This window comes from Rhinichthys klamathensis, unplaced genomic scaffold, assembly GCF_029890125.1.
Source record: "Rhinichthys klamathensis goyatoka isolate OS25496 unplaced genomic scaffold, OSU_Roscu_1.1 h1tg000329l_1, whole genome shotgun sequence".
Lineage (NCBI taxonomy): Eukaryota > Metazoa > Chordata > Actinopteri > Cypriniformes > Leuciscidae > Rhinichthys > Rhinichthys klamathensis.
Window position 1 is genome coordinate 2,699,105 of NW_026606844.1, and position 72,089 is coordinate 2,771,193.

At 39.2% G+C, this 72,089-nt stretch overlaps 1 protein-coding gene across 3 annotated transcripts; it reads left to right on the forward strand.

The window, feature by feature from the left end:
* The first annotated feature begins 361 nt into the window (after positions 1 to 361).
* LOC130105803 (RNA-binding protein Musashi homolog 2-like) lies at positions 362 to 33,796 on the forward strand. Of its 3 annotated transcripts, none has more exons than XM_056271994.1 (6): positions 362 to 553; positions 820 to 860; positions 1,089 to 1,170; positions 2,518 to 2,602; positions 7,633 to 7,674; positions 33,038 to 33,796. In XM_056271994.1, exons 1-6 carry the CDS (start codon positions 492 to 494, stop codon positions 33,158 to 33,160), a joined length of 435 nt encoding a protein of 144 aa, XP_056127969.1. In that variant the 5' UTR covers positions 362 to 491; the 3' UTR covers positions 33,161 to 33,796. The 3 variants fall into 3 exon arrangements, with proteins under 3 accessions (XP_056127969.1, XP_056127970.1, XP_056127971.1); XM_056271995.1 differs by lacking the exon at positions 33,038 to 33,796 and adding an exon at positions 16,951 to 17,528; XM_056271996.1 differs by lacking the exons at positions 7,633 to 7,674; positions 33,038 to 33,796 and adding an exon at positions 2,675 to 3,048.
* The last annotated feature ends 38,293 nt before the right edge of the window (positions 33,797 to 72,089 follow it).

Here is a 72,089-nt window from a genome sequence, read left to right on the forward strand (position 1 = left end):
TCTGACTTTTAAAAAAAAATCTGTTTATTGTTTGATGCATTATAATAATAATAAAAAAATAGGCCAACTAAAAGAAAAAGATCACTGAACTTTGCTAATCCTACTCTGGAACTGGAATATTATTTTATACACATATTCAGATGTGTATCACTCAGATAGACTGTCTTTAGCATTGTTTACATTCACTTCTCATTCGGTAGACTTTCAGCTGCCGCTACGCTTGTGTGTGTATACTGTGATGTGACAATAAAAGCGATGCGATTTGATCTGATCCCCATGCTCTGAGCCCGGGTGGGCGGGGCCATGCTAATGACGTCAATGGAATGGGTGAGGTGACGAGCCCCTTCTGCGCTCCGCCCCGTGTGGGTGACGGGAGGGGGAGGGAGCCAGGCAGAGCTGATCCCACGTGTGACGCTCACATTCCCGGCTCAGTAATATTCTCTTAGCTCTGACAGTGTGTGTGTTAGTTACTGGCCATAGTTGGGTTAGCCATGGAGGGAGACGGGAGCCAAGCCACATCTGGAAGCCCTAACGATTCGCAACACGACCCGGGGTAAGCCAGAACCAATGCTGACAGCACTTGACTTTTTTTCTTGTGTGTTTTTCTCCGGCGAGCATGTTTTAAAAAGGCTCTTCCGGGTGCACGCAACTACTACACCTTTGTTTGATGTATATTAGTGAGCACAGCCCGCCGGGGCTCAGTAAACACACACCGCTCTGCTTTGCCTTCGTTTAGCTCTGCTTTTTTTGTCGCTAGCTACACGTCAAAATGGCCGATCTGACATCTGGACTCACTTCTGCTGTGTTTTCCCCTTACAGTAAAATGTTTATCGGTGGCCTCAGCTGGCAAACTTCACCAGGTAAGAGACCGATGGTTCGCTGTCATTTGCGCGCGTTTGTCGGGCTGTGTGTTGTGTTTCTTTCATTGTATCCAGCGTGGCGCGCGCTGTGCGGGATATGTGCCGTCATTTGAAGTCCTCTATTCGACCCCTGTTAGACATCCAGGGGGGCGTTTAATTTACAAACTGGTGTGTTTTGCACGAATGCATTGCTTATATGTGCTCTTTTCTTTCTGTTTTGTTCCACAGACAGCCTTAGAGACTATTTTAGTAAATTTGGAGAAATCAGAGAATGTATGGTGATGAGAGATCCCACGACAAAACGCTCCAGGTAAAAAACAAACAAACAACAATGTTGTGTTTTTAAAATCCCTGTCACTTTGAGGTTTTTATTTTGAGAAATGAACTGTCGATTTTGCCCGTGCGCTGTTATTCGGCTGCTATGCGCTTTTGAAAAGACTGGATCGGTGTGTTTCTGGATAGGATACAGTTTGACATTGATTTGGAATTCTTCGTGTTAAAGCAGCAACCGGCTTTAATACACGAGCGGTTAATGCGGTCGCATGTGTTTTGATTTGACATTGGCACGTTATGGCTTTTCCCCACTTGTCGTTCTTAACCCCGGGTTATTTTGTTTCGTGTTTCACCCTGCTTATACTTTACCCTGGGTTAGTAATTAATCCTGCGCTGTGTCATATTGTGGGATTTGATACTATACGCTATAGCGTCACGTTTATTGGACACTTACAGCACGCAGGACCTGTTTTGATATCTGTGGAAATGTCGCCACATAGATTCCATCTAGTTGGAAACGTACTGAAAAAATCCTTTCTCTTCATCGCTACAGTTAAAAAAACAATTGCTTTCCTCAAACATCGGAATTAAACAGCGCGTGAAAGTTTCTGCGAATGTACAATGCGTATGATGAATATTCAATGATGTAAGCGCCAAAGTGGTTTATGATTGGTTGTCTATTGCTAAACAATTTGGATATATGTAGCAGATTTTCAAAACCGATGCTAATAACCACATTTAAAATGACAAGTTTGAAACGATTCTTAACCTCAGGTAAGGTTAAAATCGGCCTTTACCCGTGGTTTAAAAATGCATTAACCCAAGATTAACTGTGGTGTGAAAAGTCCTTAAGTGTCCTTGACTGACACGTTATGGAAACCGTTTATCTAAATTGTTTCGTCAACCAAGTTCTTGTTAAATAATACAATAGGATGAGCATATTAAACGGATATTTCACACGGAAATTCTGTCATTGTTTGTTCTGTGAGACAAAGGAATTGTTGGGGACTGACAGTTTCAGTCACCATTCACTTTCATTTGCATCTTTTTTTCATACATGGAATAGTGAATGGTGACTGAGGCTGTCATTCTACACATTCTTTTGTGTTCCTCAGACGAATGAAAGGGTTCCTCATACAGGTTAGGAATGACATGATGGTTAGAAAATGATGACCGTTTTTTTATGTGCACTGCTGTACTCTTGTCCTTGATTCATTGTATATTTCTAAGGTAACATGTTATTGTAAACGTTATAGATACAGAAGTTCTCGAAGCGTTCAATAATAGAACCAAATGGATGTGTTAACAAGCTTAGCAGTCAAACACGTGTAACCCATGTCAGCTCCTAATGTATGTCTGTGTTTTTGTTTGTTTTGTTTTCCAGGGGATTTGGCTTCGTTACGTTTGCTGATGCGGCCAGTGTAGATAAGGTCCTAGCTCAACCTCACCACGAATTAGACTCAAAGACGGTATGTTCTCTTCTATTTGCATTTATTTTTTGTGAAGTGCTGCTTAAACATGCTTGTGTCTGTGACATTCAGTGGTGAAAAGACACGCAGTCTCCTATCATATCTCTTCCCGGGTCGAGGTACTCCGCAGCATTTGTCATTGTACCACACACACAACAGCGGGGCACTTGACATAAATAAGTAGCCGGATAATTAGTCATGTCTTTCTCACATGCCTCAACGGGATTTAACTCCTTGCTTGCCAGACCAGGACTGGGGAACAAGGGGTTGAACCCCATTAAGGTTTGTGGGTATGAAGGGACTAATTACCTGCTGTGTAGTTCGATTGTGACACCAGCCGTGATCCATGTCTATTGTGACGTAAGACTTGTAGTGACGTAGTGTTTTGCACTCTTCTTCATGACGGAATTTTCCAGACAGATCTCCGGAAGTTGCTCAGGGGAAGGTTGCATGCATGAGTTCATTCTAAACCTTGCTGACTAGAAATGTTTATGTGCATGTGACAATATTTACATAGTAAAATAATTTAATTTCTTTGTTTTGTTTTTACTTTCAAAGTATTTCTAGAGTTATGTGGATATTTTGTCATTTGTGGTGCAGGTTAGTGTGTGCACTGGTGTACCCTTTCCATTATTATACATTTAATTATTCTAAATTCAACTTATTTCTTAATGTGTCGTTAATTATTGATTTGAAAAATTTGTATTTAAAAAAAAAAAAAAAATCTTATTTTTCTTTCAGTTGTTTTTTGACAGTTTTCTAATTTTTATGTCCACTGCTGTACTCTTGTCCTTGACGCACTGTATATTTCTAAGGTAACATGTTATTGTAAATGTTACAGATATAAAAGTTCTTGAAGCGTTCAATAATAGAACAGTTATTTATCTTTCAGTTGTTTTATTCATGCCCATTTTGGTGTTGTTTCGACATTAAAAGGTGCTTGAAACATGAAAACCTGAAATAAACCTACATTTTAGAATATGTAGTGTAATTTTTGTTGTAAATTTTTTTAAATAAAGATTCTAATTTTTAAAAAAGATTTTGAAGTGTCTTTTTATATTAGTATTTTATATTCATTATATAGCATTGGATTCTTATAAAACAGTATTTAGGAGTTGAAGTAATATATTTATTTATGTTATTTACATTATTTTACATTGCCCATGCAGACTGAGTCATATGTATATTTCTGTCAGCAAGAAATAGGTTTACCTTATTCAGCCTCACCTGTTTGATTACCTAAATCCAAGCAGAAATGCATTTAGTTTTGCATGTGACACCAAACCCCAGGATAAGCAGACGCTCTATCAGTAAAGTGATACTGATAGAGCGTCTGCTTAGACCGTCCCCCACCCCCCCCCCCCCCCCCCCTAATAAAGTCACCATCTTTCCTGGTTGTAGATGCAGCTGCTAGTTACCTGTAGGAGTCCAGAGTGAAAGAGCCTTTTATTTGGGATAGCTAGGGTGTGGACAAATACCGCCTTCACTGGCTTATTTTAATGGATGCCATGTTGCTGCAAGTTCATATCAAGAGACGGACTGTATTTAAAGGTGTTCACAGAGGTTCATAACTTCCCTCAGGAATTTTGTGGCTAATACTTTTCTCCCAGAACACTACATATTGGCATTCCCAGTGCCTTCCATTTAAAAAAATGTGTAATTCTGTGATAAGATGGGTATTAGAATTGTTTGTCTGTTCCTATAGTTGAGTAGGAAAACTTTGTTGTAAATGTTTTTTTTAAACATAGACCCTTTCAAATATAATGTAAAATTAAGAGAGGAAAAAAATCTTATTTTGACATTGAAAACTTTTGTATCATTGGTTTAAGAATAATAATGTGTATGCGTAAAGATGTAAAAACCAAACTGAGGTTATGAGTTTCAAGTTTTGCTGATTAGATCAGGTGGCTAATTTAGTCAATAGCAGATTAACCTGTTGAACTGTTTATTACCCACCTAAAGCCGCAGATATATTACTGTTGATGGTTTCCTTAAATCCAGCAATTGTGCAAATGTTAATTTTCAATCATAATTTAGCACAGCAGGTGAATATTCACCACCTCTCTTGGTTCCGTGCCCTAAATGTGTTTAGAAATACAGGTGTGCTATTCATTATCTCACTCTCTGCCAGTTTGGCCTTGACTGATGTAAGCTGAAATGCCTTTAGGAGGCAAAACATTTCTATCTTGTTAATAAAATAATAGTACATTTTATATGTTAGTGTTGCACCAGTCCAAAAACATGTAATTTGGACATGAAAAATGGGCCGTTTAGATTACATAATCACACACACATGGGTAACTCTAGTATTCTTTGTAAAAACTGGGTCAAGGTTTGACGTTTCAAATGCTCTTGAATGGCTGAGGGAAGAAAAAAAAGAAAGCTAGTGTTAGCAACGATTGAGATCATGTGGACACAGTAGCGGCTGGTGCTAAAGCAGGGATTACTGAGCTGTGGGTAGTGATGTCATCGTCAGGGTTGGGGCGGTCGTGTCATGACTCTGAGGCTTCAGCTCCAACTGGAGACCTGGAGCTGTGAGGAAGTTGCACTGGTGGAGGTTTAAGAACAAATTCAAATTGCCCTCGCAGTTGAAAGATCTTGCTTTTGATATCGACAATGGAAGAAATATTACTGTTACTAGTACTGATACTACTGAAGAAGTATCACTGCTTTATAAAATATCAAGGCATGACCTTTTAAGTCATCAACACCCGTTTTCCTCGGCCTTGTGTTTCCTAGGATTGTCCCCATGAATATTTTTGCATGTTTTTTTTTTTTGCATATGTTTTTAATAAATGAAAAAACAAACAAACACCCAAATGACAAATAAATACAACAAATAAATATATAATACCAAAATGGATATTCAGTTATTTTTAAAAAGTTTTTATTAATTTGCATTTCATATGGGTGTTATATTACAGATTGACAATGTTTGAGTACTTAAAGTGTGTATATATATATATATATATATATATATATATATATATATATATACATATACAGCTTTAACAGTGTGTGTGTGTATATATATATATATATAATGTGTGTGTGTATATAATATATATATGTATGTATATATGTGTATATATATATATATATATATATATATATATATATATATATATATATATATATATTTATTAAAATAATTTGCTCATTTAGAATTTTTTTTTTTTGATTTTTTTTTTTTTTTTAGAAAGTAACTGTAGTGTCATCCTTCAGGCCAGAAAAACATTTTTATTGCATTGTCTATTTTTATTTATTTATTTAGTTTTTACTTTTTTTTGCAGTTTCCTTTCCAATCTTTTTGTCACTTTTGAAGAGTGTAAATGGACCAAAGAAAACACGAACAGGGATATTCTTGACACACTTGTTTCACATTTGATTAAAAGCTGTGTAATCTGCAAATCTGAAGGCCTGGGGTGAGAATTGCATTGTGTATTGACAACTGAGAGACTGCTGTCGGTTTCTCTAAAAGCAATCTGTTTTAGATTAAACACTTTTCTGGATGAATTAAGTATAACACAACAGCATCATTTCCCACCAGAAAGGTTTTTTAATTTTTAATTTTTTTTTGCAGTACATATTGCAATTCTGTTCAGGTCAAATTCATTTACCAGGAGACCCTCTCCTTCATATTTCACCAAAACATGTTTATTACTTTTCTTTTTTCTTTTTGCATGCTGCCACATTTTCAACACAATTCAGCTTTTCTTTCTCTTATTATTATAAGAAGTGACAAAGCATTCAGACGTGCGGTATATTCAAGAGCAATATAGCACTAATGGATCTTTTTCCCTCGAGTTATTTTTCCATTTAATGAGAGTGCAGAAGCAAGTCTTTGAACTGTTTTTGTTCTCGCATGCATGATTATCTACCGTCCTATCCTTCTAGTGCTCTGGCTGCCCAAGCTTTCGGCCTATGTGCTAAAAAGAGGGACTGTTGTTGTAGTCTATGAATGTTTAAATGACCAAAGCCAACATCTTGCTCAACAGCAGGCCAGCCTGGATCTCACTTATTTTGCTATGAAAAATCTATATTTTTTTTATTTGTGAATATAGATTTATGTATATTTATTTGGAATGTGAATAAGTGATGTTCGCTAATATAAATGAAGTCTAACAAGTCAGCTAGTGGAAATAAATAATGCCAGTTTGTCATAATCTCTTAAAATGTCTTTTTAGCATTAGAATCATCCATATTTTGCAGTATGTAAAGTGTATAACGATTCAAAGATCGATAGGAGAAAAAATGTCTTGATTGCAATTGGCGTATTTATGTTGTTGATTTATCCTCCGGGGGAATCTGTTATTATTAATATCCAGGATGAATCGTTCCGCTGGTTCAGAACCCCTAGCGGTTTATGTAAATTACAAATGCTCTTGATCATGATGTGTGCAAAACTGCATTTCGCTTGTAATATAATAAAATCAAATAACATAGCTTATCTAACCAATAAACCTAATGATGTCCTATCACATGGCAAAATGCATTCTAGGCAGAGCTGTAACCCCTCGCGCAGTGCGGTACAGCGGCCGAGAGAGTCACCCATAATAATGATAATCCCTCAGGGGGGAAGGAGGTTGTGGACGTATTGATCTAATGCCCTGTCTTGATTCTCCGCAAATCTACAGCTCTCGCTAAAACAGCTCCCGTCATGTGGGCCTGACCTCCCCCGAGGCCAGCGCACTTCTTCAGCGAGTCTTTGAATTATCTCCGGTGTTATATAAAGCCACCTGTTTATTTATGTTGTAATCGAGTAATTATGCTCTAACCTCTGTAAGGTTTTTATTCGATTTTGTCATACACGGGCCTCATGCAACCAGCATGTAATAACTAGGCGAGATTACACACGAGACATGGAGCATTGCATCATGATTAATGCTATAATTTCCATGAAGGTTATCGAGTAGTCGTCGCAGCACATTGCTGGCTTTTTCTAATATTTTCAAATTTTCCTCTTCATGTATCAGCATCATCAGCTCAGTTTTCTCATATTTCCTTCTCTCCTTTTTTGTCTCATTTAGATTGATCCTAAAGTTGCCTTTCCAAGACGCGCTCAACCCAAGGTAAGAGCTGTTTGCTTTTGCTCTCTCATGCCGAGCCACTTTACATTTGCAAGTCTGCTGTGTATTTGTTAATAGTGTGAGAGGGCCAATGTTTTTTTCTGAATTTGGCCTTCGATAGAGCAAAGCTGAGTTAGAGTTGAAGCTGTGATGTTACGTTATGGACCGTTGCAGTCTGGCTGGTGTTATTTTCCAGGCTAACTATGACTTCTCTGTGTCATAGTACAAGGAGAGACTGTTTAATTGTTGTTTCAAATGTGAGGAATTCAGATTTTTTTTAATTAGCATGGCTGGGTACGACGAACCCGTAGAACTATCACGGAGAAAATATTGAATTATCGCTGCCTTGTCGAGCGTGAAGGTTGAGTTTTTTTGTTAAGGTGGGGTGGTGATTAACTTGCCTTTTTTAGCATCGCTGCTTGCATGTAAGATCATTAGAGAGGAATCTTTTATAAAAAAGGAAGAAAAAAAAAAAAACTAGAGGAGAATTTTGCCCTCAGCTGTGGAATTCGGAGCATTAAATCCCTCATTTGAATCTTGTCTCAACAAGAATTTTTTTCTTTGTACAGCTGAATATGTGTGTGTGTTTTTATGGTATCTAATGTCCTGCTTCTGGAAGCCATGTTGGCAACGAACTTCCGACAGCCTCTTCGCTTCAGACTGCACTGTCAGCCAGATGGTCTGTGCCCCAGATTTTGTGTCTGCCGTGCAGCCGTTGCTTGGCCTCTCAGGCAGAGCTGGGACGGCCCCCCTGGCTCCGCTATGGGCCACCAGCATTTTTTACCCAAGAGGAAAGGTGTACCGATCTGAGATCAGCTTAGGTGTATTATTTTCGAACGAATGCAGAGCAGGATGGCAGACGGTCCTTGATCAGAGCAGGCCCGGTTGGAGGGCTCGTGGGGTGACAGGTGTCCATTGCACACTTGTCTGGCTAATTGATATAAAGAACTTTTTCGCTTCATCCAGGGCTCATTGGAGGAGAAAAGGTGCACTCTTTTTCTCGCTCTTGCGCACATACGCATGCCAGCGAGGCCGGTCCAAATGCAGGCCGCAGGGCCCCGGGCCTAATGCTGTTTCTTGGCTCGGGTTAGTCACGGGATGAATAGGAGTATTAATACGGCCAGGCTCCAGTAGCAGTTAGACTGCAGCCCTGTGGATGATTGCTCAGAGCCAGGCACATTGGCAAATAATACCTTTAATGCAAATACATTATTATTTCCAACCATGTCCTGTCAATGGGATAGGCATTATTGCGCCATTGGAAGTTGCCAGTAGTTACTGCGATTCAGATTCAGATTCCGACTCTACCCTTAGATTTAAGCACAAACCAGCAGTATAAAGATGAAGATACAAATAGAAAACTAAGGAAACAAAAGCTCAGACCTCCTTTTTTTTAATCTCCCGACAAAAGCACTAAAAGTGGGGATTTGTTTTTGCACTGATTGTGTTAAACAGCGCAGAAGTTTACCACAGGCGGAGGGCGAGATTGCTTTTTCGCCCTATTTTTGATTGGGCTTGTTGCTTCACACTACTTTTCCCCAACATGGCTCTGCATGTCCTGACAAGATTTTAATTGATATTGGGATTGAGGCCACTTTTGGAAGCGAATGGATTTTCGCAGGTCTGATATCGCCCTCCGAGAAAACTGTTATTTTCATCAACCCTAAGTCTGCATAAGCCTTCCAATCAAGTTACTGATGCTTCACCAGCTGTAGTGCGGTTTTAACAAGCCTCTAGGTGCATTAATGCGATGGACAATCATCTGTATGTGATGGGCCATTTGTTTGCTGCTGATTCTTGTCCTTTCTCATTGATCATGTTTGGAGGCCGCTCCATCTCCAGTTGCTAATTTAGTGGACTCGTATTTATCTTCAAGACACTTGTGAATGAAGAATTGCCTTTCCGAATAATTGATTTCAAAGCTGTTTATGTCCTTCAATAGGTTCACAGTTTAGAGGAAAATTCAGTCACATTGGGTGAATATAACTAGGTGACAGTGTTGGGGATACTATAGCTTGTCAAATTACTTTATTTAAAAAACTTAAATTATACAGTCAAGTTTTTTTTTTTTTTTTTTTTTAAATCTATAGAGGTCGACTGATAGTGGATTTTACCAATAACGATAACTAGGTGGTTGGACCACGCTGGCCAATAACCGATTAATCAACTGTAACATTTTTCTTCATCACCGACTCCATCTCTGCTCGCAAAATGATAGAAAAAAGATTCTCATTTCCCGTGATAATAAAACAAAGTAATTAAATAAATTAGTAAATAAGTAGCTAAATAAATATGTAAATCAATGATTAAATAAGCAAACTATTCCTATAAAAGTCACAGAATAATTTTACCTTTCAGACGAATCTCTTTACTGGGATTCTGCTTTTTCTATTATCAGTTATTCAATTATTCAACTAAATTGTAAAAAAATAACATTTTATATTGATTTTATGAATATTGATTTAGTATTTTACATATATATATATATATATATACAGTAATTAATACATTCTGTAAAAGTTTAGCCAGGGGTGCTTCTTACTCCAGCGGGCCCAGTAGTGGGGTAAGATGGCCTCTTTGAATAATTTTACATTTTGTTCTATAACAACTAAATTAGCAAATGTTTCTACTAATTCCTGTAAAAACATATTGGCTGATGCGTCATCATCTTGCACATGCTAAACTTATATCTTACAGATTAAAAGTAAATGCACATTGTTCTTAAGGGGGGCATCTTCACCCGTGTTACCCTACTACTTCATTTCTATTTTGTCAAAAGTATTGTCTGACTAGACTTAAGTCTTTTGGGACAGCTAGGAGGTTAGGAGAACTAGTTGGAACGTCTGTGTGTATGCAGGTCCAAATCTTGAGTGTGGACGTTACCACCCATTTCTGCCCCCTGGGCTTTCGTTCCCTGCCTCTGGCTGCCAGCCTCTGGTTTTTCTGCCATTAAAAAAAAGAATGTGTAATTTTTGCTGACACTAGTTCAAAACACTGTTAGACACTGCTAAATGAGTTTGCATTCAAAGATCAGAGCAGCCACCTTTGGGTCCTTAAATTTGATTTCTCATGAGTCTCACCAATCTTTGCCAAGCCAGAGGCTATAATCAGACACATTATCTACCAAAATGGGAGCTATGCTTGAAGTACAGCCATGTTAAAAGGCCCAGCACACAACATAATGCAATCCTTCAGCTCTAGCAACACAACTCACAACCAGGCTGAGTGGAAATGTCCTGGCATTTACCGCCCATAAGTGCTGTCAAAACAATGGCTGAGCAGAAGCTACATCCCCAGTTCTCTCGTTTCTCGCAAACTGCCTAGCACGGGACTGACAGAAGAGCGAGAGAGCGCGTTTGGAGCTGAAATTGAGTTTACCCGTGTATTATTTTAATTTCCTTTCTATCCTACATTGCATGGTGCTGTTTTTCCTCTCACTCTCCTTCCCTCCCTCTCGCTCTCTTTGTCAGTTTTTGAGTGTGTAAAAATATTTGCACCTAGTGTACTGCGAAACAGCAAAGCTGTCGTGTCCTGTGGTGTGGGCTCTCGGGGAGAGGCACACGACTAAGTGTGAAAACTCCAGGCCAAGTTTTTAATGAAGTCCAATAGGTGGTGCCATGTGAAGTGGCGAAACCACATCTCAGCAAACGTTTTCTCACTCTTGGGGAGAGAAGAGTGGCACCGATAGGCCACTGACTCCAAACAACCCTGCCGCCAATTAAAAAGGCAGACTAACGCACGGCTCAATCAGTCTTCGCGGGTTCCGTTCATCGTCCTTTAATTTCCGCAGCCATAGTTCTATGCTGACAGCTTGGCAAAGCAGCCCTCTTTCTCTTTTGAATATTCTGCAGGTGCTTTTTTCCCCCCACGTGGGCTGAGAAAAGAGATTTGATAAAAGGGCCTTGGTTACCTCTGTTGTAGGTATATTTCAGTGTAGCTTGATGTAAACATTGCATAGAAGTTCCATGATGAAATGTTTTAAAGCAAGGAACAACAGAGGAAAAAGGTTGTGGATTGAGAGAAAGGATATCCACCTTATTGTTCACCTTGCACTAGAGCTGCTGATTTGGACTAGAATTCTAATTGTCATTAATTTCTTGAAGTTTTAAATACGGTTAATTTGCATTGCATACTTTCTGTTTTGAACACTCCATTATAATAAACCAAGTTTTTTATGCTGCAGAATATATATTTATTTTACAGTGTCTACATTGTTGATTGCACTGAGAGCGTATTGTTGTTGCACCGATGGTGATACACTATCTACATTGCAAAGGAGTGACATTTATAGTAAATCCAAAAATGTTTTCAAGGCATTTTTAAGAGCGCATATCAGACATACTAGCCGCGTTTATATTGACAATTGAGCGACTTGAGAAAGCATTTATGCATGAGTTAATTTTGAATTGGTATGCAATGAATTTAAAAATAATCATTGTATGTGCACTGCCATATAAAAGTTTTTATTTTTATTTTTGAAAAGTCTCTTATTTTCAACATGCGTTTATTTAAAAAAATACACTAAACACACAGTAATATTGTTAAATATTATTACAATTTAAAATAACTGCTTATAGGGGTGTGCGATGTGTCACCATGATCTGCCTTTGAAGAGATATTTTTAGTATCATGCTACAACGCACATTCTATCAGTTGCAGTTCTGGCACCCCCGTCCCATCCAACTGCCTCAAGTGCAATGTAAATGTTTGTATAACTCAGTTTTAGCTATTTGAGTGTAAACTATTACATACGTTTGATTAATTAATTATTTATTTTTCAAGAGAAAATTCAGAATTTTTGGTTTTGGCCCAGAATTTTCATTTCGGTGCATCCCTGGTATCAGTATATTGGGTCCGTGCATAGGTCTTAAAGTGACAGCAGCCTAACACTGCTGCCTGTGTCATCATTAAGGTTAATCAAACAACAGAAGAATACAGAGAACATTACTCACTCTTGACCGAATAATTCAGTAGCTTTAAGAATCAATGTATATTTAATTAATACAGTGAAGCCTATTTAGTGTTTTATTTTATAGCGTTTTTTTTATTTTATTTTTTCGCAAAGTTTTAGAACATTTGTGTGTCTACTCGTGGTTTATGAAGACATGATTTGGTTTTACAATAAACAAACAGACACCTACAGTAGCCACCTAAGCAAATGTATTTAAACAAACACACAACATACATCGCATGCTCCATAGATACATTAACTATTCGTTATCATGTTGTTTAGCCTACTTGCTGTGCTTAAGTTACACGCCGATAGACACACAGATATTTGAAGCAGTTCTACTCACCGCCTGCGGTTCCAATGGAAGAGCGTTAACCTTTAGTGTTGGGACTGCTCCATCCTTGAGAACTAAACGATTAGCAAATCCGGCTTCGAACTGGGCCTTGTTTATAAAAAAATCATCCTCGAAATGCATGGAACAAACAAGAACACTTGCACAACTGTGTTGATGTTCTGGAAAAACAAGCTCCATCCACTGGTCCCTTAACGCTTGATTCTTTGGGAATCTGTGCAGTGTTGTCTTGCCTTGGCAACCGAAAACACACTTCTTTGGTGACATATTCGAGCGCAGCCGATGCACAGCGCTTTGATGGGCAATGGGCATAGATTACGGCTATCGCTCTACAGCTGCGCGCGCGCCCTTCCGAGAGAAGTGCCCTAGGACTGTATAAGGAAATTCCGGCGCATCTGACGTCATACGCGCCCATACTCGAAAAAAAACGTTCCGAAACTTGTGACAACCAGGAAGGAGTATTTTGAGAACAGAAATACTCAATCAAACGTTCAACTTTAATTTTTGAAACTTTGTCCATGTTTAGCATGGGAATCCAACTCTTGAACAGTGTAAAAAACTCACTATGCATGAAATAGCATTTCACCCCCCCTTTAATGGTACTGTTACAGTTAATGCACCTGTTGTTGTTTAAAATATTGATGCAGTTTATTAGGTGTTCAAGCACGAAGTGCTGAAAACCTATTGTATTTGTACTGATTTTTATTATTATTATTCTCCGCTAAAACGCATCGTACAGCCCAAACCGTAAGTGCTAGAGACTTGATATTTGGGATTAAGGTAGCACAGAAATCGAGGAGAGGTTGAGAGAGTATGAGCCCGATTGGCCCATAGGTGGCGCTATAGCAACAAAAGCGCGAAAGTGATCATAACTCCTAGACCGTATGTCGTAGACTCAAGTGTCTTATATCATTGGAAAGCTGGACTTCTGACTTAAAAAACGTATATCTCCGATTTCATTTGCGGTATGCAAATTTTTCCGCCATTTTGAATTTTGTCAAAAAACTACTTTTGCGAACTAGTCCCTGGTTTTTCGCCCGATCGGAACCAAACCAGTGCATACATGTTCTTTGGAGTCTGATTATCAATAATTATCGAAAAAAAGTCGAAATTTCGATTTCTGGTCGCTAGGGGGCGCAAAATAAACGTTGTGGGAGGAGCCTATTTTACTAAAATGGCTATAACTCCAGAAGTAAATGAGATATCTTCACCAAACTTGACACACATGTGTATGAGGACAGTTTGGGGTCACAGTAAAAAAACCGCGTCGATCTACCGCTAGGTGGCGCTATAACATTAAAAAAACATAAATAGGGCTATGACCACGTGACCGTTAGTCCGATTGACTTGAAAATTGGTATGCAGTGTCTTGGTCCAAGGCCCCATGTATGTGTATGAGGACATTGGCGTATCTCAAAAAACATGGCCGCCATCGGCCAATGAAGTTTGAGCACCTATGAGACGAGGTTAACGAAGGCTGATCGGAACGAAACTCAATGGGCATGTTCGACTCATGGCCCAAGAGGTCTGTAAGAGTTTTGAAAGAAATCGGCCACTAGTTGGCGCTAACGAGTTTTATGGCTCTGTAATCACGTGGTGTTGCACACATCACGTGGTGTTTCCCATAATATGCATATCATTTGATAGATCTCCTCATGTTGAACAACTTTGCCTCTAAATCCATTGCTGTCAATCAAATCATTCATTAAATATTCACAAATATGTTAAAAACCTACTTTCGCAAACTAGTCCCTGGTTTTTCGCCCGATCGGAACCAGACCAGTCTAGGACAATTCTCTGGACTCTCTAGATCAATAATTATCGAAAAAATGTTGAACTTTGCCCTTTGGTTCACTGTAACAGGGTCATTAAGAAAAGGGGGCGTGTCAAAATACACTTAAAAGCCTATAAATCATAAATAAAAACTCAGAACTTCACAAAAATTGATGAGCACATGTGTCATAACATGGTGAAGAAGCATGCAAAGTTTCATGGAGATCGGACCATAGGTGGCGCTATAACTGTCAAAAAGGTCGCCTGTTATTAGGTGTTCAAGCTCGAAGTGCTGAAAACCTATTGTAATTGCTATTTGAAAAAAAACAACAACCCTAAAACGCATCGTGCAGCCCAAACCGTAAGGCCTAGAGACTTAAAACCAGGCCAGGTGGTAGGGCCTCAGTTTGGGGAGAACCTATCAGAGTATGACCCCGATTGGCCCATAGGTGGCGTTACAGTACCCAAAAGTACTAAATTGCTCATAACTCCTATACCGTTTGACTTAGAATCAAGCTTTTTACACCACTGTGATCCTTGGGTCAAGGCGGTCAAAATGTATATCTCCAAAATCAATTTAGGCCAGAAAAATTTCTGCTATGTCCAATTTTGTCCAAAACCTACTTTCGCAAACTAGTCCCTGGTTTTTTGCCCGATCGGAACCAAACCAATCTAGGACAATTCTCTGGACTCTCTAGATCAATAATTATCAAAAAAATGTTGAACTTTGCCCTTTGGTTCACTGTAACAGGGTCATTAAGAAAAGGGTGCGTGTCAAAATACACTCAAACGCCTATAAATCATAAATAAAAACTCAGAACTTCACAAACATTGGTGAGCATATGTGTAATAACTTGGTGAAGAAGCATGCAAAGTTTCATGGAGATCGGACCATAGTTGGTGCTATAACTGTCAAAAAGCTTTAAAACCATATATTTCCTATGTTAAATTGCCTGTATTGACTGTAAATGCTGATCTCTTAAATGAATGCTCAGATCTTCTTTAAAAAAGGTCAAGAACATGTCTAATATCACTCTGAACAGCATTGAAAAATTTCAGACAAATCGGACAAAATTTGCCTCTATTATTAATTGTAACAATTGCAGTAAACATTTCTTTTTTCCATCACATAGTTCAAATAACTGTATCTACAACAGAATGTGTGTGTGTAGTCCTAGGTTTCTGAATAAATGCAAAATAATCTGATTAATAGTTTACAAACACATTATGTGAAATGCTTATAGACCATTAAAGTATATTTTCATAATGACACATCCCAATAGCATTGAAAACCACAACAACAACATTTGTCTTTATTTGTGTGTGTGTGTATGTGTGCTAGCATGCTAGAATCATATTACATCATAGGCTACTAGAATGTGTTCAATTGTGGTAAATCATGCAAGAACAGGGTAAACCATGGTGAATCATACTAGAACTCGGTATATCATAGTAAACTATGGTAAATCACACTGTAACATAGTAAATCATTAACAATCACACTGAAATGTGGTATATCATGGTAAATCATGCTAAAACATGGTCTATTCCATCTATGATGTCAATGGTTAAATGCTTGCTACATAAAACTTATTGTCTTTTGATGCTTTTGTGCTTAACGGCCTTAAAGGCCTTAACTGCTTGAACACCGCTAAATGCTGCTAGCAGCTTTAATTTATATTTGTATCTTCTATTGCATTTGTCCTATTATTTATAATTTGCATCTTTGTTCTTATTTTTTAATAACAAAGAAAAAATAATACGTTTTTTTTTCTCCATTTGGCCCACCCCTACTTTGGGCCTAAATGGTCTGTCATTAGGGCCCGAGCACCGATGGTCAGAGGACCCTTTTGTTTTTCTTTTAACTTTTTAAAATCAGTTTGGCTTTAATGTTCAGTGACTTGCAAAATAGTCTTAAAAACCAACATGAAAGAAAATCTGGATATGATATTTTTTGCCATATTGCCAAACCCTAACTGCTTTATATTTTAATATAATTAGCAATTTATGATGGCAAAGCTGATTTTTAAGCAGGCATTACTCCAGTGTCACATGATCCTTACTTGTTTGAATTTTTTATTATTTCTGAATTAAGTTTGGATTTGGGCAAGGGGAATTGACTCTAGACCAGCCTTACATACTTGGTCACATGATAATACCGAATAGGCTAGTTTCGCCTGCACTTTTTTTTTCTCTCTCGGAGGAATATTAGGGCCTCATCTTTGCCCCTTCTAGCCTGGTGACTGAGAGCAAGGCTGGTGCGTTCACATGTTTATAGAGGAGAGCTCAGTACCACTGTGGCCGGCCCAGCACTAACTGCTGTTGAGTGACACTAATGAGGAGAACAGGCATGCAGGAAAGGGAAGGAAACAAGCTCTTCTGGACATGGCCATTGACAAAACCCCTTTAAGATCTCACCACTCACTGAAATCTTTCCCAAGACCCCCCCACCCCCCCAGACTTCCCTTCTCAAAAAGACACATCTCTCCATTAGCATGGCTCGGAGAACATGGCGCTTTGGTGCTCTTCCTTTGATTTGTTTTGATTAGCAGGATGTGAGGGATCTAATTGAATCCTGTTCTAGACGGTATGGCAACACGCCTCTTGTCGAGCCAAAACAACAGAGAATAGACTGAGACAGGGGTCAAGACGCATTCAGCACTTGCAAATTTGAATCGAAAGGTGTCTGTGGTTGAACTTTTTACGTCAGGCATGACTGACGAAGGTGAATTTACGTGCCAAATTCCACAGCAACATTCCATGAATAAGGTACGCATTGTTGTCCCATTGTTTTTGTTTTTTTTTTCAGGCAAAAATAAAATGTTTTTTATTAGATGCACGTCAGATAAATTTCATTTTAAAACCCAAAAATGTGAATAATATATGTCCCTGTTTTTGCGATTCACATTCTGAAGTGCAAGGACCTTTTACTGGCCATTTGTAAAAAAAAAAAAAAAAACATTCTTCAGTTCACATCATTCATCAGTCATACTTTAGTTTTAAGAGTTTAAGGCCCTATTTTGTATCCTATTCATGGAAAATGGCAGCAAATATTTGTGCTGGCTGTTGTGTTCTTCTTTCCTCATTAGTTCAGGCTCACTGCCTATTCAGAAGTAAACTGATACACACAGGCCTTTCACACATGGCCCTAATCAATAGCAAATCACTTTGTCTTTCTTCTATGAAAGTTAACTAAAAAGTTAATTTTCTGTGTATGCTGTTGTAGACTGTGGCTTAATGCCAGTTCTGAAAACACAAGATTTAGGTGATATTTCTCTCCCATTTACTATGTGACATTAACAGAGTAGAAAGAGTAGCAATGACACAAAGGGTGTCGTGCTCTGCCTCCCAGCTAAATGCACCATGTGAGCTGAACCAAATGTATTGTTTACCCTTTTTTAACGCCAGTGCTTAACTTGGTCTTGCAGATATTTTAAACTGTTTACAATAACACTTGATTTCTGATTGGTTGGTCATGTCTCAAGCCCTTTTTTATGTCTGCTTTTAATACGAGTCTTCTGTGACCACTTGTGTTTAGATTTTGTGTCAGTGTACAGTATGTCAAACATACAGAAGATGTTCTATGCACAATGAATGAATGAATGAGGCATTTATATAGTGCTTTACTTTGTACTACTGTACACCCAAAGGACTTTACAATCATGTCAGGGGATCTCTCCTCGACCATTACCAGTGTGCAGCAGATGAAGCGACGGCAGCCACAGAACAACAGTGCCAGTGCGCTCCGCTCACCACACACCAGCTATAGGTGGAGAGGAAAGAAAGTGATAGAGCCAATTTAAAGGATGACATTAATGGTTGATCCATAATTCTGCTGATATTTGGCATTTAATAATGCGAATTTGCCAATAAGCTTTTCTGTTTGGCCTGTTATGGGTTGGAAGTGAGACTTTTATTTTGCCCTGCAGAGTTGTGGTATAGTAATGGTATAGTAATGGTATCAAAGAACAGAATATAAAATAAATGGATTTAATTTATTAATGAAATTATTCATTATGTAATAATTAATTTATTAGAAGTTAAAAAAAATTATATTAGTAAATAAAACGATATTTTTTTGCACCAATCTTCTCTTTCAGACGATTATATATATATATATATGTATGTGTTTTGCACCTCATTTACATATGTATTTAGTTCTGACTACTCATGATCAGTCAACCAAAATGATATTAATATCATGTGTAAAGAGGGTGTTCTGATTTGTTTTGTCATTCCTCGCCTGTTCTTGTGTATAAAAATCATTAGATTTTGAAGCACAGATAGCTCACTTTGCGGTCTTCATTACATTTGCTATCTCATCCCTTGGTTTAATTCAAGTTTAATAGAAGTCATAAAAAATAAGACAATACAGTAATACTTCAGGCCATCTTTGACTTTGCCTTGGCCTGTCAGACCTGGAAGCATGTCAACAGCGCAGACAGGTTATTACACAGTGACAAACTCAGTACGGAGCATCCCAGAGCTTTCATTTAGGGTTTCTCCCAGAGTGGAAGGCTGCCAAGTCTGCCAGAGCCCTTGTAGGAGCAGACAAGCTTCCAAATCCGCCCAGTCGACGCTGCAGCGTGCTTCTCTTTGATGCTGCGGTTACCTGCCGTGTCCTATGCACAGTACTGATGTAGCGCTGAGGCTATCGGCCCACACACTCCACCCTCTGACAGCCGGCTCTCGCTGTCCTTCCCTGTCTGAGACCTCATACCAACCTGCCTGCTGCATGGAGGGTAGGAGATTTGCAGCATTGCAACTGGCATGTAATCGCTATCAGTTTTAACAGCCTGTTTTTGTTTTCTGTAGGGATGCACTGAATCTGATATGCCAATTTTGACCAATAGAGACAAGCCCGTATTAGAAGTATTATCTAAAAAAAAACTTAATCAATAGTTTTTGTTAATGTCAAATCAATGTTGCAATGTTCCAATCAATGGAATAGGGATAACCCTTTATTTTGAGATGAACACTTGAGAAATTTGAGTTAAGGTAAAAAAGTCCACCATTTACTTTTACTTTTGTTGAAATCTAAAGCTAACTTTAATAATAACTCTAAAACTAGCATCCACAGTTCAATTTTTATTATCGTCCACATAGGGCTGGATATCAGTACATCAGTGCTTGAAATTCTCTCTTAGCTAAAGCTACAACAATATTAAAAGTTACATTATTTTCTATTTATTCTATCAGTTTACATTTATATATTTTGTTTATTTTATTTTAATTCTGTATCAAAATTTATAGGCAAGAAAAGTAGTTTGTTTAGGCTGGGTTGTATGAATTACAAACCTGCGCACATATTTTAAAAAGCACATAACTGTAGAATTCTGAATGAGCATGTGAACGCCGTCAGCGTTAATCACAGGTTCGCGTTTAAAGTCTGATCATTTCGACGGAGGTGAATCAATCAAAGTTAACTTTAGCTAGAAGTAACATTATTCAAGAACCGCTATAACGCCAAAACAATCTGTTACCTTAAATTATATGTTTATCTCTGTAAAGCTGCTTTGAAACAATTCATTGTTAAAAGCGCTATATAAATGAAGATGACTTGACTTGACTTTATTTATTCAATCACTAAAAGTTGACACCACTCTATACATTTATAAAATCAACATTTTACCTAGACCTAATTGTTTGATACTGATTACGTGTGGTCCTGTCTGTAGTGTATATTTATTTATAGAAAGCATGACATGTACATATAGCTTTTGACCTTGATGCACAGACTGCAGCCAGACACATTTATTTCTCTGCATTGTTACTGCTTTGACTTGTCGGATATCGACATTTCTGACTCTGTGGAAGCTGTGCTCGCCTCTTTCACTGTCCGCTACTCTCTGGGTGTTTGTGAAATGAGCGGTCTGTGCAATCAGCGCAGTGCTTTTGGACTCGTTGAAGCTCCTCTGACCCGCCGTGTGTATGTCCTTGTTCAATGATTGTCCTTCAGTTCACTGCAGTGCTCAGCTCCTCTTCTCCACACAGCTCGGCCACTTATCTGACCAGGTGGCTGATATGTTTTCTTTTCTCTTCGCTTCATTTCTCCCTCTTTTTTCACTCATTGTTTTTAGTATCCCACTGCAAGGGCACCTTTTTTTACCTTCAACTCAAGAACGCTAGGTTTGCTTTCTCTTTCGATGTCTTTTCGTCTCTCTCCATCCCTTTTTTGTCCCGCACAGATACAGTGCACAAACCACTGTAATTTACAGGAATGTTGACCAAATTCGAACCATTGCACAGTGGTTCTCAACGGGTTGTGTTTCAGGACATCAGATTCTGACCCAACAACAGTGAACCAAATTTGTTTACACAAAAGTAATGTCTTTGAAATAATTGAAAAGTATTGATGTTATCACAAACTGCATAGGCCCTACAAATCGCAAAATTATTAACATTACATTGGCTGAATGTAATGAAAAATTGACTATTTTGGTTTCCAAATGTCTGTTGATTTTCAGTGGTTTCATGCACAAGTGAACCATGTTTGATTTTTGGGTAATTATAAATATACTGGATACGTTCAAAATGCTTTTTGCGTAGTTAGTTCAGTACACTTATTTTATGGCATGAAGTTTATTTTTTGTGGCTTAAATTATTAAATAGACTGACATGTTTGGGTTGTCAAAAATGTTACATTCGGCTGTATTTGTCAAATTTGTTTAATATTGAAAATCAAGTAAATTTATTACCAAGAAAGTAGTGGTTTTGATGTTTTTAATTAGCTTTTATAACAAAAATCTTTTATTTAAACCCATGAAAATACAGATCCTGTTAATTAATAGTGAAAACTCACTTTTTTTTTTAAAAAACTGTTGTTCCATTATTACCCCTTAACAGATTTTGACTCGTATATATAGAATGCACACCTATCCGTTTCCTCCGTCCTTTTAAAACTTGATTTATTTTCTATTTATGTTACCATCATGGGTTACCATCTGAACTATGGATAAATATATGGTTAGTTGAGTTGTATTATTTTCATTTAGAAATTGTTGGCTACCCATTTTTGTATTGCACCCCACTAGTTGAGAACCACTGCCATACAGGACCTTACTGAGATCCTTCAGTTTTGTCCTCTAAAGGTACATAAAGATATAAATATGCTCATCCGGATGTCTGTGGTTTGTCCCGTGTGGCAGGTCGGCTAGTGTCTATTAGCTGCAGTGTGTGCATGGCTGTCAGTTTCAGGCATTTTTCATTGGCTCTGAATGTGACGAGTGATGGACACCCCCCTTCAGAGGCGACGCCTCCTTCAGTTGCATTCTCCCCGCCCTCTCTGGTTAGCTGGAGCCTTTGCTACCGCATGATAAATCTGATGCTAAATTTAGAGGCTGTTTTTCTCGCACAGAGAGAGAGATTACTGGCAGAGAGAGAGAGAGAGTGAGAGAGTGAAAGACAGAAAGTAAGAGAGTGTGTGTTATGTGTGTCGCAAGCTTGCTATCCACAACAAATCCATTTGCAAAAAGACAACATCCCCCCTCACAAGGCTTATTGTTGTGATGTTGTCACTGATTTTCCATTGTGTGATTTATTTATTTGCGGTTATTTTAACTCTGTATTGTTGCTTTATTTAGTTCACGTCTGTTTAGGAACACAGACTGTTGGCCAGGCCTTTATGCATTTTTCCTTTTGCAAATCTCATCAGTGAGTCCAATTACATCAGGTCTTTAAAAATAAATAAAAAAAAAGACAAAGTCAAAGAGACTTTTTGTAACCAATTGGATTCCAATTTGTCTCATTTGTCCTTTTAGTCAACATTCGCTGTATATACAGTTGAACTAACCTTTAATCTTGCATGCCCAGGTTTAACATTTTTCCTTGTTTATTTGGCTGTAGTTACGGTGCAGTTATGTAACAGTGAACTTGCAAAAGGCTGGGCTGCATATGCAGACGCTATCCCCGACTTCAGGATTTAGCTTATCCCGTGTACGCAAGTCCCTGAGAAACCACTTACCTTGATTTTCCACGCTACTGCTGTGGGATTTCATTTGATCTTTAAAAGCAGATGGCACACCAGATACATCTAAGAACAAAACAAGTGCCATCTTCTATTCATATTGACCAAAGACACAAATACACTTAGCGTTGCACGTAAGGCACTGCACGAATCGAAGCATCAAACGAAATTAGCCTTGAGCGCGACTGGTTAGCAACAGCTGTTAGCTTCGGCTAGGCTTTTGATGTAGGCCGAGAGAGGGTAAAGGGCGATGCTGGGTCTCTCTGAAGTACGCAGGGAGATGGGAACTTGCTTGGGGGACGTCTTTCCAATGCTGATACAGCTGAAACAACAGGAGGGACAGTGCGGTTGAGACGACTGACCTGCTTTACTCCCCTGTCGCTACATCTACGCCAAAACAAACTCCTTCATTTTCAAGACTCAGTCAGTGTGCTGTGCTCTAATTCACAGGTGTCTCAGCTGACCTATTTTATATCACACTTGGCTGCAGTTGTTTCAAGGGATTGTTCATCCAAAAATGAAAATCTGTCATAATTTGCTCACCATCATGTTTTTTCTAAACCTGTATTACTTCCTGAAAAAGGAATCATCTAGCAGAATGTCAAAGCTGCCTACCGTATATATAGTGAAATATTATTACAGTTAAAAATGACAGTTTTCTATTTAAATAGATATTTTAATTTAAAACTTTATTTATTCCTGTGATGGCAAAGTTGAATAAATTTTCAGCAGTTATTATTGCAGTCTTCAGTGTCACACAATCCTCCAGAAATCATTCTAATATGCTGATTTGGTGCTCAAGAACGATTTCTTCTTATTATCCATGTTTAAAAAAAACATTTTTATCCTGCTTATTGTTTGTGGAAACTGATACATTTTTTCATGATGATTTGAATAGAAAGCTAAAAAACAGCATTTAATTAAAAACGAAATGATTTGTAACATTATAAATGTCTTTACTGTCACCTTTGGCAAAGTTAATGTGTCCTGGCGGAACAAAAGTGTAAGAAAATCGTACTTCCGCAAACTTTTGAATGGTAGTGTATTATAAATTACATTTATAATTTACAATTAATACCAGGCTGTCCCTCGCCCCCATATAATTATTTATTTTAAATATTAGGCCCTATTAATATATAAAATGTTTTATAATCAATAGAGTTAAGGGTGTGTAAATGATGACAGAATTTCATTTTTGAATGAAAGAACGAAGCACCTGATTACGACAATAATCTTGTTGAACACTAAGGTTTTTTTGCCCCACATGGTTTCGAATATGACGAGCTATTTTATTTGAAACTAGCGGAGCTGAAACAATCCCTTATTCAGCAGCAGATTTTTTTATTTGGAATTCTCAGCCCAACTGTCATCACATTTTCCTCTCGGTTTTTAAAATAAATCTCCTGTAGGCCCTCTCCTCTGGTGAACTTACGAAGGCCCATTAGGAGTGTTGGAGTTGCAAATGGTGCAGGCTTTTATTTTTGGCCCTGTCCTGACTGATGTGTTCTGTTCTGAGACTGCTAGCTCTAAGATATTGATAGGTCTCTCTTTCTCACTCACGGCCCCAAACACAACACATACAAATTGTGTATTTTTCTTCACTGATTTTGTATGTAATGGATTAAACATGATAAACTTTGTAATAAAAGAGCATATTGGTGTCTAACCATTTTTTTTTTATCAGATGTTCTGAATGAACACTTGTGAAGGGCATATTTGTTTTTAATGGTATGGACATCATAGCTAAAATTTAGCGCTGCAGCGCACAGGGCCAAGTGTTGTGCTTTCCAGCAGCACTAATTACTCAAAGACCCTGATGCATTGATACAATAAATCACAATCATTTATCTGTGGCTAGTGTCTGTGATGAATAATTAAGCTAGTTATTAGTAAAATGAACAGCACATTAATTACCCATAGGCCTCCGTCGTTAAAGGTTGCGTCTCGCTGAATATGAAGGCTGCTCTTGGGTGGCTGTTCCTCTGGTATTGACGTATTATGTCTGGAGCTCGTGTTCTAGGCTTCGGGTCTTTAACCTCCTCGGTTAGAGGAGTTCAGAGCGAAACTTGCGGCCTGTTGGTAATCGACGGAATAATTGGCAATCAATTATGAATGAAACGGAGCCTCTGCACATACATCGCAACATAAAATTTTAATTATCAATCACAGGCAGGCGTGAGAGTCCAATGGGAGTGTCTGTTTTGCGGGGTGTTACAGTACCTATACAGCACTCCTTGGGTCTCAGAGATCCTAGACCCTGTTTTATCTTGTGATGACCTGCTGTCAGATGATCTCAACAATAAATGGTTGGTTTCTGGTTTCATGCTGGTTTCTGACAGCTCTGTACCTCTATCTATCTATCTATCTATCTATCTATCTATCTATCTATCTATCTATCTATCTATCTATCTATCTATCTATCTATCTATCTATCTATCTATCTATCTATCTATCTATCTATCTATCTAATTACGATACGATATCGATTCTCTCAGCGATACGATATTTGCCGATACCTCAAAAAAATCTGCAATTCGATTCAGGGCTATATCAATCGATTTATCGATATTTAGAAATTATGTGTCAAGTGTACACAACCAGTTACGTTTATTAACTCACAACTGCATCCAAAAATATATAACATGAAAGTTTAATTAAACTCTTTGAAAATTGCACACCCTCTCCCAATTGGGACATTTACAAGTTGTTTGTTACAAACATGATATATGAAAATGAACAAGAACGGAGTTATCTGTTTTTGCAGATCATTTTTTTTTACTTGTAACAAACAACTTGTAAATGTCCCAATTGGGAGAGGGTGTGCAATTTTCAAAGAAAAGCAGATAACTTCACATTTCATAGTTAAACAAAGCCAAGTAATTGCTATGATACATAATAAAACACTTGGTTAATCTTTGTAACGTTATCAGCTGACATAGACGCCTGTCCAACTTTGTTGTTGTGATTAACAACGTACACGCAATACAGAGAGCGTTTCCCTCAACATTAACAAGTGGTTTAGCAAGATTTCGTGAAAAAGTTTCAGCTTTTATTTTACTTTTACGCCCCGAAGAAGATATCACGGGTTCATCAAGTTCGTTAAAATCCATCCTCGAGTCGATCACTTTTAATCAGCTTTGACGAAACTCCTCTCAGCTAGTGCGTCTTTTCCTATGGTCTTTTCAAAGTGACTATCAGCCTTTTCACCTGACCTGAATACTGCGCACTGATTCGGTAAAACAGACTTTTCGGGTTGTGTTCACGCAAACAACAAGGGTGTTTGTCGTTTCTGCTGTAAAACATGAACTCGCGATGCCTTGACAGTGGAAAATACCGGCTTTTGTTACAGGTTTCAGTCAATCTTGCCAGGCGTCTATTTCAGCTGAGAAAAGTTACGTGAGGATGTGGAGAGTGTCAAAATAAAGGTACCGTATATCGATATTTTATGTGTGGCATCGTATCGTTAAGCCTGGCTGGAACACACCAAGCCGACGGTCGGCCGTTGGGCAGTTTTTGTGCGTCGGCTGACTAAAGCTTCGCTCACACTACAGGAGTTTTAAAATCCTAACCGATTTTGAAATCTGGTTGCAGCTAACACTTAAGGAGAATCTTTGCAGATTTTCTTACCTCAAATCTTAAACATGCTCACACTACAAGATTTGAAAATCGTGGCGCATCACACACTACACAATGTTAATAAGATTCGTGCCAGAGAAAGCGCCTCACGTGATCTCACGCAACAGATCGGAAGCGGAAAGGTGAATGTAAACAAAATATCTGTTCTTCATATCAAGTCATATTCGTGAAAAGGTTGCCGTGTGACCAAGGAAAGCGAAATCTTTAAAAAAAAAAAAAAAAAATCATCCTTTTAATAAGGATATTTCTATGAATGGCGTCAGCTCTGTTCAATGCAATGAATCAATATGCCATAGATCTCTATAAGGTAAAGCATCAGCAGCGTTGCTCAATGCCCATTGCTGCTCAGCTGAGCATTGTAAAGTGGAGCTCAAAGTTAAAATTAAATATTAAAATAATTAACAGCTTGTTTAATTTAACCTATCTTTATAATGAATATTAATATTTTATAATGAAAATATTTTTGTGTAGGCCTAGGCCTAATTCTGTGAATTACACTGTGCAAACCAAAGTAATAGCCTACAGTAGCTACTACCCACCGGATGAAGAAAGGGCTCTCAGTCTCCACAGAACATAAAATATTCATATTATTTTATTTTTCGTGTTCGCATTTGAGGAAAAAACAATGTTACGGACATAACCGCTCTGAAAGCGACTTTAAAATATGCTTTAAAACTTTCACAAAGACATCAAACAGAAAGCACAAAACCTTTCTTTAAATCGAATTTCGTTTTGTATTAATTGTATCTTAATTTTAAACAATGTTTCATCAACCGATTGCCTGGATTTAATAAATAAGAAGTAAATATAGCAGACGATAGATAATCACGAAACGGAGGCGTCGGCGATACTTCATAAATGAACCGAAACTCAGCGTATAAGATAGCCTACTTGCCTCACAGACATGTCTACTTTTAAACAGAACAATTCAAAACGAAAGAAAACAGACTACAGACTGCTCTCTGCTTATGTAATCCGTATGAAATGTGCATTTCTCTCTGGCGCGTTGACTACTGAAGATCGCGTGCATCCTGCGGAAGACGGAAGAGTTGCAGATGGTTCAGGATCGATATCGAAAAATCTATATTTTTGACAACACTAGATTGTAGGCTACTTAGTTTTATTATTTCAGATGCCTTTATTATGCATTTAGTATTTTATTATTATTTATTATACTGTATTATGCTTATTTATTTAGCAATAAATGGATAAATGGAGATAATGCGCGCATCGCGCTGATGAGTCACTCAAAATTACCTCAATGGAAATTCCTTCACCATGACAGCCCTACTGTTTCTTATTGACTATTGTGACAGTACTGACGTAATCACAATCTTGCTCATCCCGATAAATATCAAACATGTTTGATATGATCGGGGCGAGCCCGATTTGTGTAAGAGCAGATCGGGAGGTGCAAGATTCGATCTGTGAATGCCTCACATTACCAGATAATCTGTGCCGAACATCGGAACCGATCGAGGTCCTCGACAAGATTTTTTCCTCCGATTCTCGGGAGGGGGAGATCGGGCATAAATCGGCCTAAAACTCCTGTAGTGTGAGCCAGGCTTTAGTTTCCTCAAGCCTAGTTCACACTACATGATTTTAAAACGTCGGGCTGAACTGTGCGGTTCACACTACATGACTTGCTCTCTGTGAAATCAGGAGTGTTCAAGTTGTTGAGCTAGTTCACACCACACGACACAACGTGATTGATCCGCAACAGGGGGTAACGCACTACACGAGTTGACAACAACTGTCACCCAACGATTCTATCTTGTCTACAAACCACGCTTTGTCACGAAAAATCACGCGATAAAACGAACCGAAAATGACGCGAAACAGCACGCGCGCCAAATCCCAGCGAAGAAGACGACGAAGAACACAACACGCGAACATGCCTTGCTCTGATTGGCTGTAGCTCATGACATCACGTGAGCTTGAGTCGTGCGACAGCTCTGGATATCTAGCATGCTAGATATTTTTCTGGGCTCGGCGACGCGTCTGCGAGCGTCTTTGATGCGTTGTTGGCTCTTTCATACTAACAGATTGGCGAGCGTTCATCGCCCGCTAATCTCCCGCGATTTGCACGCGATAACACCCTGACCTGTCGGCGAGCTCAACGATTTGCAAATCGGGCTTAAATCGGGCTTAAATCGGGCTTAAAATCATGTAGTGTGAACTAGGCTTCAGTGTGTTCCACACCGTCGGCTGAAATTGGTCCTCGTCGGCTTTGTTTCGGCCGATACAACATGTTGAAACGGTGTCGGGCCGTCTGTGAAAGAGGGAACTCTGATTGGCTGTTCAGCTTAGTGAAAGAGTCAGTGCACGAGAATAATATCAAAACAGCGAGCAAAGAAGTCGAAACGGTAACTTAAAGTGTAAATTGCAGGTAAAATTTTTCACGAAGATAATGCAATGTGCTTACTAAACATAAAGATAAGAACCGCCCACCATTGTTTTTTTTTATGTTTTTTATACCAAAATGCTGAATATAATATGTAAAGTTGGTGCGTTTTACAGTGGTTTTAAGCACGCCCCCTCCCTTCCACTAGGCTGGGCGTGAAGTCATGAAAGGTACTCCAAGCTTTTACTGTCTATGCCTGGTCTATGCTCCAGGCCTGGAGTTACGTTATATTGGAGACCTAGCTAGCAAAAATGGTTAACTATTGTGTTTTTGCGGGATGTACGAATACATCAAAAACGGGGGAGAGGCTCCACAAGTTCCCCAAGGACAAACGACTGATTCGTGCCTGTAAGTGTTAGCATACCCGAGGTAGAGCTTAGATCGGGCCCAAAAAAATCAAGCAAGCCCCTACCCGAGCCCGCTGTGTCCGAGCCCTAAAGATGGCCATTTTCATATCTCTACACAAAGGCCATAGCATTGAAATTAGACTCGATGCCGTCTAAACATCGTTATGTCTGTCAGCCATCACGATGGACGATGATATCGTCCATCGGCCCAACCCTAGTATTGATATTTTCGTCCAATAAATATAGCAAGTATCAATTAATGGTTTTGTCAGGCTGCATTTTAAACTGAAGGACTATTCCTTTGATATGTCCCATCTTAGTTTTTTGTTTCAATAGGAACTAGGAAGTATGTCAACACAGAAATTGTATTGTTCTTTAAATATCTTCCTAAACATCTGTGTTTGACAGTTAGTAATTATTTGGACAGAATGATGTCTAGTTTTAGTTTTAACTTTTTAAAACCAATGGTTGCTTAGATGTCTGTTTTAGCCTGAGTTCACAAATGCCAGAACAATCTGTTTTTTTGCCCTTAGGTAAAAACACATCTCCATCCATAAGCCTGAAATGCTGAAATGAAAAAGCAGTTAATAATGTAATATAGGAGGAGGACTGGAAGTGATAGAGGGTCCTGCTCACTTCTTTGCCAGTTCTCTGAGCCTGGAGGTGTACAATATCAACTCCCTGCAGTGCACATGGGTCATGTGACCCTGGTTGCTATGTTACTGCATTCGACTGCAGGTGTACTCCCCTAATGGGAAGACCCTTGGAGCAGAAAAGTGCCACATCAAGTCAGTTAACAATCAGAGCTGGATCTAGAGAATATCAGCCAAGATCTGAAATCACAAAGTCTGAATGCGCAGGATTCGTGTAATAGTGTTAAATGTGTGAAGGAACGGCGATTGTACGCTTGGCCCAAGTCAGAGTGGTTTCTTAAATAATAACATCATTAAAGGAATCACATCATCATTCTAAAGCGATGGTAAGAGCCGTTTTAGCTCCTAGTAATGCTGAGATATGACACCCATACCGGGAAGTCCTCGGTGGATGGTCAATGCATTGTGTGTAATGGGAAAGTTATGAGGATAAATGTCTGTTGAAGAGTGGGCTAGTGCAAGAGAATATAGATATAATGTTCCCACTGACCATACAGCTCGGATGTAAATGTCAGCTTGAGAGCAGTTATTCATCCATCCATTCTTCTTGCACACGCTTAACTGCGGCTTCGCTGTTGAGTCGAGGGCAGCTGATACCTGAATAGTCTGGGGCAATCTGATCAGGGCCATAGGTGAATAATTATTACTAATGGGCGGTTACCTTCAGGGTTTGACATGTTTGGTAACAGTAGATGGAGATTAGATGGTTATATGGAAGCGAGGAGTTGGGATTTTGCTTCCTTAAATGGTCAGTGTTTGACAGTTCCTTGTGTTAGATGCAGCAAAAGCCGAGTTTTGCAAAATGCTTTGCATGCAATAGAAATTGAGTGCATACTGCCAAGTGCCAAATAAACACGCTTTTTTGGCTGGGACCTTAAATCTGCTGGTCGCAAATCAGGAACCACTAACGTCAGGTAATAGCAGAAGCATAATGATACAATTTATGCCTTGGTATAATAGCTGTCTGCACAGTACACATGCAATGTTATGTGCGTTCAGTTGATTTAATAGATTTTTTTCTTGCTGATCTACTCCAGCAACTTTTTCCAGATTGTATAAATTATTGTATTTAAAAAAAGATTTTCATACTTTAAATCAAAGCAAATGTGTAATGATCTAAAAATGCTGAATTAAATTAATTTTATTTTTTTGCAGCAAATCTGCTCTAGCAACTTTCCCCGCAAATTTTCTGTATTGTTTTTTTATTTAGAAAAATAATTCTATTATTTTGTATGAATGTTATTGGCTTTATTTAACTTTACATCAAAGCCACATTGTGATTGTCTGAAAATGAAGAATTAAATTCATTTTGTATATTAAAATGTTTAATCAAATAGAGTATTTAGTACCAGACCATGATGCAGCATGTTTATATTTAGGGCAGATAATGTAGTAGTCAAATACGTCATCATTTTTCATAGACACTTTCTGACTGAGCACCAGCACCATTTTGGTAGAACAGGAGTCAGGACATAAGACTAACCATCTAGGACTTCAATATTCATGGTCATACTTTTATTTTGTTCAGTATTATCATCCCAGTGCATCGATTTGTGTCTTCATCCGTGTTTCTCTCTCCGTTCTTCGAGTGCCCTGCTGTGCTGATGCTCCCCACAGCTGTGGCCCCTCTGCCCCGCAGTAGATTTGGGCTTGCTGGCCCTCTCTTAATGGCTGTGAGCAGTGGGGGAGATGGGCCGCTCGGGGAGCACTTGTTTGTTGATTGGCGATAGCAGCACAGTCATTGTTTCCACAGCTGCCTCGGTCGAGGTTTCGATGTTCTTGATTCGACCTTGGGGAGTCAGGGCTGTTTGATGCGTCCTCCAAACGTGGACATGGCCAGGCCAAATTCGGCCTGCTGTTTTTATTACTCGCTTAGGGGTGGACTGCGTGACCAAAATCTTATATTTTTGGTAGAAATATCATTCTTAAAAAACACAAGGAAATCCCGCACACTATAATACTTGGAAAAACGTTTCAGTCTCATGACCTTCATCAGCCATATACGTATCATTAAAGGGTTATTTCTCCCAAAAATGAAAATTATGTCATTAATGACTCACCCTCATGTCGTTCCAAGCCCGTAAGACGTCCGTTCATCTTCGGAACACAGTTTAAGATATTTTAGATTTAGTCCGAGAGTTTTCTGTCCCCTCCATTGAAAATGTATGTACGGTATCCTGTCCTTGTCCAGAAAGGAAATAAAGACATCATCAAAGTAGTCCATGTGACATCAGTGGGTTAGTTAGAATGTTGTGAAGCATCGAAAATACATTTTGGTCCAAAAATAACAAAAACTACTACGACTTTATTCAGCATTGTATTGTCTTCAGGTTCTGTTTTCAAGTCTGTTTTTGGGTAAACAAACCCTTTAAAGATATCATTCTTAACAAATAAATATGTCTGGTATCAGTGCAAAAACAGCTTCACATTATGTAAGAATTGAGTTGAAAACATTCACACAGCAGTAATGCATTAGACATGACTCAATGCCACGTTTGAAGCCATAGTGCTGCAAATTAAGATGAACTGAAAGTAACTGTTTGTGTGTTTCTTAACGTAGAGCGTCAAAATTAAATTGCTCCCATTATAATCAATGAATCTATCATTTCTTGGTGTCAGATTAAGCTGCATCACAGATATACCGCAGTTAAAAATGGTGCAGCAGAATCTCTACCTTTTCACATTATATTCAGTACTATACTACCCAGCGCTATCGCTTTTTATTCCTGAAATTTGAAAATATTAGCTACTCTTGTACATTTTTTTTTTTCAGAGATGCATGTAATCCAGTGGTGGAGTTTGAGCAGAAATGTGGTCGTTTTGTACGTGCTTTTTTGTTGGATGTAGTTTGAAATCTCTTTACAGCCCAAATTCCAGACTCTTCCGTTGTGAACCGAGCAAACAAACAACAGCTCGCTATCCTGATTCAGGCCTAAATTGGAAAACAACCAAGTACAGTTGTGCTTGTTCTATTGACGTAGACGCCCTACTGAGAACTCCTGACTGAACCTGAAAGTTTAGGAACTCTCATCTCCTCCAGCAACCATTGCTTTGTGTTTGATCAAATCTTGAAAAGCCACAATGAATGTAGAGTTTCAGAGTAAATTCATATTCTGCAATTTGGCCTGAAAGCATTTGAGAGTTTAGATTTTTTTTTCAACAATAAAGCTACCTCGAAGCCTCGTCTTTAAACGAATGCTTGTGCATTTTTTTTTAACAATTTTATCAAACAGGAAATTCCCATCTCACCCCTGCGTCTGTCTTTTTTTTGTGTGTTTTTACAGCTCCAGTTCTCATGCTGTTCCGCAGCACATGCCGCACGTCTTCCCAAATCCCAGCTCTTAGCTGCCTGCCGTGAAAACCACTCTCAAAGTCCCGTCCCTTCCCTCAGACAAGCTTTTATTTGAACATGCTTTTACCATTCATCATAGTGCGAAACCAGAGATCACAGCCTCTCTCTGAGGACAGCACATAAAGGGGAAGTTTACTTGGGGAACATCAGCAGATAAAAAAAAAGAAAGGGAAAAGTAGACGCGACACTTGAACTTATGATTGGCACCTTTGACAAGGTTTGAGCGAGTTGACGGTGTGCATCCATAACCATAAAAGATATTGAACGGTTGATGTTGTGTTTATGAGCGCATAGCTCAGAGAGGCAGCTGTCCTCAGAGTTGCACCGCTGAGTAACACAGCAAAGATTAATAGCCCACGATAGACAGTAAATGATACTTGATTTATGGCTCATTATATACGCTGCTGTGTGGCTCATAGTCTTACACACTGGGCTTTTAATACTGCCGTGTCTATCAAAAGAGCCAGGCTTATGAATATGGGAGCTGAGAAATTATAATAAAGTAATTAACATGGAAAGACCACTGCTTTATAAGCGATCTCAACGTTAATTTGGCCCACTTGCGGTTCTGTCGCAGCCAGGGTTACTGGCATTTGAGGGACGGTTGCAAGAGATTATAGGAGTGTGATAAACGAAATAAATGTGGTGTATTTTCCTGTTGTGTTTATAAATGGAGGCTGATTGGGACTTAGTCATTCTGCTGTTTATATGGCACCAAAAAAGGGCAAACTACTTTTATTAGGACACATTTTAGGATATCAATGAAAAATGTTTTTATTTTTATTTTTTGTAGGGACGCGGTTTATTTCGCATGGGTGAATCTATTTGTTTGACTGTGTTTATGTGTGCAATAAATGTGTCTTCACAATTAATTGATGCATGAATTGCAACGTAACTGATGTAAACGCTTGAAAAGGGGTGAAAATGATTGTCCGATGTAAAATGAACAAGTTTGGCATTAATCTCCCACTCGCATTATAAAATTTGTGGCTGACATTGAATCCCCAGCCCTCGAAGAGCCCAAACTGTCCTTCTTGGCTCAGCAATCTATTTTAAGAAGGCCCTTGTTGTGAAGCAACACTCTCCCTGATGTATTCTTTTGTCCACAACCAGTCATTACTGCCACTGTCACCCTCTGAGAGCTGTTCCCTCCCTCTACGCCAGGGTTAAGGGCTGGCCTACTTTTGACCCAGAGAGCGTGTGCTCGCAACTGGTGATGGGGGTGATCTTAAAATGTTGGCAGACCATTTTCACTGGTGGATACTGGTTGCTATCTCACCCTTGAAATGTGGAATCTTTCATCTCACTCCCTTTTTTTTTAAGGCGCTCTTTGCCCAAGCTCCAGTGATTCCTGAAATCCATGTCCAGGGGCTTCAGGTACGGCTGTAAATCCCACATTCTTAGTGTGGTCCTACTCCTATTTCTTATCCCAGAGGCTGAGGGGATGTGTGAGGGTTTAGCGGAGATGATTGCTAAACGTTGTGCGGTGCACGGAGACCCATGAACTCGGCTGTTTCTTATTTCTTTTTCGTTTTTGTTTCACCCCTATTTATTAATTTCTCCATCAACCATTTTTAGCTGCAACAGCTAAAGCTTGTACACAGAATTAATATAATATAATACAGAAGTCAACATTTGAAGTGGATCAAAAAAGTTAATCAAAGTTGTCCTCCTTAGACAAGAACGGGTATTGTTCAAAATTCATGTATAACTTTAATGAAAGGTTTTGATCCACTTCAAATGTTGACTATAATATAATATAGTATAAATATAAATATAATATAAATATCATATAATAAAAATATCATATAATATAATATAATTTAAATCGTTTAAAAGTTTGGGGTCAGTATGTTCAGCAAGGATGTATTAATTGATCAAAAGTGACATTAAAGACATTTACAGTAAATAAAGAATTCCGTTTCAAGTAATTGTGACACTGAAGACTGGAGTAATGGCTGTTAAAAATTTAGCATTTTTATCACAGTAATATATTACATTAAAAAAATATATATATATACAAGTTTGGGATGCACCGATATGAACATTCTGGCCGATATCAATAATTCTTTAGGCTATATATAAAAGTTGATAGCCGATATATTGTATGATAAATCTAAATCCAAATGTTTATATAATTTGAGAGTCTGATTACAATTACCATTAAAAGCCATGTCCCAAGCACTTACACATAAATCAAACATATACAGTACAGTAGCGTAGTTTGAACCAGTGTAAGTTTTAAAATTAATTTTACATTCCTAAACTTTCTTTATAAAAAAAACAAATAAATAAAATTATGGCTAAACAATACCATGGGTAAACAAAATGGAATAGCCACCGCACAGACAAAAATAAAAAAAATATTTTAATTAAACCATATTGTTAATAAAAATAATAAGAGAAAAATAAAGGTTCTAGTTATTATTAATAATGCATCAATGTTTTTGAAAAAGAAACATCTAATATTAATGTTACTGTTTCAAATAACATTGCTGTTTGAGCTGCGTGCGCTGAATGAACTGAAGCGCTTTGTTAGCGGGTTAATTAACTCAGAAACACATCTTATATAAGATTAATCAGATATTTATACAAAAACACAGTTTATAGGCTATCTGCACAAAATGAGGCAGATGTACAAGTGCATGCTAAGTTACGTGCTAGTCAGAACGTGTTACTCTTATTGTGGATGCGCTCTTGCCGTAACAACACGCTGAAACACGGCAACTAAACCCAAAGAATTCACAATGTTTTATTACAATAGTGTTCTCTCTATAATGCTATGTATATGACAGTCCCAATCATAGTTATTAATGTTGTGCATTGATTGGTGAAGCTAAAGAGCTGAATAAATAAACACCTTAACTGAAGCGCTTTGTTAGCGGGTGTAAATTAACTCAACCAAACGCATCCTATGAGATTAATCAGATATTTATGCAATATAAACATAATATTGCAACTTATATCTGCGCTAAATGATGCAAATGCACAAGTGAAGTTGAACTAACACGGCAACTAAACCCAAAGAATTCACAAAGTTTTATTATAATAGTGTGTTGACATTGTTATCTAATATGACCGTCTCAATCACAGTTATTAACGTCATGCATTGCTGTTTGAGCTGCATGCACTGAAGCTAAAGATGATCACCAGTAAACTGAAGCGCTTTACTACCGTGTTAATCTGAGCTAGTGTCATTATTTTGTGTCAATCGGAGTCATTTTTTAAACCAAGTTCCTAATTCGCCCGTTTACTCTTCCTTGATTTGGATTATTCTCTGGTATTGTCTGTCTCTCATTTTTGACATTTTAGTGGGTGCTGGATGGCTTCTCTTTTCCACTTCCTTTGGATGAGGTGACGTAGTGGAAGGCTCCCCCTGTGCTTCTGGCTGATCTCTGTCTCTCGTTCTCTCTCTCATGTGGTTAGTGGAATCAAGGGCAGTGCCACAGATGAGGAGGAGACATGCTAAAAGTAGCCGCCACTGATCACTGAGAGTGAAAGTGGAGTACCCCCCGTGCACCTTTAATCCCACTCACTTGTTCTCACTCTCCCTCTATCCCTAGCACTCTTTCTCTCTCCTTCTATCCCCTGATGTTGATTACAGGTCTCCAATAGTTACAGCAGTGGAGAACCAGGTCTTCAGCGAGCCGTACTTCCTCTCTGCTGGAAAATCCATAGCTGAAAAACTAGTTACTGTGTTTTGAAACATTAGCTAGTTAAAGTTGGTCATTGTAGTAGTCCAAGCTGGTCAGTAGTTGGTTAACCAACTACCATGTTCCAAATACTGACTTGACCACTTTGCTGGTCCAAGATGGTCTGGAACAGCTAGACACCAGCTACCAGCTTGATTTCTGTTGGACTGTTCCTGCCATTCTGTTCCTGTGGATCTTCGGTTTAACCACATATCCTGAGGGACACAAGGCTTTGCAGCCCCAAACTAGAGTAGATAATCCAGTCATCCAAGCCACGAACCTCACTTTAGGCAGATTGAAAAATTGCATATTTTGGCCTTTATTTCCAGACAAACAATATTTGACCTCTTTAAAAGGATTCTCAGTGCAGTCTTCGACTTACAAGTAGAGGATAGCGAATGGACTGTTTTAATCAGGCTGTCCTTTTTATGATTGTTTTATTTAGCCTTTTTTAAGCAGGTCATTATTTAATTTGTCCTTGTCTTGGACTGGGTTTGTGGCTAATCAGTGAGTTGTTCATGGTGCTCTTCAAATTTATTCTCCTCAGCAGTGCACAGGCATTTTTCACGTTAAGTAAAATGCTAATGTAGAGTAGTAAAATGAGAGATTGTAGGGCTGTCGTATTCCGCCAGTCCATTATCATTAGGTTGGAATGCTTTTCGATTTTCTCTGTCAGTTCATTTAGTCCTGCATAATAACAAATAGACAGCCTTTCCCGTGATTCCACAACAGCGGTGCTACTTCAAAAACAGCTGGGGGAAGATTTACAACCTATGTTTCCCAGTTGCATTATGTTTCCCCTTTCGCCTATTACTTTGTCTGAGTTTCGATGGCAAAAGAAGCTAACAAAAGGGATCTCAAACTAATTTTACCCAAGTTGTCTGTCAGTGTCTCGCGTCTGACGATGCGACTCCTCCCCCAATCCGGGTTTCGGTGCATTCTGACAAACCGCTGCCAAAGATTGCGGAGCTTCCCCACAGAGCTACCTTCATTTTCCCGTCTGCCAAATACACCTTCAGGTTCGATTGACATTCCCTTAAATGGCTCTTTTCAGCCAGTTAAAGCTGTCCGCTGATGCTGCCTGAGTGATTGGCCTGTTTCTCGATTTCCTCCACCAGAAAACAAACTCCATTTACTATTTAATGCCCTCAATAGATTAACTGCTTCTTTGTCTTTCAAGAGAGATAAAGTGTGAACATTGGTGTCTTGCGGAATATGCAAAGGGAGATTGTGAAGTCGGTATGATATTAAAATCCACCATATTTTCTTTCTTTATTTAAATATTTGCATTTATGCTGAATATACACTACCATTCAAAAGTTTAGGGTCAGTAAGATATTTACTTTAAAGGAATTAACTCTAACTATTCAGCAAGGGTGCATTAAATTGATCAAAAGTTACAGTAAAGACTTTTACATTGTTACAAATAAATTCTATTTCAAATAAATGCTGTATGTATCAGTTTCAATAATAAGAATAAGAAGAAATGTTTCTTGAGCTTATTACAATGATTTCTGAAGTATGTGACACTAAGTCTAGCTTTGCCATCACAGGAATCAACTACATTTATGAATTTGAATATTATAAATTATTAAAATTATAATAATTCACAATATTACTGTATATTGGATCAAATAAATACAGCCTTGTTGAGGATAAGAGACTTTTTGAAAATACATTTTACCAATCCCAGACTTTTGAACGGTAGTGTAATTCTTTGCATTTGATGGGGATTAGAAACATAACTTTGCTTTCCATTTATTACTTAAATACCACAGCAAAAACTACTAGCCAAGCTAATAAAGTTCAAACATTATTAAAGACAAGTGAGCAGTCAGTAATAAAATAAGAACAAATACACAGATTACAATAATAGATAAATACAATAGAAAAAATGACAAATAAAGTAAGGTCTAACAGTAGAATTCAGGTACAGAAATGTAATAATTAAGTGTAAAAACACTGCATAGTGTTCACTGTATAATTGAATATAGATTAACCTTTGTTAAAGCTGTGTTTTGCCATTTGATTAACAATACGGAGATAGACAGCAGCAGATATTTAAAGCCTGCTTTCACTTTAAGACCGAATGCGTGGATCCAATATGTCGATACACATCCGATTTCTTTCTCAACTGAGGACTCTTTTCTGTTTGCGAGCTGTCCGAAACTCACTTGAATGTTAAAATTGGCAAGACTTAGAAACAAGGGCAAATTATAAACTCTCACTCTATGATGGTTAAACTTTGCAATTAATCCGCAAATCACTTGCATGTCATCCGTGGGGCCCGGTCCATACGGATCAACTACAATCCGTTACACGCCTATTTAATTTTGACCTTAGGTAAGGCGGATGACCTCTAACTGTAACATTCATGAAGGTTTATAGGTTGATGAGCTGTTGTTGTGAGAATGAGAATGTGTTCTGTAGTGCTGTGACCAGCAGGTGAAACGAAGCCGCCCAGAGGCCTGCAGAGAACTTAGTGGCTGCCTTTGCTGGTGTGCTGTCTGGTTAACCTCCTCTGTGCCTGTAAGCCAGTAGTCTACTATAGGAGTAATTGAACACAGCTTTGCTGTAGTCACATTAAAACCCAGGAGAGAGCGAATGGGGTGAGAGCAGGCAGAAGGAATCTAGGAGTTTAGGCTAACTCATACAAAGTGGTTACTGTCTTACATAACAACCCAAGTTCTCTTTCCACTTTTCCCAGTAGCATGTCTTTGTCAGACCACATTATATTGGTTGATGCTAGGGGTGTAACGATACCCTCATGTCACTATTTGTTATCACGATACTGATAATAGGTTAACCAAAAATGTACTGTTGATTAAAATGCTAAATTTGATACATTGTGGGTTTAAATGAAAAGCTTGGACTTGGTACTTGTAACCCAATGCACAGGACAATGGCAGCTACAGTGACACGATGACTTTACCAATCGGCGAATGGCTGTTATTTAGAAAGCGGGACTTATTTCGTCATATTGAGCGTTTCACTTTTCTTCATTCAAAACAATAGGAGTGACGCGTCTTGTGTTATTCTATAGTCTTTGAGGTAGGCCACTTTTTACTGTGTAACATAAAACATTTGGCATTATCAGGACCCACAAATATTCCCCCATTGCATTATTATACATTATATTCAACATTATATATAGTAGTTTAATGTAGTACTGACACTAAAACTCTGAAAACTTTGTCACTATCCAATATACATATTGTTGCATTTTTGTATTGCGAATTATTGTGACACAATGTATTGCTACACCTGTAGTTGACGCACAATTCTAGTTGTGGAAGGACAGAGGTGAGTATTTTGAGATGGTCCTCACTCCAGAACACGAAATCCAGGGGGTAGGCCATGCAGGCTAGAATTGCGAAACATTATTGGATAATTCTTATTCTTGCGTTCTTATTCTTGCGTTCTTATTCTTGGAGAGAGAGAGAGAGAGAGAGAGAGAGAGAGAGAGAGAGAGAGAGAGAGAGGGAGAGAGAGAGAGGGAGAGAGGGAGAGAGAGAGGGAGAGAGAGAGAGAGAGAGAGAGAGAGAGAGAGAGAGAGAGAGAGAGAGAGAGAGAGAGAGAGAGAGAGAGAGAGAGAGAGAGAGAGAGAGAGAGAACAGTGGAAACATAAAAACATACTCCGTCATTATACAGGACATCATTCAGTCTGCAAAGTGTTTACTTATATTTGTGTACACTTGCAATAAAACACAACATTGTGCTTTTGTCACACTCTAAACTCTTGTCATACTGTAACCTACAACTGTCACCCAACCAAACACACACACACACACACACACGTTGTGTTTTCATGTTTTATGGGGACTTTCCATAGACATAATGATTTTTATACTGTACAGACTGTATATTCTATTCCCTTACACTAACCCTATCCCTAAACCTACCCATCACAGGAAACATTCTGCATTTTTACATTTTCAAACAACATCACTTAGTATGATTTATAAGCTGATTTCCTCATGGGGACCAAAAAATGTCCCCACACGAACAAGGATTTCGGATATTGCCATCCTTGTGGGGACATTTTGTCCCCATAACGTAGGGTTTACCAGGCCACACACACACACATTTTTAAAAAGCAAAACATATTTATCCAACCCCTTTTTAAAACAGTCTGTGGGTTCCATCTTTTGGACATTCATTATATCGCATTGGTTTTAATTTCTTGTCCTCAAAACAGAGCACTAATCTGTTTATTTTTAAGTTACACATTGATTAAAAAAGAAAATCAAATGTGTTGGTAGTATTATTTTATACGGAAATCAATTATTTATAATTCTGATGAGAATAAAGTTAGGGTTAATTAAAATTAAGGAAAACAAATATATTGATCTGAAATATAGCAAATTAATTTTAAATTAATTCAGGTACAATTACCAAAGATATATCAAGGTCTTTTTATCTTTTTATTAATTTAAGTAATAAACTAATTATATACAACTATTGTCAGTGCACTACAAATAAACTGGTTCTATACCTTTATTAAAATAAAACTTATTTAAAAAATACAAGGCTTAAGACATTTATAAAAATGCCTTCTATATTTCTGTTTTGCTTTTCACTCCATTTTACCGAAATCATACCGAACCGTGATGTCTGAACTGAACCGTGACTTCTGTGTACCGTTCCACCCCTAGTAGCGTGATTTCTTTTTTTTTTTTTTTTTTAAACCACTTCAGCGGAAATCCCGCCCTGCAGCCCATTTCATTGGTTTAGGTTACAGTGACGGGTAGGTTTAGGGATCAGTGTTTGGTGTAGGCAATCAGTACAGTGATTGACATGACCAATGAAAACTTTAGAATCAGCTGCAGGGCGGCTATGAATTACGTTAATCTATGCTAAAAGTGGTACCGCCAGACCCGGAGATCGGCTGAAAGGTTTCCTAAATGGTAAAAAAACAATTGTTTTACTCGAGGGGAGGTGGAAAATGAGCTTAATTCCCCAAATGGTGGAATATCCCTGTAACGTTAGCTATAGGCTTATCGTTAGCCGGGTGCTCTGCCCTGACTTCTTATGATACAGTGCATGTGTAAGATACAAACTTCCGGGTTGGCACACAAAGATTTTTGATAAGTATGCTGATTTTTGTTAAGTCACGCTCAGAAATGTGTCATTTGCATATTAAAATCACAAAAAAATCGAGCAGGGGGCACGTACGACGTCACCTTTTTTACTCTGAGGAGTTTGCAGGTCTGATATTGAATCATCAATATGTCCTGTGCCTGCTTAGCATCTGATCTAGTCTGTGCCTGCCTGGCAGCTCTCTTAGTGTCTTAATGAGATTAAAATGGGGATCATGTTTGAGTTTGCTTCAGCAGGGAGGAGACGACCTCTTTGGCCCTTCGCAGGCAGTTATGAACTCTATTTTACATGGCTCCATCTAAACGGATGATGGGTTTGCCCTCTCCTGTGATGCATAAAGTGTGGGGCTTTTAAATGGTGAACAACAAATTCTCCTTTCTGGTATTATGTTGATACTGGTTGGTGTGATTTTTGTTGTGTAGATATTATATATATACATACATTTAAAATATATACATTTAAAAAAAATATATATATATATATATATATTTAATATATATATATATATATATATTTAAAAAATGTATAAGTATCAAAAAAAAAAAAATCTCTCTCTCTCTATATATATATATATATATATATATATATATATATATATATATATATATATATATATATATATATATTTTTTTTTTTTTTTGGATAATTATATATTTTTTTTAATAAAATGTAAAATGTGTAGCTTAACAAACCAAACCAAGTCCAAACCAATGATGAAAAAAATTAAAGGGCTCTTTTGTGAACCAAAAGGAATATTTCACTGAGAAATATTTCAATATACGACCAAAAAATGCGCAAAAAAGTGAATAGGAAAGTCAATTATCTTATTTTTGACTTGCATGAGTGTAGCGTACCAGATCCATCTGTGACAGTAGCTCAACCGCTGAGTAATGCCGGTAGAATTTCGAATGGTGATAACTGAGCTTCCCTTAGGTTAGGCTCCCCGCTACGCACTCTCAGCGACTGTAATTGCCGAGGTGATGTTAAAAGCAGCAAACAGCTTCCGCTAGGGCTATCCTGTCAGCGATGTTGAGGAGCAGCAGGCGTAGTCCTGATCCAGCAGCTGTTGAGAGGGAATATGAAGGCGGGCGAGCGAGCCATCCACAGGTGCAGCGCGTTAGACGCTTCACAGACAGCTTGCGTTTGTTTTTGCCGTTGTTTTAGTAAGCAATGCTGTGTTTTCAGCTCTGTCAGCCGTCACAACGCTCCTCATCAAAGCCCAAATCACGCCCTTGAAGTTCTCCGAGATGGAGCAGCTCTCAGACAGGGGAGACAACCTCCTCGTTCAACGCTCCTTTTATTTATTTATTTTCATCTTGTTCTCTTCTCTTGCATGTGGTGTCTGTTCAAAAAGGCAGGCCTCATACAGGGCTTCTGGGTTTGCCATGAAAGCTAATGGAGCTCCGTGCTTCAAAGGAGCCATAGGCAGAGCTGTTCTCTGTCTCGGGATCGCTGTGGTGCCGGGGGAAGATTAAAGCTCATCTGAGGCCGTTGTGGGTCTGTTTGGTCCAGGCCACGTCTCCAGGTGGGTTCTGGGATATGTCAGTAGGATGAGATGGGTGCTGGGTTAGACAACCTGAACCACCTGTGATCTTTCTTGTGATTAGCTCGCAAGCTTTGAAGCTGGTTGTGTCTCTCATCTCAGATCAATCAAAATAGGGTAATTGTCACTTGTATTATTAAATGTAAGAATGTGTATTTTAAAGTCTAACGCATGCGGTCATTGGTCGTCCAGCTTATACGGTTGTACACAGCAAATCTCTGCGGAGATTGCGATTCCTCATCACAGTGCATGAGCAAGTATAGTCCCTTCAGACTAATTAGCTGGAAAAAACAGAGACAAACAAAGAACATGACAAATAAACACATGGTTAAGCGTTGCACAACGCAGCTTGTCATATATTTTCCTAGGCGAAAAACAACACTCTTGCATTATGATCTATGTGTTTGACCCAGATTGCGAGAACACTGGCTTTTCTGCTGTGCGGTGCTGTGTGTGTCCCTTTATGCTGGACTGAACCTTGAGCTTCAGCAAGCTCAGTGCCAGCCGGTGGTAACTGGAGCCCAAGGTAATTTGCAGACCTTAAACACAGTGCATCCAGTCAATGAATCCCCTGGATTCCATTACCATGTACTGAGCGGCGAGCAGCGCTAATTAGCAAGGGATCGAATCGGAGTAACCTTCGTACTTGGTTGCCTCTTTCCAGGCCAAGAGCTTTTTTCTTTGAGGTACAACCACAGCTTGCATCCAAAAAATGGATTTCTAAGATGAAGGATCTTTTTTGATGGCTAGATGAATGCATTTAATGAAACATGGGATGTGACATTCTATAGAAATATATCTAGTGATGCACCAAAACAACTCTTTCTATTTTAATTACACTATTTCAAATTAGTGAGCAAGTATCAGCCAATAGTTTTTTGTCAAAATTGGTATCGGTATCAGCCAAAAAAAAAAAAAAAAAATCCTATCTGTGCATTCCTTTTTTTGGCAGAACATGGGAAGGTATGTGTGGAGTGATGAATCACAATGAAACACGAGTTACATGGTGATGCTCCAGAGCAGTGTCTTCGGAAGTCTGTTGAGAAACATAATAATAATTAAAGCTGCTAGCAGCATTTAGCGGTGTTCAAGCAGTTAAGGCCTTTAAGGCCGTTAAGCACAAAAGCATCAAAAGACATTAAGTTTTATGTAGCAAGCATGATTTACCATGATATACTACATTTCAGTGTGATTTTTCATGATTTACCATGTTCCAGTATGATTTACCATGAATCTAACATGATTTTCCATAGTTTACCTTGATATACCATGTTATATGATGATTTACCATGATATAGCACATTCTAGAATAATTTACCAGGATTCTAGCATGATTTACCTTTTTTACTATGATTTACCATGTTTCTGGCATTATTTACCATGATTTACCACGTTGATAGCAATTATATGAAGCATAAGAACAATTGAAGTGATAAACTCTGACAAAATATGAATGTGTTATAAGAGTAATTGTTATATAAGTGATTTTATAGTGTCTATATACAAAAAAAGACTATTAATAAGAAGAGTGGCCAGCAGAGGGCAGTAGAAGACCACTTATTGGCTCACTTTCATTTTCAACTACTTTGTTTCTCCAGTATTCTCCACTGAAGCAAACCATTTTTTTCATGTTAACTCCATAATGCATGCTTACACACACACACACACACACACACACATTTTTGGGATATGTTATTGTGAAAATCAGTTTTAATGGTATATGAGCATTTCACATATTTCTTTGCAATGTAATAATATAAAACTAATTATAGAAAATGCTTTAAGCATTTGTTTGTTAGCCAATGCTGAAAGCTGATAAAAAAAGATTAAAAATGTCTAATGCTGCTGCTCCATCTAGTGGACAACAGTGCTATTACAGCCTACTTATACAATAGGCCATGTTTTTCACATAATTTAATCTACACACGCTCATTCTGATGTAGATAGAGACATTTGGAACTTCAGGATCCAATGTGACTCAATTGTCACTTCAATAGATGATTTTTGACTAAATGTTATTGTAAATGTTAAAATAGTGAATTTATAAAGTCTAAATATTAATTATAGTTGAGTAGTGTGACAAAATGACTTTTTTTAAACAGCAGGGGGCAGTAAAATACCACTTATTGGCTGTTAGCCTTTTTCAAGCTGTTATAGCTGTTCTTGACCTTTTTTTAAGAAGCTATGAGCATTTATTGAAAAGATATTGGCTTTCGCTCAAGGCTACATATTGAAGTGACCCTATTATAGTCATCCAAATGAAGAAGTTATACATTTTCCTATAATTATTGTTCTAGAGAGTACAGAGCAATAGATGAATTTTGACAAAATGTGATTGTAAATGTTAAAATAATGATTTAATAAAGTCTAAATATCAATTATATATAAAAATATTAGAGAGTAGTATGATGAAATGACAGCAGGGGGCAGTAAAATACCACTTTTTGGCTGTTATAGCCATCCAAGCTGTTATAGCTGTTATAGCCATCCGATTTACACTCTATTATAGCCATCCAAATGAAGTAATTATACCTTTTCTGATAATTATTGATCTAGAGAGTCCAGATAATTGTACTGCACTGGTTTTAAACATTAAGATATGAAAATTATACGATCATAGATGGAAAAGACCATTTACAGCCAATACAGGCAATTTACCATAGGAAATGTATGGTTTTAAAGCTTTTCAACAGTTATAGCGCCACCTATTGTCCGATCTCCATGAAACTTTGCATGCTTCTTCACCATGGTATGACACATATGCTCATCAATTTTTGTGAAGTTCTGAGTTTTTATTTATGATTTATAGGCTTTTGAGTGTGTTTCGACACGCCCCTTTTTATAAATGATCCTGTTATAATGAACCAAATGGCAAAGTTCAACTTTTTTTCAATAATTATTGATCTAGAGAGTCCAGAGAATTGTCCTAGACTGGTCTGGTTCCAATCGGGCGAAAAACCAGGGACTAGTTCGCAAAAGTAGGTTTTTAACATATTCGTGAATATTTAATGAACGGTTTGATTGACAGCAATGGTTCTAGAGGCAAAGTTGTTCATCATGAGGAGATCTATCAAATGATATGCATTTTGTGGGGATGTGTGCAACACCACGTGATTACAGAGCCGTAAAACTCGTTAGCGCCAACTAGTGGCCGATTTCTTTCAAAACTCTTACAGACCTCTTGGCCCATGAGTCGAACATGCCCATTGAGTTTCGTTCCGATTGGCCTCCGTTAACCTCGTCTCACAGGTGCTCAAACTTCATTGGCCGATGGCGGCCATGTTTTTTGAGATACGCCAATATCCTTTTATACATACATGGTACCTTGGACCAAGACACTGCATACCAAATTTCGAGTCAATCGGACTAACGGTCAGGTGGCCACACCCCCTTTTATGTTTTTTTAATGTTATAGCGCCACCTAGTGTTCGATCGTCGCGATTTTTTTACTGTGACCTCAAATTGAGCTCATACATAGCTGTACCGAGTTTGGTAAAAATATCTCATTTCGTTCACGAGTTATAGCCATTTTAGTAAAATAGGCTCCGCCTCCTGCGAACGTTTTGACGCCCCTTAGTGACAGTGAATCGAAATTTCAACTTTTTTTCAATAATTATTGATATTCAGACTCCAGAGAACATTTCTGCACTGGTTTGGTTCTGATCGGGCAAAAAACCTAGGACTAGTTCGCAAAAGTAGGTTTTGGACAAAACCGGAAATAGCGAAAAAATTTGCATACCGGAAATGAAATCCTTGAGGCCTTTTTTGTTCGGCTTGAGCCAAGGATTCCAATGATATAAGACACTTGAGGCTGGGACAAAGGGTTATTGAGATTTAAGGAAAATAGTGCCATTTTTTTGTTTTTTGCGCTATAGCGCCACCTATGGGCCAATCGGGCTCATAATTTGATAACCTCTCCTCGATTTTTGTACTACCTACTGGCAAAGTTTCAGAGCTCCAGCACTTACGGTTTGGGCTGCACGATGCGTTTTAGGGGAAAATAATAATAATAATAATAAAAATCCTTACAATTACAATAGGTTTTCAGCACTTCGTGCTTGAACACCTAATAATAAATGCATCTCTACCACAGTGAAGCATGGAGGAAGAGGTAGTGGTGTGTGGGAAGTCTTTTTAGCTGCTGGTATTGGTATATTTCACTGTGAAAAGTCATTTAATGCTTTGAAGTACAGGAGAATATTGCAGAATGCCTTGCTTCCCACAAGTGAAAAGTTGTTATCTAAAGAGGAATGATCAGATGATCAGCAAGACAATGCTCCTGCCCAAATTTCAAAGACTACTAAGTTATAGCTAAGTTACTTTATCTACAGTATTTGTGCAAATCTTGCTAATTTACTGATCCGTGATTTGTGATTAAAATGGTTAATACCATTAAAAGACCACTAAATATTGTACCATTTTTGGCCCATTTTTTTTTTCTTTTTGCCCAAGACACACACACACACACACACACACACACACACACACACACACACACACACACACACACACACACACACACACACACACACACACACACACACACACACACACACACACACACACATTAAAATTTGTCATTTTAAATGCTACAAGTGAATTTAGGCATTACAAATTTATAAAGTGCAGTATAAAAAACATCGATACTCTTTTAAAGATTTGTTAAATTTTACATAACCAGTGTTTTTCAATTGTTAATGTTTTAAAATATTAACTTTACCTTATGCCATCATCTAACGCTCACTTAATCTAAATGTAAGAAATAGTGGAAATGACTCATGAGCATGCACAAAGAAATATTCTGTATCTTCTGATTAAGTGTCTAATGTCAACCATGTGGTGAATCAATTGATGTGGTGCAGTTTAGGGTTGTGCCGATATCATCGTCCATCGTGATGGCTGACAGACATCACGATGTTTAGACGGCATCGGCTAAACATCGTGTGTCCCATTTCCATGGTGACGCGTCCTGCTTGGCACGTGATTCACCACAGCCAAAATAGCGCTGTATGACAGATTTAGCGCCTTTATTTCTAAATATTAACAAACTTGCTTACCATGTCATGAACTATCTTCTATTCCGATTCTCAAATATGTGTAAGTGAGTTTTTGTCGTTTAAAAAAACTTTATAAATTATCTTGATCTGTAACGTGAGATGGGCGCCGTGTTTGGGCCGCAGTTCAGAGATTTCTGTCTGTTGGATTTATTACAGCGTGTGAATTCACCAGTTTCTCCCGAAAAACATGAAAGTAAGTGGCCGGTGAACTGGGAGAAAACTTGAGTTGACATTATAGTTATTTAATGCTACACTGTGTCTCTCTGATATGCATAAACACCGTCGTCAAATATATTTGAATCAATGGGTTGTTATTGCTGCTTCCATAGACACCATTGTGTATTTTACAAACTATAAATGTATTATTTTGCTATAGATTATATGTATTTAAATGTCTGAAACCTAAAATAAACATTATGTGTTTAACACTGAACAGTTATGATATAGCCTATGACAAGCGCTGAGCGCGTCCGTCTTTGGCTCAGCGCGCCAGCCATAGCGCGAAAGCACGCAGTTTGAATCTGGCAGTGATGTCACGTCACTGTACATTCGCTCCTTAGTGCTCAGCTGCTGCAGAGCTGCCGACATCGAAATTGCTGATGAGATATAGAGGCAAATATCTAGTGGAAAATGAGAATATTACGAAAATACCCCCCCTCCCCCTCCCGCTCCCGATATCATCGTCCATCGCGATGTTTCACTGTAGACATCGTCTGATGCCAAATTGGTAGACATCGCCCAACCCTAGTGCAGTTATATTGTGCGTCCTTAAATATAAACACATTTATTTTTGCATGTGTAGATACAGTGCTTAATGCATGCATTATTTCCAACCAGAAGGATTTTGTACATTGTGTCTTTATTGCACCTCTGTCTTTGACATCTGTGTCGAGCAGATAGGACATATTGGTGTTTGTTGTGCTGTTGCCTCTCCTTTAGCGAGTGTAAAGGCTGTCAGTGCATAATGGTGTACATTCCCGGCTCTGCAGTGGCTCCAATAATGATGACTGCGGGAAGGGGAAACTAAGTTATTTTAGGCGTTAGTGTCTCTATCAGAGAACAGTGTCGAGAATTCCTTGTGCCAGAGAGGGTGTTATTTACCCTCCTGTTTACGATATGATTGCCAAGGGTAACAACATATCAGATGTTTCTTAGATAGATCATTTCCAGGGGCAGCGAAGTCAACTTGAGAATTCTTATGGGTTTATCCATTACCTACAGCAGGAAATGTTGATTCGGATAAATGAAAGGCATCATTGTGTTTGCTCAGAAATGCTACACGCATAATGTCTAATGTGAGCCCATGGGCTTAATACGAATCGGGTGTCATATTAACCCAAATCTAATCAAAGTCCTCAAAGCCGTTGAACACGTCTATTGATGAAGGCTGTGCTTTTCAAAGCCAGCTGCCAAGTTCTTTGTGGGCTTGTCGTAGGCAGCGGGAGCTGAGAAAATAGACCTGCTGGACTCTGACGTAATCATTTCCACTGCTTTGCCACCTTGAAATATGGATGCCATGCTATTCTGGGACTGAATGGGGGAAAAGTGCAAAGAGACCAGGAATAATTGAGCGTGGGGGCTGGGAGTTTTTTTTTTTCTCTTCCCTTCGCTAAATTGCCCAGTTAATTATTATTTTAGGAAAATCGCCTGCTCTGTTGCTGCTGCTTGGATGTGGAGGCCTTAACGCCCCCCCCTTGGGGAGGAAGCAGCGCGGCGGTGGAGGCTTATGGGAAGGAGCGGAATGTCATTGGGACGTGCTCCGACAGAAGAGGCCTAGTCTCGAATCTCCAGAGTGCTCCTCTGATACTTGCCTCGTAAGGTCTCCATCAGGGCCCGTTTTAGATTATGACTCTGATCTCTCTTAAGATGTGCAAAAATCATCTCTAATAATGACCATATGAATTATGCACGCTTCTCAATCCCTGACTAATCTTTTCTTCTCTCTATGTCTCTCTCTTTTACCCTCCATCTGCCCCACCCCACTGTCTAGTTCTCTTATTGGCTCATTTGGTCTAAGGTCCTGGTAGATAAATCCTAGTTGGACTCAAGAGCGGAGTGAAATGAGGTATTTCAGATCCCCCTCCTTTGGCCGACCCTTTTGCCCTTCTCATCATTTTTCTTTCAAGGCTAATAAACGCTGTCAGAAGCGCCTCAGGTCGGGGGGCGGCAAAGGACAGTGCTGAAAAATGAACTTTTCCTTCTTTTATCAGGGAGTTTGCTACCTGCTGATGACCTTACCGCCCTCGGCTCTCCGTTTACCTGCTCAGGTTCGCCGCCTTTGTTCGCTGGTAGCTACTCTCTGGCCCCCATCCTCACTTTGAGACTTTGCCACCGCATGGTGACTATGTTGCTGTGCTTGTTTGTACGTGAAAAGCTCTAGCGCGTTAATGATTGTGCCATCCTGCGAGATGACGAGGTGGTAAGAAGTCCTCTTGTTGAAACTTGTGGCTGGTGATCAGGCTTTTGTGTCCAGGCTTGCATCTGTGTTCCATCTGACGGGTTTAATCCAGCCGACATGCTGCTTGTTTTTGCTGCCGTTTCCGCTGCGCTCCGGTTCATTTGACGTGTACTCGGTTACCCCTCCCTTCTCTCTCTCTCTCTCTCTCTCTCTCTCTCTCTCTCTCTCTCTCTCTCTCTCTCTCTCTCTCTCTCTCTCTCTCTCTCTCTCTCTCTCTCTCTCTCTCTCTCTGTTGTTTTCATCATGTCTTCTGTCTCACCCCCTCCTCTCTTTAGCTATAGGTAACACTATCCGTCCTGTGCTGTCAGAATCCTCTGGCTTGTCTTTACCGCTCTGTGAAAGATGCCAGGTAGCTGGGTGGCACCTTGGAGGGGAGGCCGTGCCCTCACAAAGGGGTGCCGTGCTTTCTGTTGTGATGGAACCTGTCAATGGAACATATGGCTTTCCCACTAATCAGCACTTCTGCCCGCCTTCCCCCATATCTGCTGATTCAGCACACATGCACCTTGGCTCCACCCTGGAATATTGTGCTTTAACAAGCAGTCTTTATTGTGGAAAGTCAACAATTATGCACCTCATATTCTCACAGTTGCTTTTATTGTGGAGCTGTACTGTGGATTCTTGCTATGGATAGAAGCAGTATCTTGTACTTGTCATGTTGTATCTGTCCTCTTAGAGAATGTTAGTCAAGGTTTGGGATGCTCAATATATTAGTTTAAATTAATCTTAAAAGATTATTTATATCCTATTTTTCATATTATACCTTTATAATTTTGGGATGCCTAAATTTATCGTAGCGTTTAAAACATTTTTATTGTATTTTTTTTATTGTATTTTATTGCAACATTTTTATTGTATTTAGACAATTTTATCTTAGACATATTTTTTATACAGTATTTTATCATAGGTAGTTTTTTTCATTATAAAACATTTTATTGATTTGATTTATTTATATTTGGCTGTGCAAAACATGGCACCCCATTGCTAAGGTGTTGTGGGTGATTGTCAGGGCATTGCTATGTGGTTGCTAAGGTGTTTTGAGTGGTCAATGGAAATTAGTCTCCCCCCACCTATTTTATTGCTCGGTGTGTAAAAACGGTCCAGTTGTCAAGCGAAGTGATCAAAAAGCCACACAATTTGTTTCATGTCCGTAGCACAAACAATGTGGGATGAGTTACATGATGACGTTTAATACGCAGACAGATTCGCTAAATTTGAGTTCTATTAATGGTGATTCTTGCCTTTGTCATAGTCATGATGTTCAAAAAGATCCTTAGAGGTAACTAGCCATCAGTTGTGACAATGGAAACTCCGCTTTGACTTTGGACAGCAGCTAGCTGTGGCTCTGCAGTCTTCTGAAAATAACCCTGTCACGGCCCACAGGGCAGCAGTGGGTCTGAAGGAGAGTGGCAGATTTGTCTATATAAGGAGTGAGGGAGGTCTTCCCATAGGGCCATTCTGAGCTGAAGTGCAGGTGGAGCTCTGCCCGGCTACTACTTCCTCCTCCTCCTCCTCCACCTTCCTTTGTCTCTCGCTCTGTTTTAGTCTGTCTTCCTCTTTGTTTTGGCCTTCTTTCAATCATAAGCATTCCTTAAACTCTGTCATTTTACCTTAAAGTCCCTGTAAAGTCAACATTTTGTATGTGTTCTGAGTTTGTCACACCACAGAAAAATGTGTTATTAGCCACCCTGCCAAATTTGAATGATAAAAAAAGCCAGCAAGTACATAAAATAAGCTATCTAAATCTTGAAAAAATGAGCAGTAGTCTCTGCTCTCAAACGCTGGGGGCGTGTCCGCTGGCTGCGCTGAAACCACGCCCACTCGCGGGAAAGCTGCCGTCGCCACACTCAACTCTACAGCCGGAATAGATGCTTGCACGGTGGGCACGCACTGATGATGGCACCAGTTGTCGGCGCGACGGGAGGATGAATGCCGAGGCGGGAGATAGTCGGTTCGGCCCCATTCACCAGTAACAACGGATTATCAGTGAATGTCTCAGTTGTCTCCGACGAAAGTTTATAAAACTATCCCGTGTAAAATGATCACTTACAGAGGCGGGTTTTAGCAGTGATCCTCAGCTCTCCATCAAGGTTGGCTCTTCACAAAATGAATCCACTTCTTCTTGATGTAATCGTTTTTCGGAAATTTAAATAAGGACACCGATCTGTTTTGTATGTGATCCGGTGATCGCATCCAGGTAGTAGGCCTACGCTTTTCCGTGACGAAGGCATAGCTAGCTAGCAATCTGTAGACTGCTGTAGTAACTAATAGTACTGACCGTAACTCAGATTGAGTGGCAAAACAGATGTGAATGTGCTCTATATTGTTAGGGGAGCGGACAGCCTCAGTGGCTCCAGTGCGTCATCAAGTAGGGGCGTGTCCAGGAGCTCAGGGGCTCCAGTGCGTCATCGAGCCCCGTTTTAGCCCCGCACGAAAAATCCGTAAAATATCAATGGTGAAAAACTGTTTAACGGTCTAGCTCCACAATTCAGTACTTCACAGTTCACAGTCTTTGTAATATGTTTTAGCAATACATTTCTAACATTTATAATGTGTTTAGATTTTTTTTTTTAAATTGCCTTTACAGGGACTTTAAAGCTTTTGTCTCATCCTAGGCCTCCCCTACTCCATTTTTATTTCCATTTTCACCCTCTCTGTGACAGGTGATCAGCCGGACTGCTGAGGAGAGGTTAGAAAACGTATTAATAGGAGTGTGGGAGACTTGGCCAAGCTCTTTCCTTTTGCACCTGCAGCGATTGCTGAACATTGCGATTCGCCGTCTCCCTCAGGTCTAGACAGGACGGGTCACTTCAGTTCAGCCCAGGTGCAGGTGACCAGACAGGTCAGGCGCCATCTCGGATGTCAGGCCACAGCTGAGAAAAATCCAGCCAATGAATCCGTATGTGGAGTGGGGAGAGGTCTACATTGATGTATGTTATGTTGGCTCCTTAAACACGATAGATAATGACAATGTTTCAGCGAACAGCTTGACAAATACAGCGGCGCTTTAAGCGAGCTTCCCGCTCCTTCGTGATTGTGTGGATGTTGTTTTTGATGAGCTTTTAAAGGCTTTCTACAACGTTTAGGGCCGGGAGACGAGCCAACCGTCGCACCCCTCCCTTCGCTCTGCTGGAGCACGGACAGAAAACGAGCGAGAGATTCTGTTTCGCCTTTAATCGCCGACTAGCGCAAAGACAAACAGTACTCCTCCACCTGAGAGGCACTCTTAGGGGAGCACTAATGATGCATTTACAGGCTGTGTTTCAGCAGAACCTGGCCGTGCCCTTCAGGTCCACCCCGAGCTCTCGAACATATTACTTTACAACTGCATTGTCTTCCGTTCTGCTGAGCCGGGCAGAACGGCAGTGCAGCCCAACAGGAAAACCGAGCTAGCATCAAACCGCTGCCTCCCAGGCTGATGTTTCTTCCCCTATTACCAAAGCTTGACATTTGAGAGAATGGCCTTTTCACTCTGGGGTTCTCTGACAATGTGCATGGAATCATGTGTCCTCTGCTGTCTTCCTCTGCTGTGTTTTTCTAAACTTAGCCCCTCGTTCGAGCGCCGGCTGACATCAGATGCCGTAGTCGAGAAGCGACGGTGTCAGCTTGGCCCTTCGAACTCCGAGTGCAGCGTGTCGGTGCGTTTCTGTGCTGCTGCGTGGTAAGCTGTGGTAAACACGCAGTAGAATGTGGCTGAGCTTTAGTAAGCCTTGCGTTCAGATCCCCAGCAGAGCCAGAAACAGGCTGACATCCTGCCAAGGAAGACAACTGCTGAGAGGGGAGGGGGAGAGAGAGAGAGAGATTGAGTTTTCCCTAGAGATAACTCGATGAGAAAATACGTGGTTGTCCATTTGGACTCTTTTGGAAAATTTGTAGCTGTTCTAAAAATATGTTTATAGCATTACGCATGTTTATGGTATGTATAAATCAACTCGTAATTTCTAGGAATGGCACACAGTGGTCTACTAGTTGTCTAACAATTAACTTAGTGTATGTGTATAAAACAAATAAATAAATACATTTTATATATATATATTATTGTATTAAATTACATAACGACTATATTATTTATTTATTAATTTTTTTATTTGTTTTTGTATTTTGTCCCATTCTGCTACATTCAGTCTGTTTTGGAATGTACACATACATTTTATTTCAGGTAAACTTGAAAGATTCTTAATTATACAGCGCTAAAGACATACTCATCGACATCGACTAGTTGTTCAGGCAATTCACTGACTAGTCTGGCTGAAACGGCATCCTTAATATTTATGCTTGTCTTTTATTGCCTCTGACGCAAGTAAAGATTTTTTAACGGTAAGATTGAAGGGCCCTTAGAATAATGTAGGTCTGTTGAAGGGTTTTTCTCTGCCTCCAGGAACTGTGTCTTTCAGGTGAGAGATACTGTAGGATACAATTTGCCACAACAGATTCACCATAGGTAACAAGCGCTTTAAGTGGGATGAACAAGTATAGAGACAGGAAAATCAATTGGCATGGTAGAACGCAGTGGAGCATGAAGAGAGGAAGAGAAGTCTTTTCTAACCTGACGACCTGAGACGCTCCGCATACAGGAAAACGTTCTCTCCTCAATAATAACGAATGCAACCTAGATGGCCACTGCATGCGGCACAGAGTAATGAAAATTCGACAGTCCAAACTTTTTCAAACATCAAATGAAATCAGTGTCAAAAATCAGGCCCTGGTAGACATGAACTATGTAAAAGTGCATAAAATATGTATAATAGTTTTTACAGTCCAGATTTTGTATATAGTTACTGACAGGAGCTGCGTAAATTAGCCGAACTCTTATCAGATGCCATTTGACAAGTGTTTTCAGTTGTCCGTAGTTCCTTGTTTACTTGTTTTTGATAAATGAATAACTGGACTTCTGACGTGTAAAGTGTAACTTCTCCACCATTGCAAGCATTCTAGGGCAGGAAATGCTGTAGTGCCAAGTAGCATGTGGTGCCGGTACTTTTTAGCCTAGAAAAACAACAGTTTTGCTTTCTTTTCTTTTCTTTTCTTTTCTTTTCTTTTCTTTTCTTTTCTTTTCTTTTCTTTTCTTTTCTTTTCTTTTCTTTTCTTTTCTTTTCTCTTCTCAGTCTAAGGACACATTTGTACTGTTTGGTGCTTTCCCTCTGTATTAACGTCGGTATACACTTACCATTAAGTCAAAGTGGTTTAAAATGTCAGAAAATATAGGAAAAGACTATGCTAAATGCTAAACGGATCAGAGTTTTTGTAGGCTAACCTTTAACTAAGTAGACTTGACACCTGACCTAATGTCCAGTGTTAGAGAAGACTATGTATGCTTCAATAATCCTATTCTCCCTCTTTTTCCCCAGCTCTCTTTCTCTATCTCTGTCTTCTCAATGTGGTAATAAGCTGCTCCCTGTCCGCTCCTCTCCATGTGAAGTGTACTGCTGATGGATGACTTTTTGAGGTTGGAGCAAATAGGGGGCGTAAACAGTAACTCTTTGGCTGAATATTAATTGCTCTTTTTCTTTCACAATAAATCATTCATATAGAAAATTCCTCTAGCTGCCATAGAACATTCTGTTGAGAAGTCAAGGTTTGTGTTTGTATGCATTTACACACAATGGGCATGTAAATTCGCCTTGTATGATGCCTGAAAGCACCTGCACAACGCAGCGTTGTAAGCAGAAAGAACACATGGTCTATCCGCTGCATGCCAGCTGCGATCGGTCGAAAAAATGCTTTGGCACTACCAACACTGCACAGAAAGCTTTCAATAATGTCTTGAAAGCAAGGAGTCACGTCACCTTTAATTGGCGTAAAAGCTCTTGGAAACTCTTTGGCGACACACATGTACAGTATAGCAGCAGCAATCCATTATATCAATTCTGCTGTAGCTTTCACTTTCTGTCTTACTATGACATTCCTCCCTTTTATCCAAAATGCCTTGCTGAATGCCAGCAGTTATATCGGACTATTTCGTCAAAATATGCCTGTGCTTTTTATCCACCAGATGCCACTTAAGTGAGGTGTCAATAACATTTTAAGATAACAAAAGACTGCCGTATGTTGGAAAAGAGGAGTGTTTTTCCATTGACTCCTACACGGGAGTGCTTTATTCCGCGAACGCTTCACAGTCCATTTGCCGAGCTGTTTTCTTTCTTTTCCTTCCTTCCGCTCGCCGCCCACAAACTCTGTAACATCTCCATGTCTAACCTTCACTTTGTTGCTGTGATTAGTATTCACGGGGCCGAGCGGTGGCCTGTAGAGGTGAACCGCATGCCCTTCGCCCCTCATTAGCGAGGTCGTTCTCCGGAGTGGACGGCTGTGACACGGCTGTTTGCTGGTGGCCATGAGGGAGGGCCGAGATCTCCGTGAAGTGTAATGCATGTCAGAGGAGCCTTCAAAAACGTGGAGACCGCATCCCCGCTCGGATCAGCGCTCCTTCATTGTTTTTCACGGAACCAAGGAGGCTTCAGGTCCAGGGCAGAAGAGAGAAAGTTCCAAAGGCTTGTATTGACAGAGCTGTTTATGATAGGCCCGGGTTGGATTTGAGTCTGCGCCTACTGTGGATCTGTTTGATATGAGCCGGTGTATCCATATAGATGAGGATGTGGCAGAGGAGAAGATCCAGTTCGGTCTTTGGACTGTCAAGTAGTGTTCGCTGGAGGAGCTTTATTCAGCTGGAACCTCCAGATTTGATACGTTTAAGCAGATCAAATGCATTGTAGGAGATGTAAGACAGCTAAAACAGCGTGCTTGTAGTGCACTTCTGTCAATTACCCAGTTTTTGCAGCAATGTCAGTTTGAATTCATTGAGTCATCACTCAACATTAGTCTTTAAAGTCTACTCATCTACTCTAGTCTTTAACTGACTTACTCCACCGAGCTATTACTCTTCAGATCAGTTTTCAATATGTGGCAGTCGATATGGGTTTTTCAAGGGCGATTATCAATGCTGGTGGCCTATATGATACCGTAATATAATAATACAATTTAATCATATCAACTGAAACGCATACTATTATTACGGAAATTGGGAACAGTTGTTTTACACTATAATACAGCTGTTAGTCGGCCAAGTGGGCATAATTATACAGTCTCTCAAAATGAACTGTTAACATCAGTCTATTGCAATTTATTATTGTGTAAATGAGGAATATTGTGTAAAATAACAATGAATTTCTTAAATTTGCAGTCATTCATTTGTATTATTGCACGGCTGTGTGGAATACTTGATTCTGGTCAGCGCATCAAGAAGCTCGCTGACGCCTCGCTATGTTAAATATCTGTAGCTGTCGGCCGACTCGACATCCTGTGTTGTCAAGTGTCGGGACGAGCTACAGCCAATGAGAGAGCAAGGCATGGGTTGAGGTCCCCTGAAGAAAAAAAGCAGCAGCAACATGCCACCACAACACAAGCAGGCAGCTACTTTTTCATTCTAAACATGTTTTACTCACCTCAAACTTTTTCTGTAGCACTGACAATCCTTGCTGCCCGCGTGTGCTGATCCATTCTTTCACCCATATTCTTTGTTTTTTCCTTTTTCTGGGTTTTTCAGAACAGATCATGGCGCAAACAGTGCAGTGCTAATTTCTCCATTTTCAAATAAACAACAGCTCGTTGTTTCGCGTCATTTCCAGTTCCACGTCTGGCGTGTGTTTACATGACAAAATGTGGTTTGGGGACCGGATAGAGTCGTTGGGTGACAGAGTTGTTGTTAGCTCGTGTGTTTGTGGCCCCCTGTTGCAGATCATTTAGTGTAGTGTGAACGCCACAACAACTTCAAGACTCCAGATTACAAGACAGCAAGTCATGTAGTCTGAACAGCACAGCGATTTGCTTATGTTTAAATTCGTGTAGTCTGAACTAGGTATTAAATGGCCGTCTAGTTTGAACTTGCCGCTTGCTAGCAACTGCTTTCTTCACGAAAGTTTTGTGTTTAAAGACCTATTTCAACTAATTAATAATTATTTAGTCTAATTATTTACTTATGTGGCAAGTAGCCCTGTAATAATCGGCATAATATACAGTCAGACGGTTGTTATCGCAGAATAAACCCCTTCAGGGTGATGCAAGACCCCACCGCTTTGCATCGGGGTCCTGATCACCCTGTCTTGGTTTAATCTGCGATAACAACTGGCTGGCTGTACATTATCCCTTACATGTTGTAATTATATGGGCCTTTGGCCATCATGCTCTCTAGATATACGTTAATGCTTGAAGTTGAAAAGTCTATCATATAGCTGATCGCTGTCTGCAGTCCCACTCGTAGTTGTCAGTTAGCATTTGCTTAAAGTTTGCCATCCATTCTGTTATTACGGAAATTGGGAACAGTTGTTTTAAGTTATAATACAGCTGTTATTCGGCCAAGTGTGCATAATTATACAGTATCTCAAAATTAACTGTTAACATAGTCTATTGCAATTGTCATCAGTCTATTGCAACAGTCTATTGCAACTGACACTGGTAGTTGTCAGTTGGTGTCACTTTGCATTTGCATAAAGTTGGCCATCCATTCTGTTCAAACTTATTGAAAATGAATGCCTTCAGGTTGCTTTGTCTCTGGTCCAATCAGGCCTTAATACTGACAATGTTTTGCATTTACATTTACATTTTCCTTGTCTCTGACTTTCCTTTTCCTCTAATATCCTCATATTATTGCAAAAAGACTTAAAATGTCAGTCATCATAATTGTCATACTGCACTCATGTCACACTTTGTGCCCTTGTCATGTCTGTTGGCACACAGAAGTTCATCCACATGAAAATGGTTCGTAGAAGGCTCGCTTGCCATTTACTATGCTGGGTTTGCCTAATAGAACAGGCACTAGCGGATGGCAATGGAAATTACCGGTTATTTCCAGTTGTGTGAAAAGGTGATGAAATTACAGTAATATGACCTGGCAAATTCTATTTGGTTAGCGAAAATTTAGCGCACTCAAATTTGGGGATGGCAGAGTGTAAGCTATTGGCAACGATTGAAGTATACCCGGTCTGGAGGCTAAGTGATTGTTATTATTCACAAGCTTTGAAGAGAGCTAGAGAGAGTAAGAGTGACAGTAAAAAAAATCTATTACATTTTTTGCCTCTAAATGGAGCTTGATTAAAGTGTTAAGTAGAGAAGTGTCCCAAAAGGTACCCTTCCTGTCACTGTGGAAACGGCACGGTGCCGTGCTCCATGGGCAATCTGCCGTGCCCTCATTTCATCTGATTTGCATGCTAGAGAGAATTAGGTAATTGGCATTTATGCAGAACAAAAGAGGAGCTGCTCTCCCGGATAAAGGAGTGAGGGCTTTTCAAGTAGAACCCGATGTATGCGGCGGCAGAGCTGCTTTTTTATGCAACACTTTTGTATCTGTGTGTGTGTTTCAAGTATGATGCCGTTGCGCCTTTGGCAGTCGGGCACAGGGAGGAGGAGGAGGAAGAGGAGGAGGGTGGGTGGAATCCACCGCACTTCCTCCAGCGAGAGAACGCCACGTTTATCAGAGCCAGTTCCTGCAGAACATCTTCACGTGTTCCATGGCAGACGGTCGACGTTGCTCCATGAGAATGCTTGAAGCTGAATTGAAATATGGCGCAGGGGCAGCGAGGCTTGAGAAAGCAGCAGGAACCTTCGGCAAATCGTTCATCCAAATATTGCACCCGTGCCATTTAAATCCCAGTTATGGAGAGCCATTTCATGGCTTCAATTATACAGAACAGTTATCCGAGTGCGTGAGAGAAGGGTTTTGCCCCACGTTAATGGCTCCTATTAGAGCGAAGGAGAGGCAATGAGAGAGAAAGTGCGGCCGATGGCGGCTCCACTCAGAACTGCACTTGAAATCGGTTTGAACAAGCCTTATCTGGCTAAGGCAGAACCACTGGCCTGTTTACTGTGTAAACTGATCACGGGCTCCATCGTGTTGTGTGTTGTGCGAGTCTTTATTAATTAGAGCAGCCAGCCTGTTTGAGTTCAAATAACTCTCAAAGTCATTTTTCATCTCTCTCTCTCTCTCTCTCTCTCTCTCTCTCTCTCTCTCTCTCTCTCTCTCTCTCTCTCTCTCTCTCTCTCTCTCTCTCTCTCTCTCTCTCTCTCTCTCTCTCTCTCTCTCTCTCTCTCTCTCTCTCTCTCTCTCTCTCTCTCTCTCTCTCTCTCTCTCTCTATCCCCCAGCTGATAGCACTGTGTGACAGATGTTAAATTAGAGGCACGTCGCATTTTCACTTCTCTGGGGAAGTGAGGGAGTTTGAGCAGAATGGATTTTAACTCTCAGAACCTCCAAATCAAAATGCTGCGAAAGGGATACGACGCGTTTCATGTTTGTAATGCCTTTAAAGGTGTATTGATCATCTCTGAAGAGCTCCAAATGTGCACATAAAGCATTTTAATTGATTGAGGAGGTAGATATAAGAAGAATTATGGAGTTTGCTCAGTTTTCCAGCTGCTGGCCCAAAACGTTCTCGAACGCTGCTAGCTAAGCAAAGCTTAGTGGTGAGCTTTATCATAAACCGTTCTTCTATGGTGAGTTTTTTGTCTTTCAGGTCATTGGTATGGCAGAACAGACTGCCTGAAGAGAAACCAGCTGATCAAGTTATGTAACATTCAAATGTTGACTCGTTCATAGCTAGCTAGTCGGGATGCACATTATGTAGTTTATAATTTTGATATTGGTCTGATAAGTTTTAAAAATGTTGGAAAATTTGACAAACAAAGATTTGGTATAAGAAAGTTAGCCATAGGCTGGTATATTCTTTTTCCCATTTCAATGCATCATAGCAGCCATATATTTGTTGAATGATAGTGAAAAAAGAAAGCTTGTTATATAAAAAGAAATATTAAGAAAATTTAATTTAAAAATAAAAGTTTTTTTGAATTGCAAATGATGTTTGATGACATTTGAAACGCATTACAAAATGTGGATAGAAGTCTAATATTGGCAAATACATTGTTTATTAACCGGTTTGTTAAATATATAATAATAATAGTTATAATAATATTAGTATTTGCCCTAATTTTGATATTGGACCTGTATAGGTGAGGTATTATTCAATTTCTGCCCTAGCAGCATCAAAATTAAATGAGTTGCACAAATGACTTTTCAAACAGGTTGTGCAAACACTTTTTTTCGCCCCTTCAATTACTTGAGGTTTGTTACAGTGATGCAAGAATGCATGTTAAATTGTCCAAGTGTTCACGTTTGCATGCTTGTGTAGAGTTTATGGCTTTAGTTGTAACCGACTATTTACCAAAACCCACATTGCCTTGATGGAGCATTGAAGGGTGTATTTTAGGATGGAGGCAAAACATTCTAATTTAGTTAGTCAGCAGCACGGCACGTGTTTTGTCAGCAAAGGTCTGTATGTAAAACGTGAAGCACAGACTATGTTTGTGTACGAGAGCTCATTTACTCATGGCGTCACTTCAGCAGGTGAGGACGGCGGGAGGGAGAGAGAGAGGGGGTGGGTTCCCCTCTCATGTCACAGCCCAACAGAGTGGCTCTATCTGGGCCAGGGGTCACAGAGGCAGAGCCTGACGAAGACGAGGGGCTCTGGAGTGTCGCTGTGTGCGAGCGGGGCTGGCTGAGAGTAATGGAGTGTTTCAGAGAGGTGAGGACTCGCCTGTGAAAAGCAGCACCGCACTCAGAGAGGCGTTTTTTTTTTTACCGAGAAAAACACTCCCACCACAGCCAGCCCCTGCAGCAGTGCAGAGGCAGGTCACACATGGATGAACAGGGCTCTCTCTGTGTGTGTGTGTGTGTGTGTATGAACATGTGCTTTAGGCTCTGCAGCAGTCCGGCTAGCGTATTTCAGCCCACCCTAGAATTTCTCTTAAAACCCATTCAACGCATTACTGGAGTTGAAACCTACTTTTTAGTGCTTTAGTGTTGATAAGCTAAAACATGGACATGTTAAGTACAAAGATTTGTTAAAAGCACCTCTTTACTTACTATGTAGTTGTAAATAGCCGTTCTGTATCAGTATATGTATTAGCTTTACTTGTACTAGTCAGCACTTGTTTTGTATCTGTACAGGAAGCACTTCTTTTCCTAACACTTAGTCTAAATTGAATTCTTGCCATCTGTTGATCACAACAGTCTTGTATGTGAAACTCAAGCACATTTTTGTGAGTCACCCTGGATAAGAGCGTCTGCTAAATACCTTTGATGTAAACGTAATTATGTGTACAACTCAAGGTTATTGCTGTTATTGAGCCCATGGCTTTGTTTTAAGTCGTGCAGATTGTGTGAGAAGCTTTCTGAAAATAACCACCCGGGTCGAACATATGTGGAAGCTTTTTTGGTTAGCTTGAGTGAAAATGCTTCTCTGATGGCTTTAGTCCTTGAACACCACAGGTGGGATTAAACTAATCACTCAGAGAGGGCGACCATTGATCAGGGCTACTTAAGCCCTTTGGAAAAACATGGCTGTCCAGACACAGTGTCACCGAGATCTTTTTTCCCCCCACAGTGACGGAGGCCGCTGCTGTGGATGGAAATGTTATGTATAGTCACATGCACATGGCGGTGTTGTTTAGGTGGTGATGGGTAGGGTTGTCACGATAACAAAATTTCAGTAGTCGGTACCAATACCGGAAATAAAAAATTATTAAATTAATGCTTTCAAAGATGTTGTCTAGTTTTGTCCTGTCCGTTGGTTATCACTGTCAATCATCACGCATTTAAATACGGTTGTCAGTCCAGAAACTCTGCAGTGTACTTAGCAGCATGAAAAACTAAACTTGTATTCAGATTCTGAATGGGTAATAAACAGAACGCAAGAACTAAACCCTCTCTTTATAATCAATAAGGCTGTCAATCTCTAAAGCGCAAGCTCACTGAATTCTGCACTCTCGCGAAAACTACCATTATAATAAAAAAGCTGTCTTATTTGTACAATGAATTTCTTATTTACATTGTGTTTACACTTTGTTGGCGATGATGAAAGGATTCGCGAACGTGCAGCTCACGTTGAACAAAACAAAACCTTGTGCGTTTCCAGCGATGTTAAGCGGATTCTTACTAACTTACTGACTTGCACCTCTGGTAGGCCAACATATATGATTGTGATTGGCTACAAATTGCACAACTTAAAACGGCATTTTTTGTATTCATAAATTATTTTTAATAAATATATTAATAAAATGGTAAAATTGAAACTTAAAATGCAATTTTTAAATATATATTATTTTATATTTCAATATATTTATTTTTTAATTAATACACGCATATATTTAAATAATTTAGTTTTTTTTGTACTCATACTGGAGATATATTCCTTCTATAATTACAGCATCTCAAAAAATGAAGCTGTGCTTAGTGGCCATTTTGTTGTGACAACAATAGATTAACAATTTATTGTCCCTTTTCTTGTTTTCCTGTGGATACCTCAAGCAGTCAAAATGACCAAAACCTACATCCCTTACTGTCTACAACCCTAGACGAAATATTGAACAATTATACTCCACTTAAGTCAATAAACAAGCAGCAATCACTAAGCTTCAAAAATATCAGTATGCACCACAAAAAACAAATCCATTCCATAAAACAAAACTTGTGTTTTCTATTGGTTTTCTATTGGCCTCAGCTGTGTAGCAGGTCAGAGGTATACAGACTATCATCCTAGCATCCAGAATCACTGTGCCTTAAGGCAGTGGCACAGCAGCGGATGCAGCATGAGATTGATTGCTCCGGATGAAAGTAAAAGGGATAAGGTGCAGTCAGAGCGGGCGAGATGGCTCCAGGAGAGGACACTTTCACTTTAATAGGACGATTGATTGATTGATAGTGTCAGGCTCTCCTCTGCCACCTCCTTCAGTGACTTTTCCACGGCGTGTCGATAAACTGTTCCACGCCTGCCACACTGCACTCAGTTGAGATTTTAGCGTTATATAATCCCTATTGATGTACCAGCATTAACCATCCACATACAATGCGTATAAGGCTCGGGCTAGATTAAGGAAGTTACTGGGCATGGCAAGGATTATTGACCCAGTGCAAGACGAAGCGTTGCCATATCCCGCTGGTGGCGGAAATCACTCTTTTCTTATCACTCCCTTCTACAGAGTTTTGTCACCGCCGATGAGCATTTCGATTTGAGTGGGAAATCCAGGCGAGAAAAGTATTAACATCACTTCCAAAACGCTGGCCAGTCGGAGTGGAAACTATAGTGATAATCACATGTTAAAATCAAAGTGACGTTATTTCTTGACCGAATAAAGATTGCTGGGGGCTTGCAGATGAGTTTAACCAAAACAGCATTTCCTCTCGGTGTTACTAGGCAGCAAGAGGATAACTGAACCTCAAGTGAGGGATTAACTTGCAATTAGAACGATGGCTCTTATGAGTGACTCTGCCTTGGGAAGGAGGCCATATTGCTGTCAAGCAACATGCTACACAGCTGCTGCTGCAGTTCTAAGGGCAGGATCAACATGAAGTGCAAAATGACATTTTCAAAATCTGTAATAAGTAGTCTTAACCCCTAAATGCATGAATGTTTCGCCAATTATTAACACGGATGGATCGCTACCTGTCGTGATAATATAAAACTCTCCTGATAAAAAAAATATTTAAATCATATGCGAGACTAAAACATGACGAGATTTCTCGTCGGGTGAAAAGCTGTCTCGCGATATCGCCATGACTGAGCGTGAGGGTGAGATTACCATAGAATATTCCACCGCTACACTCACATTCGCCTAAACTATCGTTTTGCTGTTTTTATAAAAAAAATAAAAACCATTATAAAATAATGTAAAAGTCTGCTCTGCTCATCCAGCACGAGTTGCCGTTGCAATCAGTGCAGCACGAATCACAGTTCACTGATCGCGTGAGGATGGCGGAGGATTCGTTGCGCAACTACCATCTGACTAACAGACTAACTGACTATCAGACTAACATCTGATTTAACGTCCAGTAGAATGCACGCTCAGCACAGCTGCTCCCTATACACAGAGTACGCGCGATCACGAACGTGAAAGTAAAACACAAGCTCCCTGATGTGCATTGCGCACAAATTAGGACGCGAACATACAATAGTCCGTCTCCTAATACCCATCTCTGGACTGTTTATTTGCGGCTATGGTCTCAGTTTGCACTTCGAATATATTGAGAGAGTACTGTAATGTCTTAAGGACAACAGACAAGGGAGGCTCTATTTCTGAACTTATAATCGGAACGCAAGAACAACTGTAGAGACAAACACACCAGCCTCGTTTCTCTCTACCCGGCCTTTTCCGAACTCACCGCATTAACCCTATAACTGCCGGTGCAAAATAAAACAGCAATTTGAAAACAATTATAAAGAGTCTGTGTGCTAACTTTGATTATGGTTGCACTTATTGTTTGCGCTTAATAAGACTTCAAGGAGTTCAGTTAGGAGGTCACACACAGCCTCAATCAGAAATCAGCTCTTAAATGTAAAGGGCTGAAGAGACTAATGTGAAATCATACAGAGAAAAGCCAGTCAATAAAAACCTTTTACAGTGCTTGTATATTGTTTTCTTTCAATGCATTTGATAATTCATACTCATAATGCATGTCATTTCAGGTCTACTTTATAAGATTATTAGTTAGACATTGCAGAATGCACCTGCATACTATTTTTCCAGTCATGAATTTTGTCATTGAGGATTTCTGAAAAATTGTGCAAAAATCTCGTCTCGTCTCGTTCTCGTGAACCCAATCTCGTGTCTAGTGTCGTCTCGTGAGATAAGCGTCTCGTCACACCCCTAAAATCATATTTTTTTTTACCTTTTGGAGCTTGGAAGGGTTCAGTTTGCTCAGATGTTTTATACAATCATACTGTCCAGATCAGAGCTCATGTCCCAGTACCTTCAGCCTCTGGCTCATATTTGCTATCTCAAATATATCTTCAAAACTATCATTTTCAGCATCTTCAAAATCATTATTTTGATTGCTGAGCTTCTTCACCAGATCCACCATCAAGTGACAGTGACACTAATATTTGATTGCGTTCAGTACTTGACCTGCAGTAAATCGCTGAGCCATTTCAAGTTTTGCTGATGATACTTCCTATTCTTTTGTTTTCTGCCTGCTGTAACTATGAGTAAAACATCACTTCATCATTGTGTATCAGACATTGCCACTTTGTGGAATAAAGGTGAATTGCACATATGCAGTCATCAAAGATTCAATTATTGTTATGCAGAAAAAAATATACTTACTGTTACACACCGTAGGTCATTAGAGACCCTATACAATTTTTTAAAAAAATTTTAAGAATAATAATAATAAGGTTAATGTCTAACTTTAAAAAATGAATGAGGAGGGTAGTGAAAAATGTCCCGGGTCACTAAAGACCCGGGGTATGCATAACGGCTAAACAGAGCACAGCAAAATTAAACCGAATCAGCTGAAAAACATGATTTTGATCTAAAATAAAACAAAACAAAAAAAACATTGCGGGAAACTTAAAAATGGCCAAAGATGTCTGTCTGTGTGAATGTGGGATAAATTTAAGATTCATATCTTTTACAAGAAACTTTTACCATGCAAACATTGCTGTTGCTCAGAAAATTTAGCTTTGCCATACATTTTAGAAAACAGTTATTTTCAATTGTAATAATATTACAATAAATATATAACAATATTACCGGTAGTACAGAGTACCAGGTATATTCAGTACCCCAGGGGCGTCGCTAGGCCCTTTTTAGGGGGGCTTCAGCCCCCCTAAAAATGTGAGATTAATGTAGGCTACACAAATTCGTGTTCGCTTCAGTCTTGTTATAATCAGATTCAGCGCGTTCTTCAGCTTCAATCCACAGCGGCGCCGAGCAGAGAGCGCGTCAGAAACAGAGGACAGGCTGTGTGTGTGTGTGTGTGTGTGTGTGTTCATGTGTGTGTTCATCTGAGCCTCATTGGTCTGTCACTGCTCGTCAATGTCAGAATATTTGAGATGACCAATCAAATCAAAGTAGGCGGGCTTTATGTTCACAGACGCTGCTGAGCGCGAATTTTAACAGTGCGAGCATAGAGTGCGAGTCGACGCATACGGTCAAGTGCGAGATAATGTAAGTAGCTAAACTTAACATTTCATATTTCATTTTTTTAATGTCATAAATGTTAAACGAATGACGAAAAATAATCAGGCAAACTAATATAGTTTTGTCTAATTTCGCCATTTTGAACTGAAAATAGGCATATGTAACGTGACTCATGTAATGTAATAATTAGTTTACAAGAAAGCCGTTTTCATCATGTTAGGCACAAGATTAATAATGCATGTGTACATATTGAGAATATAATACAAATTGTAGCCTTTAGTAAATTAAAAAAGCTCAGCTTTAGGAGGGGAAGAGAAAGGGATGAAGAGACGAGAAAAAAAGAAAGAGTGATGGAGATGAGAAGAGAGCAGGTATTGACAAATAATCTACTGCCCACTGACATGGTTTTAAAGCTATTTCTTATCCTTTTTTTGGTCTTCAAACGTCTTGAAATGCACATATCAGAGAAATAAAAAATGTGAACCCCCTACCAACTTCAAATTTAGGACCTCTGTGATTATAAAGCCCTGTCTACGGCCCTGTATTAGGCATTAGATCAATAATAAATGTGTAGCCTACATATTGTGAATGCATTTAATAAACTTAATTACCTTTAGTAGCTTTCAGTAAATAAACGCGTCTGAGAAAATGATTCATAGGCAAAATCAACCTATCAGTTGACCCTATGTTTACTTTCTTCACTGACAGACAAAAATGAAAAGCCTATATCAGTCAAAGCTCAGCTGGGCAAGATAAAAACATAGAGAAAAAGAGTGTGATGCTGATGAGGAGGGAAAATTAATCAGCTGCCCACTATCCAAGTTTTTTGGCCTTCAGAACATCTTAAAATGCACATATGTAGATCAGAGAAATCAAAATTTTCTCGGGGAGACCCCGAACCCCCGTGTTTGCCCAACCTCACATTTTGGGACCACAGTTATTATAAAACCGTGCCTTTGCATCGTAATGAAAATGGTTAATAGTGAGCTTTAGATCCTAAACTAAAGTGTTAAATTTTTTAATAATTAAAAAAAAAAATCATATTGGGGGCTTAGCCCCCCTAAAATGAAAATCCTAGTGACGCCCCTGCAGTACCCGTTGACAGACGCTGCTTTCAAACGCTCTCATTCGATTCATAGGCATCAAAGGTTTCTATTTACAGGGTGTTTTTACAAGCGCTGAGCATTGTAGGGTTTCCAATAGTTCGTAGTAGTGAAATGTCATGATTTTCTATTTCTTTAATTTTGATGTTCATTCTGTTGAGCATAATCCTGTATTTAAAGGGTGAATTATAGTACATTTGTATAAATATTATTAAAAAAACATCTTTTGTCAAGTAATTCATAATGTAAATGAATCATGGAAATGAACAAACACAAAGAAATACATTAATATTAGTGTGATGTTTCTCCTTTTCTTGTCAATATTGTATGATTAAAATGAACAACAGCTGTTTGAGCTTGCCAGTGTTTTTGCTAGTATGCATGCTGGCACTTCATGGAGGTGGTGAATATGACATGCCCTCCACTAAAGGGCTGCAGAGACATCTTGACTTGAGTCTGCCATCATATTTTCCTGACAGCTCCGAGGGTGTCAGAACTGTAGTTGTTGGAGCTTAGGAGTTCACATTAGCTCTGGAATTTGAGTGCTTTTGGAAGATTGCCATGATGTTTGTAGAGCGGAAACACAGCTTAGAGGCGTCCACGAACAAGCGCTCATTGGTTGTCTCCATGATGATGTATATGAATACCCTCATGTCAGATCCCCATTTGGATGATCTTCTCATAAGAAGATGCCATCTTGGAATTAGGAGTAAAACATATCTATTTAGTATATCTGTTGCTAGTCAGAGCTGGCTTATGCTCCATGCCTCAGATGGAGCTCCGGAGGTTGTTATTTGGGCCACGATTCGACTCTGAGGCTGTGTTCAGTATGTCATTCAAGAGACTATAGTGGGAGTGAGAGGAAGAACAGGGCTTGGTGTCTGTTGTCTGGCCTTTCCACCACCTTTTTTTTTTTTTTCGTCAGTCCACGACTTCCGCTGACCCAGCTGGGCCCTAATTACCCAGAGCCAGCCAAACAGACACTTTATGTGCAATTCACTCGTTTATTGGGGAACAAGATTGTTTTCTTTCAAGCCAATTTTATCTATGCGTGTATGTGCTCATGATAATAGCTGCAGCCTCTGTGTTTGAGCACATTAAAAAGATAACAGAGTATTGATATTTTCATACACATTTTCTCACACAGAATGTGTGGATGTACACACGCGCGCACACGCACACATACACACACACACACACATATATACATACATATCCTGACTTCGTACATCTTTGCACACCATATTTGAGAACTGTGGTGGAGGGAAATTTTCTGTGAATGACTTGCATTTTGTATTTTTGCATTGTGCTCAATGTAAGCAAAAATAATTAAGTCACGAGGGTGAGTAAATGAAGACAGACTTTTTATTTTTCGGTGTACTGTCACTTTGAGTTGTTCTAACCAAAAATCACTGGTGATCTGGATAGTAAAGGTCATAAATAGGATTTCCCACATCAAAGTGCTGGAAAACACTGAAGTCGATCTCGACTTCAGATTGTCCCGTGGTTGTTTGGTCTGCATTTGCGCCGACAACTTTGACATGATGCCTGAACACACAGTCGCAAAGCAAATGCAAACACAATCACATTCAGCAATGCCAGAAAGCACATAGAAGTGGCTTCTGTGAATTGAAAGTTCACTTTAGGGCCGCAGGATGGATGCTGATGGCGTTTGTTAACTCTTCTCTTTCTCCTGAACAGATTAAACTGATGTGAAGCTCTGCCTTGCCTTGTGGAGATTATTTCACTACGAGTTCAGACATTTCAGAAGTAGAAAGGATTGCTAAAGGCCTGCCTCCAAACGATGTGGCGTGCTGATAAATTCCTCAGCTTGCGCTATACTTAATATTTCAGAGAAGGACATAAAAGTCTGATATCGTTTTATACTCCTAAATGGCAGCTTGGGAGAAAATATCTGGGGGAAAAAAATCCAGATCTATTGTGAAAACTGAAAGGAAAGGAAAACGTACAGTCGCTTTAAAAATGTATACAGCTTCCAGCGTAATGGTGTAAGTAATTTGTTAAGTGCTTATAACTCCCCTGCTAAAGTTTCGAAGATTTTGCCCCAAGCAAGCACATAATTAGCATATTAATTTTTCAGAATCGCTTTGAGGGGCAAGCACTCAATTTTTTCCTCTCATTTCTGCTTTCACCCCTCCATCCTTAATGTGAAAATATTTTTCCATTCTGCAGACTGTTTATCAAGGCTGAAAGCTCATTGATATTCAGCGTGAGTTCGTTTGAACGGGGACCAGGAGGTGTATCAGCCTAGCCATCTCCTGGGTCCTATAAGGAGCTATGAGCGGCCGCGATCTATCTTCATAACTGTACAATAATCTATCGACTCTGAATTTGAGTGTAAAGCACATCAGATCATTAAGATAAAGCCATGGAGGGGGCATTGCTACAGTTTGTCATTGAGGAATATTGGTGTTAGTGTAGTTTGAAATTACAAAGGCACACTGTGGAGGATAACACCAAAAACAGTTTATTTTGCCATCGTTGTGTGAAAGATGGTACTCAAGCTCAAGATTTATATACTGGCCTGCTGAAAAAAGAGGCTTTTTAGAAATATCATTTCAGTATACACTTCTGTTAAAATATTTGATGTCAGATAAAAAAAAAAACTTTTAAATTAATACTTTTATTCAGCGAGGATGCATTCAATTGCTCAAAAGTGACAGTAAAGACATTTATAATATAAGCAAAAGTTTTCTATTTCAAGTAATTGTTCTTTTGAATTTTCTATTCATCAAAGATTACAAAAAAAAAATCACTGTTTTCACAAAAATATTAAGCAGCACAACGGTTTTCAACATTAATATTAAGAAATATTTCTTGAACAGCAAATCAGCATAATAGAATGATTTCTGAAGGATCATGTGACACTGAAGACTAAGTGAAATATATTACACTAGAAAAAGTAATTTAAAATGTAATTTATATATAGTGTGTATTTCATATCTTTGGAACATTATAAGAGATGATAAAAAATATATATATATTTTTTTGCACAGATAAGCACCTTTGAATAAATGTTTCAATATGGGCACATTGGTGAGTGACCCTGA

Bases quoted from the DNA above. Each gene is read 5' to 3' on its own strand.
- LOC130105803 (XM_056271994.1), top strand. From the start codon at position 492: ATGGAGGGAGACGGGAGCCAAGCCACATCTGGAAGCCCTAACGATTCG. The intron at 554-819 runs GTAAGCCAGAAC...TTCCCCTTACAG, and splicing joins GATTCGCAACACGACCCGGG to TAAAATGTTTATCGGTGGCC. The intron at 7,675-33,037 runs GTAAGAGCTGTT...GTGTTTTTACAG, and splicing joins CAAGACGCGCTCAACCCAAG to CTCCAGTTCTCATGCTGTTC.